The following is a 72089-nucleotide window of genomic DNA, read 5'->3' as shown; positions in this document are numbered from 1 at the left end:
ATGTAAGCGTTCCATAGACATTGTTCCAGAAGATGTCTAAATATTTTTTTATAGTATTTTTTTTGCTGTTTTCGTACAGCGGGATAGAAGGTCATGGCCTGATCGGCTCTGTCGACACCTCCCATTGTTTTGTTATAGTCAATCACGACCTGTGGTTTCAGCACATCTTTCCCACATTTTGTGTGGACCGTGGCAGTGGAGGTAGTGTGAACAGTGCTCATGAGACACACATCCTTCTTGTCTCGTCATCTCATTGCCATCATCTTACCCTTCTGCCAGGCAACCATTTCTCCGGTTTTTAGTTTTTTTTTTGGCAAAAAAAGATGGCATGTCTCGACGGTTAGGCCTAACGGTACCATATGCGTCGGTTCTATTTTGTAGCAAAACATCATATAGTTCCAGGGAGGTATAGAAGTTGTCCGTGGTCACACAATATCCCTGGTTCAGCAATGGTTCCAGAAGTGTCAGGACGGATGATGTGGCCATCCCATAGCCGCTGTACCTGGGGTTGAATTTAGTGCCTTTGCCGGTGTAAATTACGGAATTCCATATGTACCCCGTGGATGACTCGCAGAGCATATATGATTTGATGCCAAACCGCGCTCTTTTGGATGCGATGTACTGAATCCAGCTTAGGTGACCCTTGTAGGCCATCAAACTCTCATCCACGCTGACGTCCCTTTCTGGCACGTAGGTCCGCTGGAAATTGCCCACAATAATTTGCCATACCTCCCAGATTTTTTTCAGTTTGGGCGCAGGATGCGTGGCCTCATCAAACTCCTCATTGTTTGTGAAGTGGAAATACTTCATAATCAGGGAGAAGCGATACTCAGACATCACAGTGCCAAAGAACGGAGTGGCCAGTAACCTGTTGGTGGTCCAGTACCATTTCTGGAACGGTTTCCCCACCAACCCCTGAAGAAAGAGGAGTCCCATAAACAGCCACATGTCCTCTTTCGTCTCCGGTTCCCACCTTCTGCTTCGGGAAAGCCTGGCTTGCAGCGTAGCGGATTGCTGCTCTTGGTAGCGATTCGTCTCCGTGACAATTATTTCAATTACCTCCTCAGTGAGGAATAATTGCAGGTAGGCCAGAGGATTGTCACGCTCGACATCTACCTTCATCCCAGGTGATCCTGTGAACGGGAATCTTGGGGGGGCGCTACCTGGTCCGCATCGCAATCAATAGCGCACCAAGTGCGCACATCGCTCAGGTCAGGTGCAGGGTCATCGCCGTTGTCACTTGCCAGATCCGTGTCAGTGTCAGTGTCAGACGACAAATCACTGCATGACTCGCTATTGCTCACTTCCGCGAGCACCTCCGGGTCGCTGTCGCTGCCGCTGTCACTCAGCTGGTCCAAAAGCGGTTTAGACTGGCGCTTTTTTGATGCCATAATATATCTTTTTTTTGGGCACAAATCACAAGTATACTGCAAGAAGGGGCACTGTACTGTCAGATGTGTGATTATCTGTGGTGATACAGTGTAATCCTCTCAGATTACAGTGTATCACCTCTTTTATTTAGTTTCACTTTTCAAACTTCCCGCCCAGTTCCGCTCCCGTGCGCCGCCTCTGCTCGCAGGGAACGGAACCAGGAAGTCAGACGCCGGTCACCCGGCGATCGGAGCGAAGGACATCGCTGGATCGCCGGGACAAGGTAAGTGCATTGACTCGGGGAGCTAATGGGGCTCCGCTGGCACTCTGCAACACTAGAAAAAATCAACCCCGAGTCACGCTCGGGATCACCGCCAGGGAGGTTAAAGTATAACTAAAGGCAATCCTTTTTTTTTTTTTTAATAGAGTGGAGAAAGTTTAAAAACCCATTCAGGTCCTTACTGCTCTCTGTGTCCCCGTAGGGAGATTCACCCCTCTCTATTTGTCCTGTTTATCAATATCACTGAGCGTTAGGAAACCACCAATTTTGTGTTGTCATGAGGACAGGAATAGAGGGGAAATCTTCCAGTGGGGACACTAATTCTTCTGACAACCAGGGAATTTCTCATTTTGGAGGGATTTCCTCTCATTTCTTGTTTTGGCTATGGGACAGGAGGTGATAGGAAATCTCCCCAATGGGACAAAGATATAAAAAATAAATAAATAAATTGACGGGTTTATAACTCTCCATAAGTCTACCCAAATTGAAAGAAAATAAATGTTTTTCCTTCAGTTCTACTTTAAAACCCAAATCCAGGAAAATTCTAAATGATCTTGCAATGGGACTGCACCCGCACTGCAAGGGTTAGTTGCTAGTTTTGTCTAGAGGAGAGGAGAGACATTTTGGGGTTGAATTATTCTCCTTGCACGTGATTGGGTTCTCTTTGCAAAGTGAAGCTTTACCTCATTTACTAAACTCTGGGGCAACTGCACTTTGCAAAGTGCACAGTATATTTGCGTTTAGTAAATCAGCCACTTCTACTTCTCTTGGCCTCCCCTCCCCCAGAAGATGGCGTTGCCTATGCCCTGGCAGTTGACTGTCCCTCAGCGTCAACATGCCTAATGCAGGGCTATGGACCCTGCTTTGGTCTTGATGACGTTAGGACCCTAGACTGGTGGAGCGTGGGGGGAGAAAAAACTATGGGGTCTGTTCTAAAAGCAGGGAGGAGTGGAGGATCGGGTAAGTAAAACTTCTTTTATTGTTCTCTTAGACCAGTGATGGTGAACCTTGGCACCCCAGATGTTTTGAAACTCTATTTTCCATGATGCTCATGCACACTGCAGTGTAGTTGAGCATCATGGGAAATGTAGTTTCAAAACATCTGGGGTGCTAAGGTTCCCCATCACTGCCTTAGGCCTAAACAAGCAATTAACCCTTTCAGTATGGGTGCAGGCCCACTGCAATAGATAATTTTTTTAGTTGCCTGGAGATGGGCTTTAGGTTTCTATAATGCAGCTGTAATGCTTTGTTTCACGCATTTTGCATGCGTCGTGGATGATGTCAGTTTTCTGACTCAGGACCCATTTATACACTGGGTGTGTGATCTGCTGTGAGTGTCAGGCCTTCAGATGAATTGGCTGCTGTCCCACAGAAAAAGGCGCATGCATCTTCTTCAAAATGCGGCCCACAGGGAAACCGAAAGACAGCTACAGTGCAACTTTGTTGTTCCAGGAGGGCGTTAATGGACATCCTCCCCGAAACCTCACCCCGCATCCGGTGTGCTCTTTGATTGCAGTAAAGGGCCAATCACAGTGGCCCTTTACCATGCAATTAGCTGTGTCCAATTTATGTGATCACAATGTAAACATGCTTGCTGGTACTTTCCTCATGTGCTGTCACAGCGTGAAGAAAGCAAAGCTGGTAACCGGCAAGTGTGACAGGGGACATGTACACAGATAATTAGGGCACTGATCATCAATGCAGCCCCATCACTGCCAATCAATGCCCATCAATGCTGCCCCTTAGTGTCGCTTATCAGTGCAGTCTCATCAGTGCATCCTATCAGTGCCCATCAGTGCAGTCTCATCAGTGAAGCCTATCCGTTCCTATCAATGCAGTCTCATCAGTGCAGCCTATCAGTGCCCATCAGTGCAGTCTCATCAGTGCAGCCTATCAGTGCCCATCAGTGCAGTCTCATCAGTGCAGCCTATCAGTGCCCATCAGTGCAGTCTCATCAGTGCAGCCTATCCGTTCCCATCAATGCAGTCTCATCAGTGCAGCCTATCAGCGCCCATCAGTGCAGCCTCATCAGCGCACATCAGTGAAGGAAAAAAATTACTTATTTGCAAAATTTGATAACAGAAACGAAAAAAAAGTTTGTTTTGTTTTCAAAATGTTCTGTCTTTTTTCATTTAATAAGCAAAAAAAAAAAAAACAGTGGTGACTAAATACCAAAAATTTCTGATGGGTACTGTGTGTTGCAAGACCACGCAATTGTCATTCATAGTGCGACAGCGCTGAAAGCTTAAAAATGGCCTGGGCAAGAAGCGGGCGTAAGTACCTGGTATTGAAGTGGTTAAACGGAAATTATTTGTTCTGTTATGGTATGAGGAAATTTATATGTTTTTCCCTTCAGATAATTTTGCATGAACTACTTTCATGTACTAACGATCAGATTATTGTACAATCGCTTTGAAAGCAGTATTTTTCGTCCATTTTTTTCTTTGTACTAGGCATGATGGTGGCAGCGAGTTGTTGTTTATCTTTTAAATGGTTGTGGACAAAGTTTGAAGTCTAATATGACAGTGGTGGGTTGGATCGGTCCATAGGCAAGCGCAGGAGGTGTGCCGGATGTGCCTGGGCACACTGTAATCTCTCCATGCTCATAAGCATTATAGCTTTATTTGCCGGCAGGGAAATAGGAAAAATCTCCCTCTGACCAGCTCTGCCACAAGAGAAATGCTCTCGCACTTTTTTTTTCACTGTGCCAGCGGAGAGATGGGAAAGATCTCCCACTGACCGGCTCTGCCATAAAGGCTCATTCACACTTGCTCAAAATACTGACGCAAATGTGCCTATAGCGTTAATTTGCGTTAACCACTTAAGCCCCGGAAGATTTTACCCCCTTCCTGACCAGGGCCTATTTTGTGATTCGGCACTACGTGATTTTAACGGACAATTGCACGGTAGTGCGACGCTGTACCCAAACGAATTTGACGTCCTTTTTTTCCCACAAACAGAGCTTTCTTTTGGTGGTATTTGATCACCTGTGCGATTTTTTGATCATGCGCTATAAACATAAAAATAGCATCAATTTTACAAAAATAACAATATTTTTCAAATTTTTTATATGAAATTCCCCCCCAAAAAAATGTAAAAATCAAAATTTTTTAACATTTTCAGCCAATTTGTTTTATGCTACATATGTTTGGTAAAAAAAATCGCAAAAAGCGTATTTTGATTGGTTTGCGCAAAAGTTATCGCGTTTACTAACAAAGGGAAAGATTTTTGTCATTTTGTTGTTTTTTTTTAATGCGTAATGGCGGCGATCTGCGATTTTTTTTGCGGTACTGCGACATTGCGGCGGACAGATCGGACCCTTGACTGACATTTTTGACACTTTTGGGGTTACCAGTGACATTACTACAGTAATCGGTGCTATACATATGCACTGTTACTGTAAAATTACACTGGCAGTGAAGGGTTTAACTTTATTTTGAGAGGGAGGAGCTATGTGTGTCCCTAGGGGCGTGATTCTAACTGTGATTGGCTGTGGCTTGAGGTGTATGAACAGTGATCAACGGTCCTACATAGTAGAACCGTATGATCACCATTCATACACAGGGGAGAATGACAGGCGGCTTGTTTACATCAGCCGCCTGCCTTTCTCCCTCTGCACCGACGATCGCCGAGTGACCGGCAGACATTGGGTCCGCCGGTCACACGCGCGGGGGGGTCCGTGACCACTCGGGAGTGGGAGCGCGCCTGCGGGGGCACGCGCTCGCTCCCTAGACCCTCACAGGCTAGCGACGTAGTACTACGTCGCTCTGCCTGTGAGGGGCTGACCGCCGCAGTAAATAGTCGTGCGGCGGTCGGCAAGTGGTTAATAGATGCAGTTGATAAGTGTTTAATGAGCGTTAAAAACGCTCCCCTAAACACTCTATACGTCTTTGCAGTGCAGTTGACAAGTGATTTTGGCTTGTTAAAACTGCACCACAAACGCCTGCAATAGCTGGTTGTTAAGAAGCAGGCCGGGAAGCTGGCTGCTGCGACCTTAACAACCAATAAGTCATCAGCTGTCAGTTTGCTTCCCCGCTGACAGCTGAATGTAAAAAAAAAATGTCAGACAACAAAAAAATCAGGGGAAAAAACGTCATGAGTCCCCCCTCCCTAAATATATACCAGGCTCTTTGGGTCTGGTATGGATTTTGAGGGGAACCTCAAGCCAAAATAATAAAAAAAATACAATGCAGCCCGGCAGACCAGGAAAGAGAGGGGTCAAGCAAAGGCCCCCCTCCTGAACCATACCAGGCCACATGCCCTCAACATGGGGAGTGCTTTGTGGGAGCTCTGCCCCCCCCCCCCCCCACCTCAAAGCACCTTGTCCCCATGTTAATGGGTACAAGGGTCTCTTCTACCACAACCCTGGGCAATTGTTGTGAGGATCTGTGGACAGGGGGCTTATCAGAATCTGGAAGCGGCCCCTAAATCCCGGCCCCCTCCAGGTGAATGAGTATGGGGGGTACATTGCACCCCTACTCATTCACCAAAAAAAATAAATAAGGGTCTGGTATGGAGTTTGTGGGGAACCCCATACCATTTTAGTTTTAATTTTGGCGTAGGGTTCCCTTCAAAATCCATACCAGATCCACGCCATTTTCCCCTGATTTTTTTTATTGCCGGCAATTTTTTTTTTTTTATGTACAGTTGTCAGCAGGGTACCCCGCTGACAGCTGATGACTCATCTGTTGTTAAGGATGCAGCGACCAGCTTTCCGGCCTGCTCCTTTACAACCAGCTAAATTCACACTGTACTAACGCGCCAAAATCTTGCTGCAAATACACCCCAAACTGCATGCCGATGCGGTTGCGGCACGTTACGATAGACTTGAATGGGAGGTGTTGAAAGGCTTCCAACGCCTCCTGACTCGACATGTGAACATATATATAATGTGAACAGCACTGTGTGCTGTCCATTGTATCATTTGCATAGGCGTTTGAGGGGCATTTTTAATGCCCCTCAAACGCTTGCTTTTAATGCCAGTGTGAACTTAGAAAAAAGAAAATGTGTGTGTGTTTGTATATATAAACACACACACATGCGCACGCCCGCATGTGTGTTTGAGCTTTGCAATAGGCTATGGATTGGTCCCTCTACATCAAACGATTTTACATCATTATCATATACAATTCTTTCTAGACTCTTAGTTTCGAGTGGAGAACCAAAGAACCTTTTGTAAATTGGCACATTACATTGAGATTGGAGTAATTAATAACAATATATATATATAGAGTATATATAATTATTTTTTATGGACACCAATATAGTTTAATTTCATCTAGAATGAGAAAATTGTTTCATATATTATTTTTACACCAGTTCAGTCTTGGGTGCTTTTATTCATTTATTTCTTTCTTTGCTCTTTTCCGTCTGGTTAATAGTGTGTACATACAGTGTAAGTTCATTTTTATGTTGTATTGCATACAATGCTAGAGTTTATTGGTTAATAATCTAACTAATTATATCAGTGTATTACACAGCTGTTTGTGATATTTAGAATGAATTAATGTTTATTTAATCCTAAAAATTATTTTGCTAGTGTGGGTAATATTGTGTGTATCATCTGTCATTATATGTGATAACTTTGTCTATGTATACTTTATAATTGTAAATGTACCTTTGGGCAGACATTACATTTGCCGACTGCCTAGTACAGTAATCCTCTTTTTTTTTTTTTTGCAAATTTTTTATTTACTGGAAAGATTAGGCAGGATTCACATCTTTGTGTTGCAGTAAAATGTGATAATGCGGTATAATGCCTTTTGTTTTGAAAGGCACCCCAGACACATCCCTTATGTACCACAATGCACAGACGTGCATTGTGGTACATAATGCATGCAGTATGCGCTGTAGTATGCTGCGTTGAAAAAGAAAGTACAGGTAAGTTAAAACCTGTTCAACGATAGATCATTTAAAATGAATTGGCTGCCCTATGCTTAATATAATTTATATGCACTAATGCACTGAAAATGTGTGAATCCAGCCGCTAGGCAGCTACGTTCACATCTAGGCGTTGCTATTTTTTCAGGCATTTTACAGGCGTTGTATGGGCGTTTTTAGGTTGACAAGTGACCAATGAAAAAAAATAAAAACGCCTGTAATCTGCCAAAAAAAGAAGCTCATGTACTTTTATGAGCGACGGGCATTTTGCTTAAGGCAACAGAACGCTCAGATGTGAACAGGGGCCAGTGAAATTAATGGGATTTTTTTTTGGGGGTTTTTAGAGCTGAGGCTTAGAGCAGAACATCGCCCCAAAACGCCTAGATGTGAACAAAGCCTAAGCTAGCCACACACATAAACAAATCTATAGGTTATAAAAATGAGTGCGCTATCTAAAAACAAATTATATTGTAACAACAATAGGCGATTGACAGCGGGAATGTGGTTGCATTATCCTGACCGGACGTCATATGACGGCGGCAGGATAATGTGCTCTGCGCGCCCCCTGCGCGATCGGTGATGCGGCGTGTGAGTCTGACTCCCCGCATCTCCGATCTCGGTAAAGAGCCCTCGGTAAAGAGCTCTTTACCATGTGACCAGCCGTGTCCAATCACGGCTGGTCACATAGTACACAGGAAGAGCCGTTGATCGGCTTTCCTCAGTACGTACCTGACAGGCACGAGTAAAGGATCGCCGATCTGCAGCTCCCCTGACAGGAGGGGGGGGGGGGAGGTCGGCACTGGTAATCAGATCATTGATTACCAGTGCAGACGCTTGGGGGGGGGGGTGCCACCAGGAATGCCCCCACATGACCCCAGGGGTGCCCACCCATGACTCCGGGGATGCCCACTATGGCCACCAGGGATGGCAATCAGGGCTCAGGGAGCTCCCCAGTGCCCTCCCCATCAGTGCTGCCTGCCAGTGCCCTCCCCATCAGTGCTGCCCACCAGTGCCCATCATTGCCATCTATCAGTGCCGCCCACCAGTGCTGCCTATCAGTGCCCATCAGTGCCGCCTATCAGTGCCCACCAGTGCTGCCTATCAGTGCCCATTAGTACCCATCAGTGCCACCTATCAGTGCCCATTAGTGCCGCCTATCAGTGCCCAGCAGTACCGCCTATCAGTGCCCACCAATGCTGCATATCAGTGCTACCTATCAGTGCCCATCAGTTCCGTCTATCAGTGACGCCTATCAGTGCCACCCCATCAGTGCCTCCTCATCAGTGCCTGTCAGTGCAGTCTCATCAGTGCTCATCAGTGCAGGAAAAAACTTATTTATTTACAAAATTGTATAGCATAAACAAAAAAATTTTTTTTTTTTCAAACTTTTTGGTCTTTTTTTTATTTGTTTAGCAAAAAAGAAAAGCCTTGTGGTGATCAAATACCACCAAAAGAAAGCTCTATTTGTGGGGGGAAAATGACATAAATTTGTTTTAGGTACAGTGTTGCATGACCGCGCAATTGTCATTCAAAATGCAACAGCGCTAAAAGCTGAAAATTGGCCTGGGCAGGAAGGGGGTGAAAGTGGCCTGTATTGAAGTGGTTAAAACGATAAGGATTCACAATGCGAGTATAGAAACAAATGAAGTGATAGTGTGAACAAACATGACCAACCCCTAAAACACTCTACAAAGAAGTACTTTTTTGGGCAACAGGCATCCCTCAATTCTGTTTGCGCAATTTTACCGTGATTCGTCGGGCAACAATCGTGGCCAAATCGCGCCGCATTTGGGGTGCCATTGCAAGTCATGGAAATCGCACTGGCGTCCCGCGATTTGCAATGATTCAGGATCGAATTCTGGCGATCATGCCCACGATCTGAGTTGCCAATATGTGGACGGAGCCTTTAACAAGTTTGTAGGACTACTAATGAAATGTAGTACATGCATTTTCTTAAAGTGGAACTTTACCTATAACAGCTTGATAAAAATAATGTTCTTTAGCAAGGAACATACATTCCATAATAATAATAATTATGCTACCAAATTTAGTGTGTGCTGTAAATTGCCTCCAGCATTGATCCTGTTTCTTCTTCCTGGAGGCTTCCCAGTTTTCTGAAGCCCAAAGCCCCTGAACAGCAGTAAATATTTAGGCTGTCAGCGGATCAGCCTCTACAAATTCAGCACAGTGCCTAAAATAGAGAGCAACTAAGTATGTGCAGAGCAGGGTGAGACAGTAGGGATTGATTTACTAAAGGCAAAAAGACCGTGCACTTTGCAAGGTCCAGTTGCACTCTGCAAGTGCAGTTGCTTCAGAGCTTAGTAAATGAGCAGAAGCTCTGCTGACTTCCATCATCCAATCGTGTAATCAAAAATGGTGTTCATTTTTATTTTCCTTGCATGTAATTGGGTACTGTTTGCAAAGTGAAGCCTTACCTAATTTACCAAGCTCTGGGGCAACTGCACTTGCAGAGGGCAACTACAACTGCAAAGTGCACAGTCTATTTGCCTTTCGCAAGTCAACCCCAGTGTATTACTAGATTTTAAATAGTATAGGCACTTATTTTTTATGTTTTACATAGCTATATCTGCAAAAGGGGCCAGCCTGGAGTGATCTAGCAGGACTTAATTTTCTACTTTAAATCAGACTCTTTGGGGTTGATTTACAAAAGGCAAATACACTGTGCACTTTGCTAAGTGCAGTTGCACTCTGCAAGAGCAGTTTCTCCAGAGCCCTGTATATGAGCAAAAGCTCTGCTGACCATGATCCAATCGTGCAAACAAAAATGTAGTTTTTTTTACTTCTTTATTTTCCTTGCACGTGATTGGGTATTTTTTTCCAAACTGAAGCTTTACCTCATTTACTAAGCTCCAGAGCAACTGCATTTGTAGGGTGCAACTGCACTTTGCAAAGTGCACAGTCTATTTGCCTTTAGTAAATCAAACCCTTTTATGTAGCTAATAGTTCTTATTTAAACAGCAATAAGGATGATGACCAAGCTCTCCTATGCAGAAATAGCCAACTAAGGGAGATTCTACAAATATGATTGTAAAATAATGGAACAGCAAGAAAATGGAATATGTAAATCATGTAATAAATTATTTTTGGCTAATCTTTGAAATAATGCCTCAAAATATATTTTAATTGAAAGTACAATTATAATTTACCTTTAGAAAGCTTGGCAGTTTTTTCCTTAGATATGAAAGGGCCTTATGATGATACTCTTGGTCCAGTGCTAAATGACATAGTGTTCACTTAGTTTAGTATAGTTTCATTAATATGTTCATAGTATGCCTTAGTGTCGGGGTGAGTAGGCGTTTCCCTACCTGATCCCACCACCGAACACACAATGCTGGACTGATGTAAGGCCCTTTGGTTGCTTGGCCATTTTTTTGGCATATAACCAAACATGTTCCACAATACAGATCTCATCTCATCATCATCATCACCACTTTAGTACAGTCCCTGTTACCCATTGATGGACTTCCATGGACCCCTGTTTTAACTCCTCACCTTTTAAACACTGAAAAAAAGATTGAAACAGAGGATACTCGCACATTCCTTAATAAAAAGCGTAAAAAAAACCAAAATGGAGGATACTCTTGGTGCGACATGCGTATGTCAGGGCAAAATAAAAAGAACATATGCAGCACAAATCTGAAATACATGTATGTTTTTATCCTTTTGAAGAACTTGCAAGTACAGAAAAGTACCTTCTGGTCTGCCAGATATCCACTTAGCTACTAAGTCTTGTTGTGGGCTGACAATATTCTGTAGTCTAGTAGTATAGAAAAGGTCAAAAATTAGCAAATAAGACCTCTTTTAAACAGGCATAATGTTGCCTCCTGAATGAAATTTTTTATGACAGTTTTGTTGTTTTTCCCAGCCAATAGTTGGCTTGGAGTCTCTTCAGTTTGGCAAGCGGCACCTATTGCCAAACCCGTCATGCCAAGTTAAAGCGGAGTTCCACCCAAAAGTGGAACTTCCGCTCATTTGTTTCCTCGCCTCCTCTGGTGCCACATTTGGCAGCTTTCAGGGGGGAGGGGGGAACGGGTACCTGTCAAAAACAGGTACCCTGCCCCACTTCCGGGATACGGCGCCGCGGAGCCGTTCCTCGGATGCTTGGCCCCCTCCTTCCCCTGCCCCCGAGCCAATAGGAATGTGCAGCATGCTTTGCGCATTCGCAGTAGGTACCCGCCCGTGAAACCGCAAGGCTTCACTGACGGGTTCCCCTACCGGCAATGGCGGCGGCAGCACCCGACAGCTGATGGAAACATTGGCTGTGGTGCCGACATCGCTGGACTCCAGGACAGGTAAGTGTCCTAATTTTAAAAGTCAGCAGCTACAGTATGTGTTGCTGCTGACTTTTAATTTTTGGAGGGGGGCTGGAACTCAGCGGAACTCCCCTTTAAATTTAGTGCACTGCAAACCATCGCAGCCAAGGCAATGTGTACTTACCGCCTTGTTCCTTTGGAGGTGAGTGGTTGGGCAAATGCTGAAAAGCAGATAAACTTATCCTAAGAAAAAATATTTGTTAGAATTTACATCTATGGTTGTCTACTGGCTACAGTAAGCCATACTAAATTAATTAATTTTACTGCAGAACATCTTTGTACCATAAAATTGCCTAATCATTTTGTTTTGTTTTTAACTAGAAGGGGGACACAGCATTGGGATATTCTCAAACACTATCCCCAAGCCATGGTGAAGATTTTTGTTGGTGGCGTCTCTCCATCCGCATCCCCTGAAGAGTTAAAGAAGCTCTTTGAGAGGTATGGTCAGGTGAATGAATGTGACATTCTGAAAAACTATGCCTTTGTCCACATGGAAAGAGAGCAGGATGCTCACCGTGCCATTGGAGAATTGCACAAACAGGAGTTCTATGGCTCCCATCTTACTGTGGAATATGCAACGTCAAAGATTCGCAATGCCACCAAAATATACGTGGGCAATGTCTCAAGCAGGGCGACAACATCCCAAATAAAGGAGTTATTTGAGAAGTTTGGGAAGGTTGTAGAATGTGATATAGTAAAGAATTATGCTTTTGTACACATGGCCAAGGAAAGAGAAGCCATGGATGCGATTTTGCACCTTAATGATACACCTCTGGAGGACCAGAAGATCTTTGTTACTCTGTCCAAGAGCAACAATGCCCCAAAGAGCTCCAAGTTAGCATCTGCAGCTGTCGTTGCAGTCCCAACAGCACCTCCACCTCCTCCTCCACCACCACCTGCTTATTACTTTCATCGCGGACGCCTGCCACCACCTCCACCTTCTTTCTCACCATTTTCACCTCGCTGTTGGTATGAGAGGGAGTACTATGAGAGATACACGTATGATTTCTACGACAGAAGTGGGCTTGGAGCTCGTGCTGCGTATGACAGAGCCCTTGCTCCAGTGGTAGCTGCAGCTGCTGCATCCCTTCCAACTGCTCCCGTAGCTGCTGCACCAGCTCCACCATCAATCAGCGCAGCCTTGGCTCCCGCAGCATACAGGGACAGAAGTCCTGTTGGCAGGAGGACAGCAGCAGCAGCAGCAGCTGTTATGGCACAGTATGCTGATCCATATGGAGCATCTCAAGCTTACAGCCAGAGTTACAGCCAAGCCTACGCCTCTGCTTTCTCTCAGTATAGCTTGGGAGCAGCAGGTTACAGTCCCGCTGAGTACTACGAGAAATATGCTAACGGGTATGCAGGCCAGTACAGCCAAACTTATTAAGCTACACAAATCCACCTACACTCCCTTTTCCCAGTCTGCTTCGTTTTTTTTAATCTTATACAGAGAAATTGAAAAGAAAGTATTACTGGTGGGATTAAAACCTGTCAGTCTGTGAAAATGACATGGGACAGGGAAGCAGCGAATGGGAAACTGATTACTACACTATTATAACGTATATAATCATGTAAATGGTTTGTCTATACTGTGAGTCAGAGAGGCCAATACCATAGCATGTCTCACCATACTAAGGAGTTAATGTGTGACAATAGATGGTAATCAGAAAAACAGGAGTCCTAACAATATCATGGATATCTCATACTTGCCTTCACAAACTTCTATCTTGGTTATGCATTTAGTGAAAAATAATATCACATTTAACGATTAAATCATGCTGATGATATAAAAGATCTCAACACTGAGGATCAGGTCAGATAATAAATTGGTCCTGCTGGAAAGCAGTATGCTGCAATAGACTACCTTTTAGCTGGGAAGGCTTTTGCTTTAGTTTGTTACTACTGAAAACTTAAATACAGAAGGACAATTTTTAAAATTTCAAGACTATAATGTCAGCACAGGTAGGTCATGCAATAGCCGTACATTGAACCTCTCGGCTAGTATTTTTATAAGACACAAGGAATGTAAGATACGATTTTAACAATAGATCATTCACTATTGGCACTTTTCCACTGCAAGTACCGGCTCGGCTCTACTCGGCCCTGCTTGGCCCTGTTTGCTTTTCTACTGCTGGTACCGCATGGTACGGTGTTGGAACGGTTCGGTACGGTATAGGTTTGCTTTTCCACTAAAGTAGTACTAAAGTTAAGTGGGTGGGATAACAACGGGGTGGGTGGGATTCTCTGACCAATCAGTGGCTAGAAGTGACTGCATGCAAAGGATTGTGGGATATGGTACCAGTTATGGTACCTGTTGGAACCACAATCGAGTAGGTACTGTTTTTTCAGAGCTGTACCGTAACATTGGGTTCCATGCAGTGGAAAAGCGCCGCCGTACCGTACCGAACCGTTCCGACACTATACCATGCGGTACCAGCAGTGGAAAAGCACAAAAGCGTGCCGAACCGTTCGGTTCCATGCAGTGGAAAAGCGCCAATACAGGAAGGAGAGGGTAATAGCAAGGACAAGAATGCTCTTCTTAAAAAAAAGGATATAATGCAGAGATTTTTAAAGTTTCAATGGCAGATTGTAAAGTCTGTGATAGGAGTCAGTATTGGATCTGTGGTCCTCAATGTGTTAATATTTTGTAGCGCAGGTTGCATACAGCAATTTGAAGGACTTCACATTTTTTTAAAGACAAAAAAAGACCATTGGGTGGAAGGTAATGGCACAGATGCTTGGAAGATATTTACTTTTGCATTCCTGATGTGAAGATTCAGCACATTGAATGTCCTCTGGTGGTTTCCTTCATTGCTACTGCTCATTGTGGTCTTCATTTGGGCTCTCATATAGGAAACTGGTACAGTGAACCATTTACGGCCCCTGCCGATGACTGCCAGGGGGCTATCAAAACAAAGCTACACTTATCAGCACATGTTATGTATCATATGATTCTTTATAAATGTGCTAGAATTGAAGCCAGGCTTCCTTTCTGAGAATTGCCAGCTCAGTTTTCATTGCCGTGTTTTGACAGATGCAAAATGCTGACTCTCCATGACATAGCGAATGAACAAATGTTCTTGTCAACAGAAGGCAGGAATGCCAATTCATTCATGTGCAAAAATATGGCAGATTTTAGTAGCATAGAAGGAACTTCACAGAGCTTGGATCTTTACATTGCAGCTTTGATAGCAATCATAATTCTATACACAAGCTGTATCCATGACTATTCACCCACAATAAAACATCGCCCTAAATGTAATTCTTCTTTAAAAGAAAACTAGTCTAGTATGTGATCGGCATTATGTAAATAATTTTATCAATATCTATCTGTTTTTTTAGGGACCTATGATCCTCTGTAGTAGTGTGAACAATATATTTACATGGGACACCCATAATTGCTCATTTCAGTTACAGGCTCTGCTTCCCTCCTAGTATTACAAAGCAGTGACTGTTTCATTGCTTCTTCTCTCACAGTGCAAGTCTGATCTGACCCAAACCAATAAATTCTCTGTACGGCCAACTCGGCTTATCTAAACAGCTGTAACAGGGAAGAGCAATCACATTCTCTGCATTGAAGGTGATTTCTACAAGGAGCATTTATAAATCTGTATATAAAATACTATACTCAAACTACAAAGAAACAAGCAAGTAAAAAAATTAAATTTTTTAAAAAATAATTACTGGGAAATGTTCCAAATTGACTCAATTTGTAAAAGACACTATAGTTTCCCCTATACATCCCTTATCGGTGCATGGCACAATAAGTCAGTGGAAACTGATTGGTCATGTCAGCTTGCGTGACATTTCATTAAAAAAATAACAGCCGTTATTTCCAGTTATTTATGAAACCACGCTACATAACAGGGTCCTGGATAACAGATCCAATACTTTAAGGCCTCATGCACACAGGGCGTTTAAAAAACGAGCTGCAAAGCCAGTTCTGAGGCCAGGAAAAAGCAGCTGTAAAAACGTGCTTTTAGAAGCGTTTTATATCGGCGTTAATGCACATTTTAGCTACGTTTAGCAGTCTTTCTCTGCCCTCTTCTATTTTCCAACCTCAAATCCAACTACTACAGCTTAAAAACGTCCGACGTGGCCTAACACTATATGCAGCCTTTCTCTGCTCTCTTCTATTTTCCAACCTCAAATCCAACTACTACAGCTTAAAAACGTCCGACGTGGCCTAACACTATATGCAGCCTTTAGCAGCTTTTCTCTGCCCTCTTCTACTTTCCAACCTCAAATCAAACTACTACAGTTTAAAAATGTCTGACGTGGCCTAATGCTATATGCAGCTTTTAGCAGCTTTTCTCTGCCCTCTTCCATCTTCCAACCTCAAATCCAACTACTACAGCTTAAAAACGTCTGACGTGGCCTAACGCTATATGCAGCCTTTAGCAGCCTTTCTCTGCTCTCTTCTATTTTCCAACCTCAAATCCAACTACTACAGCTTAAAAACGTCTGACGTGGACTAACGCTGTATGCAGCCTTTAGCAGCCTTTCTCTGCCCTCTTCTATTTTCCAACCTCAAATCCAATTACTACAGCTTAAAAACGTCTGACGTGGCCTAACGCTATATGCAGCCTTTAGCAGCTTTTCTCTGCCCTCTTCTATTTTCTAACCTCAAATCCAACTACTACAGCTTAAAAACGTCTGACGTGGACTAACGCTGTATGCAGCCTATAGCAGCGTCAGGCATTTTTACAGCCTAACGCTGCTGCTCCAGAACGTGCTGGCCCTGGGTTTTTTTTACAGCTTGAAAACGCCTATGCCACCCACAGCTCCTAAAAGCCTATGTGTGCATGAGGCCATAGAATAACATGGAGGGGCGTTTTTAGGCTGCAAAAAAAAAAATGTCTGACACTCCTAAAATCAGCTGTAAAAACGCCCTGTGTGCATGAGGCCTAACTTATGACAGTACTAAACAATATTAACAAGCAAAAGGAGTTTAGCATTAAACACAGATATTCAAATTTGATTTGTGAAAACAATAAATAGATTATTGTACTATGAGAAACACAACAATATTTAAAGTGTATGTATTGTACAGCCAAAACCTTTTTATGTTTAATATAGAGTGGGGAAAACATTAGAACTCTTTACTACCGTCTATGTCCCCGCTGGTGAGATTACCCCCTTTATTTATCTTGGTGGCCACTGTCACAACTTTAGAGTTGTCACAAGAAGAAGAAGTAAGGGAAAAGGTTCCAATGGGAGCACCTTTTCTGGTGACAGCTGTCTAAGCAGGTATTTCCTCTCTTTGTGTAGGTTTCTTCTCACTTAGGGTCCTTTCACTTCAAGGAGTTTTTCAAGCACTTTTGCGTTAAAAAAAAAAAAGCACCTGAAAAGCTCAAGAAAAATAAGCATTGATTTTAAATTCCCTTTAAAATCAATGAATGTGTTCACATTGGGGCGGTACGCTTCCGTTGCGGTGAAAAAAATCCAGCTTACAGCATCTTTGGAGCATGTTCGGGGAGCTAAAGAAACTGCATCTAAAATGCTCCTCCCCATTGAAATGAATGGGAACCGCATCAAAGACACCCCAAAGATGCCAATACTAAGGGTTTTTGGTGCAGTTCTTTTAGTTACTTGTCCTTTAAAAACTGCGCTGCAAATATGCAGCGAAAACGCTCCATTAACGCATAGACGTTTTACTGGCAGTTTTGAAGGGAACCAGTGTGATCGTTAATGGAGCATTTTTGTTGCGCTTTTGCAGCGTTAGCGGTGCAGTTTTTGAAGAACATGTGACTCAAAAACTGCACTAAAGATATTTCCTATAGTTCCTATTCATTTCAAGAGAAGGGGGGGTTTGGTGCCAAACATGCTACAAAGATGCTGCAAACAGGATTTTTGTGAACACATTTATTGATTTTAAAGGGAAACATTTTTCTTGAGCTTTTTAGGCGCTTATTTTTTTTTTTTTTTAATGCAAAAGCGCTTGAAAAGAGGTCTTTCTGTTGCATCTTTGTGAAAGGAAATAAGGGAAAGCCTCCCAAACAAGACATGGACAGCAAAAAATTAACTCATAGGGGCTTTAACCCATCTCTACTCTATCCAAAACTAAAAAAAAAAAGTTATAACAGATAAAACAAGTTAGCCAAATGTAAAGTTCAATTTTAAAAAAATGCAGACTACAATAACACGTGAAGACAGGGGTTAAGTTTTAATTTTTTTTAAATTAAAATGTCCACTGAAACTGTAGTCTCATTATGGTTGCTAAAAACATGAAGGTTGTAGATTTCAGCATGCCGTGAACATGAGCATTATTTGTCAGTTGGCGGAAATTTGAACCGTAAGGAAAAGTGAATAAAACACTGATGAAGAATTGCAATAATTGCACCGTAGAGTTCACATAGCTTTATTAATGTGTATATTCTTATAATTTATTAACTAGTGTAAGAAATGTTAAAGTGATGTTAGCACAATATACAGTTGTTTGTATAGATTGCTATAGAGTCTATCCTTCAAAGTTAATGTGCATAACAGGATTATACACTTAGCAAATTAGACAAGTGCCTAAACTGTTCTGTAGCAGAGGCAGTTTGACTTATTCATTCTTATGCCTTTATTTAACAGTGTGGTGAAAAGAGTGATGATGTAATGGGACCCATAGCTGAATTTAAATTGTCTTTTAGCTGTTTAGTGTAGTCAGTACGTTCAAATAATTTTTAGTTGCTATGGGTTACAGCACTTTGCTCATTGCTCTTTACCTTAATAGGTAAAGGCCTAATTTCTAAGCACTTCTAAATCTTAAGATTACTTGAGTGTTACAGCTTTGAGAGCAAGAAAATGCATAGTGATTGTAAAAGCACATTCAATTTCATATATGTTGTTTGGAGGCACAGAAAGCCAATCCAAATATATTTGTGAATGTATATTTCATATAGTTTTAGCTTTAGTAATCCTTTAACAAAATGTAAACCCATTGCACTATTCATTATGTTCAAAAAATATAGAGAACTTTACTTCCATTGTGATGCATAGGACTAGTGTTCCTTTCACAATTTGTGTAAATTTTAGTAATTGTTTAAATGTATAGAGTTCTAGCATTGTATAGTTAGTACTAAAAAGTTGATATGCATAAGATGTATAACATTAGCTTATACGATAAAGAAGTAATAGACTGTTTATGTGTTGAGTACACAACATATAGGTGTATTAAAAATAGTTCTATTAAAATAGATTAAATAGACATAACTAGTTCTAAATAATGTATATTTATTCATTTGCACTTGATGCATGCTCTAGTTGATTGGTTTTCACAAAATAAAGATTTTGTAGGCAGACAATATCAGATATTTTAAATATGCATTCGAGAAAAGCTTCATGACCGTGTTTTCTTGCCAGACGTTTCAATCGAGGTATTGCATGTTAAAATACCTCTCCCTATTTTCCTTAAAGGGTCTACCCTTTTTAGTGTAACACCCCTCTTAACTAAATACTTTCTATAATAACTACAGGCTTTCAGTTAGGATTTTTTGTTACTCCTTACTGACTTGATCTTATGTATTGAACCGCAAATAAAAGATGATGGCTGATAGCACAGTCCTATTGGATACATCTGCCAAGCTGGAAAATAAGTGTCAGCTTGATCTGATTGGACATATAACGTAGTATTCCTGATGATGTCCATCAGTCTCAGTCCAAGGGACAGCTTGGATGCTCCAAATCAAACAGAAACAGTGCAATTCGGCAGCCCATATTTGCTTCTTTAGTACGTTTTTCTGTATGATCATTTCTAAAGAGAGGAGGTGGCCCAAAAGGGAAAACCCATTAAAGGAATTTTAAAAGAAAAAGCAGTTAACTGATCCCATGGTGTCTTGCACACTTTGTCCAGTTTAAAGGCTAAAGTACACAGTTAAAGTGGAACTAAACTCCAAACTACTCGCCTTGGCTCCAATGGTTTGATGCCTACAAGGTCCCTTGGCAGTGCCGGCATCTTACTGGCTTCTTCTGGGTGCCAGTTTTCAGCCATCTTGATTGGCTAGCTTGGGACGACATAACTCCCTCGCATGTGCAGAAGATTAGTCATCTCGGCACACAAGCTCAGTGCAGGAATGTATGCTGAGCTGCCCTTGCATAGCTCAGTATACAATCTAGGGAAGACTGTGAGCAGGCAGGTAGGTTTCTTTTATTTCAGAAGAAACATCGCATGTCTCTTCTGCAATAAAACAGCCTGCCTGCTTGTAGATTTTTGAAAAAAAGAGTTTAGTTTTGCTTTAATATGGTAGACGGCAAACTGTTGAAAAAAGAAAAAATATTGTGAAAAATGACTTTGTGAGAAGACTACAGGGTAATTTTAACAGTTTGATGTACATCCTGCATGCTCTATTACTGTAACACCTTTTCTATCAAGAGTCAACCTGATTTACTTAAAAGTTCAAACTAACGCTACCTATTATCCGTCTTGCCAAAAATTGTTTTGCTACCCTCTGTCTATGAACCAGGTTCACTCTCTCCTTCCCTTTCCTTGTTCCATTTCTTCCCTCCCACTGAACAAGAATTGTCTATTACTCACAAGGCTCGGACGATAAGATGCAATAAAGATGTTATTCTGGAGGATACCACATGGTGCTTTTCCTCGCTCTCTCGTGACGCTGCCTAGTTTCAATATGACGTTGCATCCGATTTCTGTCGAACTTTCTTCACCGTTCCTCCTGCAGCTGTTTTTCCTTCCCCTTTCTGCTTGTGAACTCAAGGCTGTTCATTCTTAAATGCCAGGGATTCACGTTCCTTATACAAGGGTTGCCATTTTATGCTTATCGTGTCACGACATTATATAATACAATAAAAACCTAAACAGCTCCTCTTTTTGTAACGGAAGTGCAGCATCTAGAATATAAGGGCTGAATCAGTATTCATGCGAATGAAGCATATAAGTGTGGGCTAATAATTTCACTGAAGTCCCCCATGGCTATTTTACAAGGATCGGGAGCCTTGGGAACTAAAAAGCATAACCCTCATAGCTCATTGCTTTATTCATAGCAATTGGTTTATATTTGTAATTAAAAATTTTTAAAGTGGAATTTTATTTGTGTATGTATGATACTTTGGCTTTAAAGCTGCACAAATAAATTATTGAACTCAAGGGTTTAATATTTGCTGTGTATAAGTGAATAAAAATATATTTTCACCTCCAGGCATCAGAATCGCATGACTCACATGAGAGTCAGCTGTCTTTGCATAGGAAAATAGCCGAATCTCGCAGTAGAAAAGCTCAAACAAAACAAAAAAGTGCCTCTAGCTTGCTTGCTTTTGTTTGGCTTCCATCCAAACTTTTTAAACTTCATGGAGAACATTTTTACACTGCTATATACTAAGTATTAAACTTTTGATTTTCTGCATAATATATTAGTTCAGGTTTTGTGCAGCAGCGCTTAGTAAAAGCAAAATGGCCATCCTTAATTTAGGGACTTTGCCTCTCATGTCTAAATTAAAAAGTCTAAAATATTTGTAGCTTTGTCTAATAAGTTCTCTCTTATGTAACACATGCCCTTTAATTGTGTCTGTATTGTCAGATGGGCTTCTGACTCTAACTTGCAATAGAAAGATTTTTCCTTTTTAGATCATATTTAGTCATGCTACATATTGATATGTATGCAAACAAAAGGAATCTGATTAAGAATGAACGGACCTTAACAAACAACTTGTTCATTAAATATGTTGAATATTAAGTGGAATGTGACAATTGATTCTGTAATTAAATAGTTGAGTTGTGTACTGAAGTTTGTTTGAAGAATCCGTGCCGCTCCTCACCCACACCCTTCCGCTGTTATACCGCCTCGTCCACGCTTTCTCCGCTTGAAAAGATGGATGAAAACAACCTACCCCTTTGTCTTCTTTTGCAGACAAATCTCGAAAACTTTTAACCCCTTAACCCCCCAAAATCATGGTTGAATGCGTGAAATAGACAACATAAAGTTGGGTTCTAACAAGAGGGGGGAAGAGAGTATGTGGGAGGCTCTGAAAGGTGAGTAAACAGGTCACTACACTGTTAATTATGTTTAATTACACCTCTCTTACCACCAGTTCTGCACAATGAGTTGCAGTACCATCCTGTTTATACATTTTTCTAAACTACAAGATATATTTTTCCAAAAATTATCTGTATACTATATATAAGGTGGTCATGATAAAACTGACTTTAATAAAAGCTAAATAGATCATGCAATGTAGTATTTGCTAAAATGGGCCACCAGCCCTTTTAGGAGCCACACCTAATTCTTCTGTTACTTCATTGTATTCACACATTACATTTGGTGTACTCGGAAAAAGCGGTCAACCGACTATCACTATGTGGTAAAATATAATCAGCGCAATCAACAATAAAAATATATGTGTAAACTATCATGCAGTATATAATCTGCCTTCTAACATAGGCTTGGACTGCTGCTAACACCTACTTGAGTATGTCCACCAAAACTTTCATAATGAATATAAAGTGCAAAATATACATGCAGCGCAGTCATTTAGTGAATAACATTACTTAAAAATAAAAAATATCAGTTCAAACAAAAGTCAATATATATATAGAGTCCCCTGTATAAGAACTCCAAAGTGACAGTTCATATATTTTTCTGTTAAATTTTCTTCCAATGTGTTTTGTGCACCCCTTATTTTAAAAAAAAAGTGCCTGCTCACCTCCAGTATCTGACCCCACTATAGAGTCATCATAGCCTTAGTGAATTCCACACTAGACGGTACTGGAACACTCCTACTACCACTCTCAAATCACGCTACTTCACTTCTTGGTTCCTGATCATCAACAAGACATGTCATAGAATACAAATAGAAAAACCATAGCTCTCTCTGTTTCCAAAGCTGAAGAAGCCCATGAGGAGGGCATAATATGTATTGGTGGAGGGAGTCCGTGACGTCATTACTTGCCATTTGTGTCAGCGTGGTGAGCTATATGCTTGTTTTTTATATACCCATGTGAGTGTTTTTAATCCCTTGTTCATTTTTTAATAAATATTTGGAAGCAGAGAACACTATGGTTTCTCTAATTGTATTCTTTGACATGTCTTGATGATCAGGAACCAATAAGTGAAGTAGCGTGATTCTGGGGCAGTAGCAGAAGAAGTGGTCCAGTACCATCTAGTGTGGAATTCACTAATAGGGATGATCGAACTTTTCAAAAGTTCGGTTCGGCCAGAACATCCGAACTTCCCGAAAGTTCGGCCCGGATTTCAGAACCCCATTGAAATCAATGGGACCCGAACTTCGGTAATCAAAAAACACCATTTTGAAGCCCTAAAACCCAATAAATGCCCCTAACAAGTGCCTAGGGCTCTGGGTCATACCCCAGGGACTATTAATCACACAAAAAAAAGTTCTTAAAAATTGTCATTTTTCATAGCCAATTATTGAAAAAAAAAAAAAAAAAAAAACATTTTCCTTGGATTTAGTATCTGGGGGGGTGGGGGTCTAAAAAGTGTACCTGTGAAGTTTCAGCTCTGTAGCATGTCCAGAACCATAAAAAAAAGATTGTATTAGGTCACTTATAGAACAGGTTAGTGGCTTCTCTCTTTTCACACCTTGCCGGTTTAGTAGCAAGCGTTTTTTTGGGCATTTTTTATGGTATTTTGAGGCAGGCAAAACATCTGAACTTGTGTATACGGGTATATATACACACATACTTATATGCATATATACACCTAGACATATATAGGTGTGATAGTAGCAGAAATATATGCTTGCGCTAATGAAATCATTTACACTAATATGGCTCCGCTCCTATCACACCTATATATATATATAAGTGTAAAATACTTATAAGTATGTGTGTATATATACCACTATACACAAGTTCAGATGTTTTGCCTGCCTCCAAAGAACCCAAAAAAATGCCCAAAAAAACGCTAGCGCCAAAAAAAAAAACGCCCAGGTGTGTTGTTGCAGGCATTTTTTGGGGGTTTTTGGAGGCAGGGAAAACATCTGAACTTGTGTATAGTGGTATATATGCACACATACTTATATGTATTTTACACTTACACATATATAGGTGTTATAGGAGCGGAGCCATATTAGTGTAAATGATTTCATTAGCGCAAGCATATATTTCTGCTACTATCACACCTATATAAGTCTAGGTGTGTATATACATATAAGTATGTGTTTATATATATACCACTATACACAAGTTCAGATGTTTTGCCTGCCTCCAAAAAACCCCCAAAAATGCCTGCAACAACACACCTGGGCGTTTTCTTTTTGACGCTAGTGTTTTTTTGGGCATTTTCTTGGGTTCTTTGGAGGCAGGCAAAACATCTGAACTTGTGTATAGTGGTATATATATACACACATACTTATATGTATTTTACACATATACATATTTAGGTGTGATAGGAGCATAACTATATTGGTGTTAATTATTTCATTAGCGCAAGTAGTGTTTTCTGCTCCTTTCACACATATATATGTGCAGGTGTATATATACATACATGGGTGTGTATATATACCCCCTATACACATGTTCAGATGTCATGCCTGACTCCAAACATGTGTTCAAAAAATCCCTATAGACGTCTACAGCCAAAAAGCAAGCTGACAGGGGCGAAGCCATATTACTGCAGCGAAAGTGTCTTCAGAGAAACTAGCTTTTCTCTATAGCGGTCACCCTGATATGGAAGGGTTTGGTCACCCTGCCATAGCAGTCAGTGTCAGTTCACCCTACACTACATTACGGTCACCCTGAAATGGAAGGGTTTGGTCACCCTGCCATAGCAGTCAGTTCACCCTACACTACATTACGGTCACCCTGACACTTCACACTTTCCCTACAGAAACAAAATTTTTGCATCTAACTAAAGTGTAAAATAGCACCCTAACTACACTAGATATCCCTTTCCTCACACTAATAAATGCTAAATGACACTTTTAAAGTAAAATTAACAGAACTGCTTCCACTCTCTTCCATGTCCCTGTATTACAATGCTAGGAATTTGGCGGGGGCTATCTTATATACTGGGGGGCGTATTCACTAATGATTGGACTATGGACCCCCTAGTCACTCCAATCACATTCCTAGCATTCTCCTGCCCCCTCAATTGGCTTTTGATAATGGTTCTGGTCCAATCACAGGCTTTTAAAGCCCATTTCCTGGCCCATTGCATTTTGGTCGGTTCTGGTTGCCGAATTCCAAACTTTTTCAGCAAAAATTTTAAATTCGGCCGAACCTCGAACAGTCAATGTTCGGGTCGAACCGATGGTCGACCCGAACCGTTCGATCATCCCTATTCACTAAGGCTATGATGACTCTGTAATGGGGTCAGATACTGGAGGTGAGCAGGCTCTGTATATGAAGGTGGTGGGCACCGAAAACAATGGAAGAAAATTGAAAAGAAACATATATGAACTATCCCTTGATGTTTATACTACGGTGGAGTTCTTATACACAGGACTCTCTATATTGACTTTGAATTTAATTTTTTCTTTGTAATGTTATTCACTACAAGACTTTGCTGCATGTATATTTTGCACTTTAATCAACTCTCACTGTAATGTAAGCCCCATGTTAATTTTTGATGTATATCATCCTAAATATTGCAAGTTTAAAGATGTTTTCCATTTTATGCTACTACTAGCCTTTAAGAGGCACATCATGTAGAATAAACATACCATATTAAACTGCATACCACAGAAACCTGATTGCTACTATTGGTTCTCTGTTACTTAATTTAAACGCGAGTGGGTCTTCAGGGAACCTGTTGCTTTATAACTTACACTGTATAGCCAGAAGTTTGTGGACACCTGCCCATCAAACCTATATGAGCATGTTAAACATCTCAATCCCATCTCCAACTCCCATTAGAGTTATCTACAAACACAAAGTTAGGACCGCACACCGATGTAAGTGAACATGTGAAGTTTATTCACCACTGTAGATCCAAAATTGGACATCAAAACATCACAGACAAGGACAAAGGGTTAACCTTTTGTCCTTGTCCGTGATGTTTTGATGTCCAGTTTTGGATCTACAGTGGTGAATAAACTTCACATGTTCACTTACATCAGTGTGCGGACATCAATTTGTGTTTGAAGATACTGCTGGAGACTACGGATCTGATCTTCACCTGATTATAGATCCTCATCTGAGCGGCTCATCTGTATTTGTCTCAGTCCCATTGGATTTATACCTGCTCCCACCACCTTTGTTGTACAACAGCCTTTACTCTTCTTGGAAGACTTTCCACACAATTTTAAAGTGTGACTATATGAATGTGTACCCATTCAGCCAAAGTAGTTGCTGAATGAGGTTACTGATGATGAACAAAAGACCTGGCATCCAATCAGCTTTACTGTTTGTTCTGAAGGACTTCAGTAACGTTGGTATCAGGGCTCTGTGCAGGCCACTCAAGTTGCTCCACACCAAACTTGTCAAATAATGTTTTATGGACCTAAATATGTGCAAATAATGCTGGAACATGAACCCAAATGACCACAAGTGCAGACACTCACAATAGTTTACTTTTTTTCTTTTGTGAATAAAGGCTTCATAATAAAGTTATTTTATGTATATTCAATGCTTATTCGATTTTCAGTTTTAGACATTTTTTTTTCTATTTCATAAAGTATTTTGCAAGGTTACATTCAGAAAGCCCATAATCTGAGACACCATAATCCCATATATCATAACATTAATAGAACAGGAGTATAACAATCCTTCATAATTCTTTTTAGGAACTAAAACTAAAAATAAGATCAATCGGAATACATCCTACCACCTGTTCATCAAGAGCATCTATGTTGAGGTAACCAGTATTTCCCATGGGCAGGAATCTGCCCGAGGAAAAGAAAAAGAAAAAAAAAAACACAATGAGAAAAAGAAAAAAATAGTTTAAATAGTCTATTTTATGCTGTAGCATTAACAGTACCCTTGACTGGAAGCATCTGAACTCAATACATTGTAGGGGTTTCCACATGCTTTTGGCAATAAAGTATGTATGAGGCTAAGGTGTCCATAAACGTTTGGCCATGTAGTATATTTGCAAACCTTCTCAGATATCCCCATACAATGGTCTGGACTACTGACCAGCTATTTCAAATTGTGAATGCTCCAACCTGCACAGTTTCATTGAATGAAGTCTGGAAATCTGCAGTAGTATGGCTCCTATATGCTGCCAGAAGATGGTACTTTTCCCAAATATAAGTGTTCAGCTTATGGAACTGCTTGAGCAGTTTCATTGCTGCTTTCCATGGCTTCATAATAACATGCATCTTGTCATATCATTAAGGAGGCCTTACATGAGATTTTCAAGCAGCTCTCCCATAGACCTGCCTATCTATAGACTATCATGTAACCATAGGGAAAGGGTACACTGGGTAAATTGGGTAGGTTTTAGTTATAGCTTGCTCCCATGAGGCTTTATTCATAGTTTTAAGTAGAGAATTATTTTAATTATGGTGACATTGTAATTATTATTAACTATTCTATATTATCAACTATACCTTGAAATTAAAGTTTGAAAGAGGCAAAGAAAATCTTTTGCATGGGAAAGGATGAAGATTATCTGCGCTCTCTGGAAGCAGGTTAGATTTCCTTTTCCAATTTATGCTAAAATGAAGAAAGCTGACATTTGTTATAACTATCACTGTTTTTTGCATTAAAAAAAATACACTTCATGCTCCTCTGGAGGTACCATACTGTAATCTGCACCCATATACAAAATTCAAAACATGGATTTTGATATGAATTGAAATCATTGCATATGTACATGGGCTTAAGTGTACCTATGTGCCCCTGAAATAAGGTCTAAATGCCTACAAATACTACACCTATCAGTGTACAAGGCCCTATTGATTTGCACACTATCACTGTGTAGCTAGCTCCACACGCTAATGTGCACTGATAGGCTAAAAGGAACACCTGCTTAGTACTGTAGGACCAGCATGGATTGCTGCTGAGGAACTGAACACTTACTCACCTGAGCAGCAATTACCCATGATTAGAAGGATAATACAAACTGATTAAGCCTAGGTTCACGCTGAGGCCGTTTGGAAATCGTGTGAGTTCAGCTCAACTCTCACGATTTCAAGCCAGCATTTTAGTCCAACTTCGGGGGCGATTTCACAGACATCTGTGCGGGTTCCTGCACAGATGTCTATGGAAATTGCCCCCCGCAGTTTCCAAAAGTAACGAAACTGCTTTTGGGAATCAGTGCGGCGCCGCAAAGTTGACTTTGCACCGATTCGGACCGTGCAATTGCCGGCAATTGGCTCTGATTTGACATGCCAAATGGCATGTCAAATCGAACCTATGTGAACGTGGGCTTAATCATAGTCCATTAATTATGTGTACTCAGCTTGCCTGTAAGAAATGTGATAAATATTTATCTATGTAGCCCAGAGAATAAAGAATGTAACCTTAATGTTAAACATATCACATAGGAGTTTTAAGGAGCATTCAGTCACAATTTTAAAAGATGCATATTAAATATTGCATAATGTACACCATTTGGTAAATTACAAAAATATTACAATTGTCTGAGGAGGAGATATGCGACTATGCAAATGCATGAGTATGAAAGCATGCATTTTAGTGATCAGGGGTCTTAGTATCCTTATAGGAAACCTCTACTAAGAACACTAAGGAGGATATGGTTGTTGACCTGTCCATCTGAAAATGCTGGTTCACACATATTCATCTGCTTCAATATTTATGAGTGACTAGCCTGGAATAAACACACAGATCAGGATTTATGAATGTTTTTACTTCGCTGGCTGCATGCTTTTTTTCCATGTAAGTAACTTAAACGGTATTGGAGCCAGAGACAGTCAGTCATTTAAAATATTCAGTAGAAAGCCAGCGATTACTTGTTTCTTTTTGTACAATTTTTCTTGATTTTGTAAGTATCTGACAATATACCGCTATTGGGATTTTGTTTTCCTCAACACTTCCTCCTCAACTTTTCCTCTTCACTTTAATATATACAGGAGGTTTAAAATTATCTACAGGTGGGTTTCCTCCATTCTGATCTTCATAAGGTAATTTTGGCATCAGTATCCAGGTCATGTAACCACAACTGGAACAAAACATTTATGATTTTTTTCAGTAACAGTAAAATCCTTTTTCTTGGAGCTCAATCAGAGATTCAGAGACAATTAGGGTATACTGCTGCCTACAGGAGGATTTGGGCACTGGCAAACAAATGAAAGGTGAACAGCTTAGTATAATTCCTTCTCACTCCCAGCATGCCTCAGTTTTGTAATAAACTGGGCAGAGAGCAATACCATAAACACAGAGGGGTGGTGCCTATGTTCCCCAATTAACTAAAAGATAACCTCTAACCGGGTTGAGGGTGTATGGCAAAATGGTGATTATAATAAAGCCAAAGTTCATAAGTCCTTGGTGTTCTCAGGGTGAAGTCACACGAAAGATAGGGTGCATAGGAAACATGTTATATAGTGTTGAACAGAACCTCTTTGCTGGTCACTCTGCGACTACCGTATCCTTCACCTCACCACTGTGCTCCCCCCCTTGAGAGTGAACACGTACCCTTAACGCTAGGGTCTAGCGCTTTGTTTAACAGATGATCCTCCACTCCCAGATGGCGATCCCCTCAGGACTCCACTACAACCAGTAGAGATATGAACAGCACCTCCTCCTCTCCTCTCACATAAAGGGGGACAAATAGGGACCCATAGTGTAATATGTACAAACAAGGCCCAGAATCGCCCTTTTCCCTGGAGGGGGGGAAGGGGCAGAGGCGGGAGAAGGAGGGGGAGACCCACAGGGGCCCAAACGGACTCCTGGAGGCCTCAGCTTCCCCATCTGGACAACCAAAGGGACCGCCCCTGGCCCAGGGTAGACGCACAACAAGAGGATGCAGAGGCGGATTTAAACACCAAAAAAAGGAGAGAAAAGGAGTAAAGGGCATATATAACCTGACAAACATCACTCTTACTGAAAAAGAGACCAACATACTTAACGCAGGCTTAAAATGCGCAGCCCAAAGGCCAATTAACAAATTTAATGTTTATGTGGATATCCACAAATACATCAGAAAAATCAATTTGAAGCGGCATTTTCTAAACCCCAGTAGAAATGTCTTGAAAAAAACTCAGTATGTTGATAACGGCCTAATAGGTAAAGATAGCGGCCTTAAAAACAAATCACTCTTTAATCCACAATCAGTGTATCGAAGTGTTCAAGCAATCGGTCCTTCGAGATTTGGAAAGTATAGTACCTAAGAAGGATGTGAATCCTCGGTACATCAGAGAGGGCCTGGAATTGCTAGAGAAACGCAAAGATATTATTATCAGGCCGGCTGATAAGGGTGGTGGGGTGGTTATCTTAGACAAGAGTTTTTATGATCAACAATTGTCTGAGATGCTATCGGACACATCCACCTATGGGGTCCTACCAGGCAATCCAACTTTGGCTTACAGGAGAGAATTGGAAAGTCTAGTTACCATTGGCTATCAGGATGGAATACTCACAAAAAAGGAAAGAAGGTTTTTGGTGCCTAGTTATAGTAGAATTCCTACTATATATACGCTGCCCAAGATCCACAAAAGTGATACAAATCCTCCACCTAGACCGATAGTGAACAGCATCAATTCGGTCACCTCCAGAATTGGGCAGTACCTCGATCATTTTTTGCAGGACAGTGTCCAATCTCTCAGATCTTATCTGAGAGATACAAAAGATTTTCTTATCATGATCAGAGGGGTTGAATTACCGCAGGGAGAGGTATACGTGGTCACGGCTGACGTGGCCTCTCTCTATACGGTCATTCAACATGAGGACGCCCTGCTAGCGTTTAATTGGGCCCTGAGCAAACGATCGGATATCCCATTCCCCCAGAGGAGATTCCTAGGCTCAATACTGCAATACTGCGTGTCCCATAACTATTTCTGGTATGGGGGCACGTTCTTCTCTCAGCGGAAGGGCCTTGCCATGGGGGCTAAGTATGCCCCGAGCCTGGCGAATCTCTTCATGGGGGAATGGGAGGATCGCTACATCTATGCCGCCGCCAGGGACGAGCTTGTCCTATACAAAAGATACATAGATGATCTTTTTTTTGTATGGGCGGGTAGCGAAGCCTCCTTGGTATCGTTTACAAATGATCTCAATACCAATGAGAACAATATCAAGCTAGAGTTCAACTGGAGTAGGATGAAGATCCATTATCTAGATGTTGAAATTATGATTCAGGGTTCCAGTCTAGTATCGTTGGCTTATTTTAAGCCAACGGACCGGAATGGTTATTTACCTGTGCACAGTGGACATCATAGCACATGGTTAAGGAATATCCCCAAAGGACAGTTCCTTCGTGTGAGAAGGAACTGTACTGCTGACTTAGATTACCAACAACAAGCAATGGTGATAAAGAAACGCTTTTGTGAAAAGGGTTATCAAATAAAAGATCTCGAACAAACAATGAACGAGATCGGTAAAATTCCACAAAGCGAGTGCTTGAATGATAAAAATCAAAACGCCCAATGAGAGACATCAGTGGGGGTTCATAACTGATTTCAACATCCAGCATAAAGAGGTGGAGCAAATTTTCCGAAAAAATTGGAACATCTTGCAAATGGACAAGTTTATAGGAAAAATTATCCCTGAGAAACCAGTCTTTATCTACCGAAAGGCCCCAAGTTTCGGTGACAGACTGGTTAAAAAAGTTCTTGACCCACCTGTAAAACCAAAGTTTTTTTGGGATAACAGAGTTGGGTTTTATTCCTGTAGACATTGTAAGGCCTGTAGGCAGGTTGATGTTCATCTGAGGGGGTATACGTCCTTTACATCATCTGCTAATGGACGTTCCTTTGAGATTCAAGATCTGATCACCTGCAGATCCACACACGTGGTATATGGCCTGCAGTGTCCCTGCGGGTTGATCTATATTGGTCGGACAAAGAGAACCCTGGGTAAAAGGATCTCAAAACACATAGGGAACATTCGAAAGGGCTACAAATACCATAGTGTTCCCCTTCATTTTAAGTACCATCACAATAAGGACCCTTCGGGGTTACTTTTTTGGGGAATTGAGAAGGTGGAACAGGTATGGAGGGGCTCCAATAGAGTCAGGGAGCTCTCAAAAAGAGAAACTTTCTGGATCTATCAAACCAACGCATTAGCCCCCAATGGTATGAACGTGGAGCTGGACATAAACTGCTTCATTAGTGATTACTAGCCCAGAGGTATCAATACTAGACGTTTTGCAATTGGAATCTTGTCCTTACAGGTAGTAATATATGGTTTTAATTTAATTTTTTTCTATTAAACTACCACCCCCCCCCCTTTCTACTTTTCTTCTGACCTACCAGTACTGTATGTCCAATAGCTCATGGGCACCCTGTGGGTAGGTCCCATTTGAGCTTCTTTTTTTATACAATTGGAGGATAGACGCCCCCGTTTAGTGGCTCTATGTGGTTATCTATTTTATCTAGTTATGAAGTTTTTTTTTGGTAGTTTGGCCACGAGGATGGCCGTAATATTTCTTGGATTCACAGTGCTCCACCTTGGTGTGGAGTCCAGTATATTGAGAATGACGGGTGACAGCGGGCCTATTTGGTCTGATATATTAATCATTTATTAATCATTTTAATTTTGTAACTTTAGCCCTGTTTTGGATATTAGCACATGCTTTTTGATTGATGCTCCCTAGGCTGACCACTAATTTAGGGCGTCAGTTGTGGCGATATCCCCAGTATATGGGGTACAGTATCTAATATCGTCTCATGTAGTGATTATTCCTTAGGAAACCATTGAGATAACTAACAAAGGATATTTAGGATTAATTCCATCTATACACTACTCCTATATAGAGATATATGTAATATCCATGAGGTAAAGTCTGATAGGTAGTATCAGGCTTTGGTAGAAATAGTCTATGCACCCCCTTTGTTCAATTGTATAGTTGATATGGGATATCTGATATGTGTAACATAAGCATGTGTTAAATATATTCACATCCTCTGTGTTTTATACTTGTATCTATTATGAATAACAGATGCATGTAATCCGAGCATGTGTCAATTATATGTTAAGTTGGGGATTGAATGGGTTAATTGTACACAGGCGATGTCCCCACTGTCCGCAGGTATGGCCATGTATCCATCCTTAGCGAGGGATTGGGTTGCGGCGGGGGCGGGACCTTTATGTAGTCTAATTCAATTAGATGTTTGCTCTGTGTGCTTGTGGGTGTGCGAGGTCGAACGTGGCGGCCGTGAGCTCCACTTCCGGTTTCCGGTCTCGGCAACAGGGTGGCTGTAAGCTTCACTTCCTGTTTCCTGCCTTGAGGGCCTGCCGAGATGCGTGACGCCACTTCCGCTTTCCCTGACGTCCGGATTGGTAGACGCAGGGAAGGGCGGGGTTTGTTGCGTCATTTCCGGTGTCTCCGATGTCCGGATGAGCGGACTTGGAGACCAGCGGCGGAGTAGCTTCCGGCCGCCAACGCAAGTGGCATACTTAGTGGCGGCGGATTAGCTTCCGGCCGCCCACGTGGAGGTCTCCGCCCAGCATCTAGCACACACCCCCCCCTCCCCAAAAGGGTACAAATATGAGGAGAAGAGGCCACGTGCTCACGCCCTCAGTAGAAGTCCAGTGCCGACGAAACGCGTCAGGGCGTGAGCACGCGGCCATTCAGTTGTATACCAAGGACATCCCAGGGGATCCCCAGTTATAACGCCCATTGAGTCCGGGCAACGTCGCGATCAGGTGGCTGGATCACCTGTACCGTGTGGCTCAGTGGGGACAACGTTTGCAGCGGGAGGACCGGGTTTTGTGCCTTGGACATTTGTTTCGCTTGACCATATCCGATTTCATGTGAGTGTGATTTTAACCTTTTAATAAAGCCTTGTTTGTACATATTACACTATGGGTCCCTATTTGTCCCCCTTTATGTGAGAGGAGAGGAGGAGGTGCTGTTCATATCTCTACTGGTTGGAGTGGAGTCCTGAGGGGATCGCCATCTAGGAGTGGAGGATCATCTGTTAAACAAAGCGCTAGACCCTAGCGTTAAGGGTACGTGTTCACTCTCAAGGGGGGGAGCATAGTGGTGAGGTGAAGGATACGGTAGTCGCAGTCGAGTGACCAGCAAAGAAGTTCTGTTCAACACTATATAACATGTTTCCTATGCACCCTATCTTTCGTGTGACTTCACCCTGAGAACACCAAGGACTTATGAACTTTGGCTTTATTATAATCACCATTTTGCCATACACCCTCAACCCGGTTAGAGGTTGTTTGCTAGTGCAGCTAGTGTTTATGTGGGCTGTGGCTCCTATACGCACCTTTTTACATGTCATGATCTGAGTATAGCGGCTGCTTTATTGGGTATACTGGCACATGAGAACTTACATCTGGCTGTTTGGCTAGTTGTATATGTTGGATCCTTTGAGGATTGCATCACTTAAGCGCTGAGTGGGTGGGATAAGGAACTATTGTTTCTTTCTTGCTCCTTTTGTGAGAACTAAAAGATAAGGATTTTGCTGTAAGTATCCAAATCCAATTTTATTTGTTACTCATTAAAGGACACAGGACTACAAAACTAAGGGAAGTTCAAAAGCAGTCCAACTGAGGGGTGGGCAACACAGCAAACAAACTGCCACCAGGCCCAACTATAAGCAACAGCAAAAACTAGAGACTACCCGCAGCACAAAGAGCTGCCTGAAGGACCCTACACTAGAGGAAGGCCTCACATGAGGCCTGAACATCCACCTGGTAAAACTTATAGAAAGTGTGAGCAGCAAAAAACTAGTGGGCAGCCTTGCAAAATCTGGACAATAGTTGCCTAATTCCAGAAAAAAATAATAAATAAAAAGAAGCACTCATAGATCTAGTTGTGTGTACCTTGATAGGAAATAGTGAAACCTGATTCTTAAGACCATAAGCTTGAAGCATGATCGGTCTGAGCCACAGAGAAATGCCAGAACGAGAAGCGGTTTCTCTTTCCGGGGACCATTAGGAATGACAAAAAAATATTCACTCTTTTTAATTGAAGCAGTGGCTGTGAGGTAGACATGCATTACTCGAACTACATTAAGACAATAAAGTGAAATGTCTTTATAATGTTTCAGTGTCAGACAAAGGGACAAAAGCACAATTAACTGGTCGAGGTGAAAGGCAAAAACCACCATGGGAAGTTATGACTAGTCCTTAATATTACATTGCCCTTGTGTAAGACCAGAAACGGTTCTTTACAGGATAAATCCACCAGTTCAGACACGTGCCTTGCAGGCATGGCAACAAGGAATGCAACCTTGTGAGAGAGGCTATATTGGGGAATATTCCTGATAAGTTCCCAAAGAACCAAGTTTGAATCCCAAAGAAACACTGGTGGGCACACAGGTAGAGCTACAAGAAACACTATGTACACAGGTCTTGTTCAAAGAATGGGAGATGAGCAGTCTCATGAACAAGACAAGAATAAGATAATACTTAGGGACAACTGCTGACCCAGGCCTTTTTGCACACAAAAGCCAGGATTCATTCTATATAATATTTTTTTGGATAATAGCCTCTTTTGTCACACAAAGAGAAAAATACCTTCCATGTGTGGTGTTAGACCTTGTGAGAATTGGACTTCTTGGATTTCAATATAGTAGGGATCACTGGGTTGGAGAGGCTCCTGTGTCTCAAAAACCAAGGCTTACCAGCTATACCATTAAAAACCACAACCATGAAGCCAGATGGTAAAGCGGTCATTTGGAAAGGAGATCTGTTTGATCTAAAAGAATCCACAGAGAGTCTTCAGGTCAGAGTACCACAACTGTCTGGGCTAGTCTCAATCTATGAGTATCACCAAGATGTTTTCCATCTTGATCCTGCATAGCAGACAAAGAAAGAATTTCAGGGTAGGAAAGGTGTAAATCAGGTGGTACTAATCTCAGTGAGCCACCAGAGCATCCACAACTACCACTATAGGATCTCTGCACCTAGGAACAATCATATTCTGGAGGTCCACATCTGGTGTCCCCCATCTGTGACATGGGGTCTAGAAAATCACTGAGTGTAGGGACCATTCCCTGGGCCCAGGTGCTGCTGGCTGTCTGCCAATTGTCTACGTCTGGAATGAAAATGTCGGACAAGACTGAAAAGTGAGTAATTCTCAGAACAGAATCCTTTACCTTCTTGCCTCAGTTAGATTTCTGGTTGCTTCCTGGTGGCTGATGTAAGCCACTGTCGTGGCATTGTTTTACAATATTCTTATTGAAATACCCTCTAGAGGGAATGTCCAGCATTGTAGGGACAACCAAATTACCAGAGGCCCCAGAATGTTGATTGTGTGATGGGATTCCTCTGGCATCCAAGACCCCTACACTGACAAGGTGTCAGGGACTCCTCTCTAGCCTGACAGACTAGCATCTGTTCTGATGACCTTCCAAGACACCAAAAGGAAGGATTTCCCCAACTTCAGATCTGGATTCCTGTGCCACCAGGCAAGAAACAACTTGGTTCTTGTTAGGTAAATTAATTTGGCCAGAGACTGAACCAATTTGTCTCAAAATGACAAGATGTTGAGTTATATGGGTGTGAATTGGAACTGGGCAAGAGGAACTGCCTATAAAGAGGCTACCATTGGCCCCAGGACTCTCATGCAGAAATACAAAAGATTTGGTTGACTGCTGGATTGAAGAGTGTGAGTTTGGGTATGGAGAGTTTGAAGTTCCTCTTGTGGGAAAGTAAACTTAGAATCTCCAAATAATGACTTGGCTCCAAAGTAGACTTTTGAATATTTAGTAGAAAAAAAAGACATCCATCCTCCTAGGATACTAGCAAAACATGCTGGGAATGGGAGGTGTTATACCAGGCTGATCACTGTTTCTTTTTCTGCCAGTGCGCAAACTCCACTTGTAAGCAGCAGTATAACCTAATTATCTCTGAATTCTGTGTCCAAAAAATTAATGAGAAAGAAAATTATAAATTAATTTGTTTAGATGCTTTATTGGAATTTGACAAAATGCATATGCCTAAATGCTATGAGCCTTTCATAGCAATCCTGGGACTTCTGGTTTATTAAGCAGTGCGAGAATCAAATGCCAGTCCAAGTGGAATGGCAAAGAAGCCTTATGAAGTTCAAAAAGATGCAGAGATCACCAAAAAAAAAAAATGTTGAAAATTAAAAAAACATGTTTACTAAAATGGGATTTTTGACTTACGGAAAAATCCGTTTATCTGATGTTCATTGACAGACACAGCTCCTGATCTTCCTAACCATTGGGCTATACTGCCCCCTACAAGAGTAGGACACTAGGCAGAACAAAAGTTGGCTATGCCTATGGGCAGTCCCAGGGGGTATACTCCCTCTCTCTGCTGCAGTGTCAGAAGAATTACAACTCCACAGAGGGGTGGGTGCTGTGTCAGTTAATGAACATTAGAAAAATGGATTTAATGGTAAGTCAAAAATCCCATTTTCTCTTTCCTTCACTGACAGACACAGCTTCTGATCTTCTTAACCATTGAGACGTTCCAAAGCAGTGTTAAACATGGGGGGTGGGAACAGCCAAAAGAAACTCCCAAGGCTAACTATAGCCAACCAGGAAAACAGGAGCTCAACCAAAACAACTGGAGCCCACCTGAAAAAAACACACCCTCCTAGAGAACCAGGTTCTCTAAACAGCAGCCTGCAAAACCTTGCGGCCAAAGGAAGCATGCAAACACATCCACTTTATAGAACTTTGTGAAAGTGTGCATCGATGACCAGATGGCCACCTTGCAAACCTGCGTCACTGACACCTGATGACGGAAGGCCCAGGAGGCACTGAGTTGAGTGCGCCTTGACTGGGGAGGGAGAAACCTGACCCCTAATGGAATAAGCTTGAATCACCCTCTGTCTGATCCATCTGGAAATGGTTGCAGAGGAAATGGACAACCCTTTCCGAAGCCCATCCATGAGCACAAATAGTGAGTCTGACTTCCTAAAGGACTCCGTAGCTGCCAGGTATACCCTAATTGCCCGACCACATCCAAGGCATGCACAGCAGTTTCCTTCGAATGTGTTAGCCTGGGACAAAGGGAAGGCAATACAATGTCTTTATTCAAATGAAAATCAGAGACAACCTTCGGAAGGAACGACGGACAGGGGCAAAGAACATCCTTATCTCTGTGAACCTCCAAGTAAGGTGAATGACAGGACAACACTGCCAATTCCAACACCCTGCACTCAGAGGTGATAGCCACCAAAAAGGCTACCTTCTAAAACAGCAGAAGCAGGGGAATCTCCTGAAGATTCTCAAAAGGAGGCTTCTTGAGGACTGAGAGCACCAAATTGAGGTCCCAAGGCGGTAACGTAGACCGCACTTGAGGAGCCAAGTGCCGAACTCCCTGAAGAAAGGTACGCACCAGGGAGTGTGTGGCCAAGGGCCCTTGAAAGAGGACCGCTAAGGCTGACACCTGGCCCTTGATAGTACTCAAGGCCAGTTTCTGCTCAACCCCCCGTTGAAGGAAGGTCAAGATCCGTACCATTGAAAAAGAACCAAGAGACTCACACCACACAATGTACGTCTTCCACGTACGATGGTAGATCTTTCTAGAAGTAGATTTCCTAGCATTTAACAGCGTTGGAATCACCGACTCAGACAAACCTCTATCCATCAGCACCTGGCATTCAACAGCCAAGCCGTCAAAGCCAGCGATTGTAAAGCACGATGGAAGATTGGTCCTCGGGACAGCAAATCCTCCCTGAGAGGAAGTTTCCAAGGAATGTCGGCGACCAGCTGCACCAGATCGGCGTACCAAGCCCGGCAAGGCCAGTCCGGGGGCCATTAAAATGACTATTATTATAATATTATGATTATTTTGAGCCGGGGCGCCAACAGATCCACCTCGGTAATGCCCCACTAGAGGCACAACTGATGAAACACCTCCGGATGAAAGGACCACTCCCCTTTGTCCAACGCCTACGGACTGAGATAATCCGCCTGCCAGTTTTCCACCCCGGGAATGTGTATGGCGGAGAGGGCTGAAACGAACCATTCTGCCCACCTTAGAATGCGGACTACCTCTAGAGCCACCAGGACACTTCTTGTGCCCACCCTGGTGATTGATACAAGCCACGGCCTTGGCATTGTCTGATTGAATGCACACTGGACATCCCTAAAGACGATCTGTCCAATGTTCCAGGCACAGTCTTATCGCTCAGAGTTCCAAGACATTGATGGGTAGTCTGGACTCTTCCAGTGTCCAGATCCCCTGAGCAGAATTTTTGCAGAGGACGCCTCCCCAGCCGGACAGGCTGGCATCTGTGGTGAGCACTGTCCAGGGGTCGGAAGGATTTTCCCAGCCAAAGTACTGGAGAACGAAGCCACCATATCAGGAACTCTTTCATTCCCCGGCTCTGCCGGATCTGATTGTCCAGAGACTGTGGATTCTTGTCCCATTTAGCCAGAATCTCCCTTGCAGGGACTTCATATGGAACTGTGCAAATGGAACTGCCTCAAAGGTAGACACCATCAGGCCCAGCACCCGCATGCAAGTCCGGAGGGATGACCATCTGCTGGACAGCAGGAGATGAATTGCAGCCTGCAGTTTCTGGAATTTGACCAGAGGAAGAAGCACTCTGGCTAAGGTCCAGAGTCAGACCCAGATAGTCCAGCTTTGTGAATGGAACCAGAGCAGACTTCTGAAAATTCAGAATCCAGCCGAACCCTTGCCGAACCCCCTCAGAGTTCGTATGGTGATTTTAAGTTTTTCACCAGAGCAGCAGACTCCGCTCGCAGAAGGTCATCATCCAAGTAGCCCAGTACCACGATCCCCCGTTGGCGTAATGAAGCTAGCACTGGGGCTAACACTTTTGTGAAGACCTGAGGAGCAGAGGCGAGACCAAAGGGTAATGCCACAAACTGATAATGCTCCTCTCCCACGGCGCTGGAGACCGACACATATTGGAATGTGAAGGTAAGCGTTCTTGATGTCCTCCTCCAGAGGATGCCCCAAAGGGCTCCGATCCCTTGTCAGTCAACCATGAGGGACGATTCAACATCTTATGAGCCGAGAAGGAGGGTCCATGTCTACAACGAGGGCCCTTGCCCTTAGTAGCCTGCGGAAGAAAGGTACTCTTACCCCCTTTTTTGTATTTCCAAACTGAAGTTTATTGAGTAAAAATACCTATGAGACCTTTAATGATGTCATCCAGGGTAGCACCAAACAGGCGATCTGCTTAAAAGGAAATTTCAGTCAAGGCCTTTTTAGAAGTCTGGTCCGCAGACCAGCATTTGAGCCAAAAGACACGCCGAAGGAGCACTGTCAAAACAGAGAACCAAGCCACTAGGGGAGCCACATCCAAAGAGGCTTCACAGATAAACTGAAGCCCCTGGACCAGCTGGTCCGCCAGCTCAGCAAAGGCAGGGGGGAGCTACTCCCCCTCAAGGTCATGGTACAAAAGCCTAGCCCATTCATTCAGAGTCTGCAACACCAGGGCTATCGGCCTCAGTGCCGAACCAGCCAGGGTGTACATAATGCGGGCCACACCCTCCGCCTTCCTGTCACCCGGGTCCCTAAAGACCATGACTCTTCAATCGGAGTCATGGTTGCCTTGTTTAATCTGGAAACCGGTGGAACAATCCACTTCTTAAGAAGGGACTCCCTAGGGATATCGCCTAGCAAATTACTTAGGGACCCCAAGGGGACGCTTTAGTCGTCGCCACTATTTAGTGACAATTCTGTCAGAATAGGCGGGGAATGAGAATACCTTTTCCACTCTGGATGGCTTGTGAGTGTCAAAGGGAACCTGCGCCTCTGTCGCAGCTGCATCCTCCATCTGTAAGGTCTCACGCACAGCTATAATATGTGCGTCAACCAGCGCCTTTTTGTACGCGGTTGCAGAAGAGGAGGAATCCTTCTCACTATCTGAGGATTCAGGGCGTGTGGTTGCAGACCCAGCAGGGTGACCCACGTCTGCGGCGGCCAAATCAGATTCAGGATCTGATGAGGCAGGGGAAGGCAGGGGGTGCTTGTTGCCAGCCTGTCGCCCAAAATCCACCTCCACCCAGGACACAAAGGACTCCAGAAGTGCCGTCAGTGCATTGATGGAAGGATGGGACCCGGAGGACCCCACAGGCTCAGGGAGGAGATCAGGTGGGGAGATGTGCTCTAAAGACTCCATAAGTCACCAGGGGGACCCCACAAAAAAAGTGTAAAACACTGCTAAGGGAACCCCCCACCGCTCCGGCAGCTTCACTCGGTTGCCAGTAACAGAGCACCTAATCGATCATTAGCAGAGAGGGAGAGGACCCCACCAAACTCACCACCTCACAGAAACCAGGCACCGCAGCCACCAGGAGAATCTGCACTGCATGTGCAGTGATCAGGAAATGAATTGATCCAGGAGTCAGAACCAGGGCATGAGAAGGGGCTCCCACGGCCGAAATCGCCGGCCAGAGGGCTCAACTGTCATGGCTGTCGCTATTTTCAATGGCAAACCACCGTAAAATGGCCGCTGGACTACACAAACATGGCCGCCGTGTATTGAGCACACAGGCTACAAGAAATTGCCAGCCTTGCGTGGCACCATGAGGCTCCCAGGGATCCAGGTTGGATCCTTAGGCCTCAGAAAATGGCACACACAGGAAGGGGGGGCCCTTGCAGGAGCCCCCACCTAGTACAGTCCCCCCCCACAGCCGATCGCCCGGTCCCCGACGTTGCACCCCCCAGCCCCCATGGCCAGCACAGCACCCTGCCCCCACCTCAGGCGGTGGACCAGGCCACCCCACAGCCTCAGTGTCAGTGAAGGAGGGGGGCGATAAGTGCCACAGGGACCACCAGACCGATGAGGGGGTGCCTAACAGGAAGGAGGGAAACCCAGGAGTCCGACTGTCCCATGGAGGGGCCCACGTCCACCCCAATGCCCTCCAGGGGGAGAGGGGGGACAGCTACTCATCATACCAGGAACCAGACAAGCACCGCTCCAGACAGAACCCCTCACCATCGAAATGGGGGGCTTTTGGCCAGGAGGATCTCTGCGATTGGGGCCGAGACCCGGTCGTATGCGACCTCACAAGGTGTTTAACTTGCAGGCCAGTTCTCGTCAGATGGGGCTATGTCGCGGCCGACCTAGCGCGGAGCTGAGTCAGACTGGGGTGACCAGCCCGTCGCCCAGTCCGGCAGTTGATTGTAGATCTCACAGGAGAAAAAAATCTATCTAAAAAGTAAAAATCTGCCAGGACCAGAGATCCCAGCAAGGAACTAGGTCCTTACTCCTGACTAGGCAGAAAAAAAAAGCTAAAAAAAAGTACCTATAGCAGAGAGAGGGAGTATACCCCCTGGGACTGCCCATAGGCATAGCCAGACTTTTTTTCTGCCTATTGTCCTACTTCTGTAGGGGGCAGTATAAGCCAGTGGTTAAGAAAGTCAGGAGCTATGTCCGTCAATAAACGAAAGAGAAATACATTTTACAGAAAAATGTAATGGCTGCTTAAAGAGGGATGTTGTATGAGCTATAGAGCCATATCTTCAAAACTGTATTCACACTTGTCTATTCATGTTGTAGTGAGCATTAACAGATGGTACAGTATGTCCTGTATATACACTGTAGTGTGTTGCCATTCATTTACAATCCCACCCTCATAAACATGAAAAACAAAATACATAAAACAATCGCACCTGACCCTTAGACCCCATTCACACTGGGGCGACTTGTCAGGCGACCTGGTCACCTGACAAGTCGCCGTGGGTCGCCTGCCATAGAGTAGCACAGGACCCGTTCTAATAGGAGCGACACAAGTCGCTCCGACTTAGAAAAAGGGTCCTGAGCTTCTTTGGGGCGACCGGGAGCGACCTGCATTGACTTCAATGATATGAAGTCCGTGCCGGCCGCTCCGAGGTCGCGGTGCGAGCTGCGCACCGCGACTTCACAGGTCGCCCCCGCAAGTCGGGTCGCGCCTCACTGCATCAAAACACATGCAATTAAAAACAGTGCAGTTGCACTCATTTTTCTTAGTAAATTTAAGGTGGTAAAGCTTCACTTTCTACATTCACTTACTACCCAATCAGATAAAAGAAGAAAAGAAAAATTGTATTCACCTGCAAAAGATCGCAAAGGCAGTACGTTTTGAATGTGGTACAGGAAACGAGCATTGAAAGTGGCCTTCCTGCACACCAATCTGGCGTGAATGAGCCCAGCTTTGCTCCAATATGCACTTATTTTAATAATACATATCAGTTTAGTTAGGTACTGCTAAGAAAGTATTTAAAAATGGCTAGCAGTTTAGTTAATTTAACACTGTGATTGTGGCTAGACACATATATTTTGCAGAAACATCAAGATTGGAGTTACTTGCAATCATTTTCTGTAATATGTTTTTAGAGCGAACCTAATGGCCGGAATACACAATAAGAAAATCAGCCGAAAAAATTTCCGTTCAGCGAACGATCGGCCGATATTCTACTCATTAATGCCCAGCCATCAATGACCGGGCGATATTTTAATTGTGTATTCCGGCCATTATTCAACTTTTCAGTAATGAATTTTCCACTTTATCAGTTACACAGCTATTCCAGGATACTGGCAAATACAGTGGTGAAAATAATTTGATCCCCTGCAGATTTTGCCCACTTACAAAGAAATGAAGGGTCTACATTTTTTATCATTGGTGTATTTTGAATAATAGAGACAGAATATCAACCAAAATCCAGAAAAAACACATGATACAAATGTTATAAATTGAGTTGCAGTTCAGTGAGTAAAATAAGTATTTGATCCCCAATCAAAACATGACTTAGTACTTGGTGGAGAAACCCTTGTTGGCAAGCACACATCTCAGGAAGGATTTTGGTCCACTCTTTTTTACAGATCTTCTCTAATTTCTTAAAGTTTCTTGGCTTTCGAAGTTTCAGGAATGAGGCGCCGCACCGGAAGTGACGAGCGGGGTCGGTGCAGGCCCATTGATTCCTGGGAGCGATAACGTTCAGCTTCCAGGAATCAATACAAAGAGGAAGTGACGACGCGGGCCGCGGCCGCAGAGGTGAGGAAGTGGAAAAAAGGTGAGTATATTTTTCTGCAATAACAAGGTAAGTAAAAAAAAAAAAAAAATCGTAATTATCCATTTGTTTTTCAGGTGACTAGAAGCAAGCGGATGGCCCAAAATCGACTATGTCGATTTTGTGGCCGGAACTCCGCTTTAAGTCTGAAGGACAGTAAATTGGCCCTTTCTTTAGAAAGTTTGGAGACATCTGTTATAGAGCATAAAAAATCTATAATGTATAATTTTTGTATGCATCACGAGAACACTGGAACACTTCCCAAAAGTGCAAGCATTCAGTTTACATACTTTTTACACGTTACTGTTTTCCAGAAGGATTAATTTGTAGCACCTGTAATAAGGGATCATCTCTACTGTAATAATAGCTGAAATGTCTCTCTGCTTGCTGCTTCAAGGTAAGGAAGAATATTTCCTGCATGTCCAGCTACCCTCCAGGCTTCGTATGTCTCCCAGAGATCTTGCTGGCAAGACCAATTCACCTACTGTATATTAGCAGCTCTGTTTACCTGCTGTTACTTCTAAATTCATATTTTTTCTACATTACAGAAAAGTGCAGCAGGAGCAGCAAGTTACTTTCTTGGCTTCAAGAAGGCTGCAGTGGAAGGCAGACCTGGGATATTTAGCAATGGATCCTGGTAGATTTTCCGAGAGATATATAAAGCGAGCAGTCATTCAATTTATCAACATTTTCCCAAAATAGTTTAGTCATTTTGGAGGTCTTAATCTTTAAAATTTTTTGTCAAGGCCATCATTTTTATTTAGTCTTGGGCAGAGTTGGGAATGGCTAGAACCCCTCTTGAGTTTTTATCAAAGCTCTGTTAGCCTTTATTTATGTTTATATTGCCCACAACAAATGGCAGGCTGTGACTGACTAATACAGCCACTTTTAGAACCTCGGGTTGGGTTCACACTAGTGCGGGCCATGTAGCCCGCGTTTGCTTGGGCACCGCAGTCCAATAACTTGAATTGGCTGCTTGGCCACATGAACTGCAGAAAAAAGATGCATGTACCTTTTTAAAATGTAGCTACAGAGATGTCAAATAGACTATGCAGTTTCCTTGCAGTTCCCACACCCGCGATCATGCTGCAGACTGAGATGCGTGAGGGTACCATTCAGAATGAACCACAGCTCTGCACGTCTCGCACGAGCAACGCGATTCGGCTGCGGGTGGTTGCGGGTGCAGGAAACGATTCTAGTGTGAACCTAGCCTCATTCTACCTGCAGCAGGGGGTATGCCAGCTAAATGGGCCACAGGTGATGCAGTCATATCTTCCATAGGCCCGGCTTCCTGTATCTCCTAGAAGAATGTACTGATACACAAATTGACCACGCCAGTACAGATGTGCATCAGTGCTCGGCGTGGTCAGATTGCAAAAGAATGAAGAGCGACTGGAAGGATCTCCATGTATTTGACAGAAAACTAGGAAACAAAACAGAACTTCCTACAATTACAAGATGCAAAAGGAGAAACGCATGCAAAAAAGAATACATTTTGAGATAATATACACTTTAAGACTAGACAGGGGTTGTAATTCTTCCCAACTCTATCTAAAACAAAAATAAATGTTTTTTGGCTTGACATTCATTTCAACCCTTAATAAAATATATTATATTGAAATATACTGCAATCTCATAACTGTATGCAGTTAATGCACATAAGTATTTTGTATTTTTTGTATTTTTTTTATTTTTAAGTATTTTGTATTTTTTTCATATGCCTTTGTTTACACATTTTACACATTTACATGCAGAATAAACTGTCCAGCAAAAATGACAGGGGATGGAACAATCTTGCCATCAACTCCAAAAAATACAAGATATCCTATTATATAAAAAAAAGAAGTTAGGATGTACTCAGACTTGGGCCGGTTTAAATGAGCCATGCCCGAGTTTGATTCTCCCCACTCCCCCGCTGGTTTGCACTCTCACTGGCTTGTAAAGAAGTGTTCTCCATACACTTCCCTGCTAACCAGACCAGTGATCCCTGTTGTACTGTATGTACTACACAGTTTTCAATGGGAGAAATATTTACACTGAAACTGGATCACAGGTGAACCGCACCCAGGACCAGGGGAGGACCAGGCCACTGTGATGCCCCATAAAAAAGCTGCACTGCTTCTGCCACAGACACGCCTAAAGGATTCCTGGTGAAGAGAAGTAGAAAGTCCCCACCGCTGACCTACTAATGGCGCTTTTTCACTGCATGGAACCGAACGGTTCGACTCGCTTTTGCGCTTTTCCACTGCATGGTACCGCATGGTACGGTGTTGGAACGGTTCGGTACGGCGGCGCTTTTCCACTACATGGAACCAAACGGTACGGCTCGCTTAAACAGTACCACCTCGGTTGTGGTTCCAAGAGGGCCGTACCGGTACCATATCCCGCAATCCTTTGCATGCAGCCTTGACTGTTTGTCACTACTAGCCATTGATTGGTCAGAGAATCGTTGTTATCCCACCCACTTACTAATAGTGGAAAAGCAAAGTGTACCAAACCGTACCGAACAATTCCAACACCGTACCATGTGGTACCATGAAGTGGAAAACCAAACCGAGCCAAGCAGGGCCGAGTGGAGCCGAGCCGGTAATTGCAGTTGAAAAGTGCTATAAGTGCGAAATAAAGACAAGGACAGAACTCAGTCCTACCCCCCCCCCCTCCAGAATGGATGGTGTAAGCTGTGTCTGAGCAGAGGCCGGTTCCATGCCCCACTAGAGACTCTCCTCCTAGTGCCCCACTCTCTCTTCCATGCCCCACTAGAGCTGTCCCAGCTCCCCCCAACCGCCCCTGCTGGCCAGCTTGGGAAACCGGATTCGGCCAGTGAGTAGAGAGTACCTGGAACAGAGCTTCAGCCTGGAATGGGGATCAGGAGGAGGCCAGGAAGAGAGAGAGTGGGAGGGGGTCAAGTCGCTGCACCATAGTCCTCTGGTTTGTACTTGCTCCATGAGCTGAAATTTGCCAGTCAGCCCCTGCCCAGGACCAGCTGTTCCAAGTTGTCCCAGCTGCGGTTCGATCAACTGGTCCCAGCCATGGTTCGGAGCACCCACACTACACAAGCAAACTGATCCAAGGGGAAGAACCACTCCCGGGACATGTAAAAAGTGCAAGTGTAAGTGCAACCTTAAAATGACAAAAATATTAAAGATGGCCTATGAAGTTAAAATACCTTACTAGTCTGAATTTACTCTTTTATACCCATATATTTTTTTTTATGGACAAGGTACTCTGCAGTTCAGTACAAGGCAGAGAGTGACTCCTGGCCACCAGAATGATTACACCGTTCTAATGTCCATGATAACGTGTTTAAATCGATGGCATGTACTGTATACTCCAGAGATATATCTGCCTGCCAAAATCAACTTAGTACAGAGTTTTGACATTTTGGCAGATGTTATATCTCATACAAAATAAATTGAATTCACTATTTATAATTGGGGAAAAGTGTAAGTGACAGTTTGGAAAACAGGAGTGCAGGTTTAGTAGGTACTCGAGTCAATCCTTTCCATTGCCAATGTCTGCAGAACCTGATTTCCATGATCAGGCACAGCGATAAATAAAAAAATGTGCCATTGCTCACTATTCACTCCAAGTAGCTTTCCTGAACAGCTCTGCACTGTGTGAGCCACATGAAAACACCATTCAATTAATGCCGATTCACATATATGCGATGCAGGAACCCTGCAAATCCACTGTGGGTTGCCGCACCGCATTCAACTCGAAGGCAGTTCACACTGCCATATGCGAATTGCTGGGGGTGTCAATACAAGAGTTAACGACACCCCCAGAGGAGTTCACATATCGCAGTGTGAACTGTCAGTTCGGACATGAATCGGATTGCATAGGTGTGCACACCCATGTGATCCTATTCTGGTGCGGACCCAAAAAAGGGTCTTGTGCAACTTGTGTCCAAATGCGATGCAAATTCAGCCATACAATCTGTATGGCTGAATTTGCATTGCACAAACATCGTATGTTACTTGCGGAGCAGTGCGATCCGAATCACATGTGATGTCTGTCATCGCACGTATGTGAACCGGGACTTAGGCATGATCTGCATTTAAGTAAAGCTAGCTAGATACCTAAACAGTGTGGATGAAGGAATCTTCCCTGCCAGCAGAACCTGAGGCTCCTGAATAGCTGAACAGTGACTGCATCTGATTGGATGTTCAGCCGACAATTTTCCACCTCCAACTAAAGTCGATTGAAAAATTAACTTTTTCTGAGCTGGGACAGGGCCACCCACAGCTCGAATTTCAGCAGGAATCAACCAAAGATAGAGCAGTGTATGGTCAGCTCAATTTGGCACAAATAAATCTAACTGGCCATGCACTATACAATCGGCTTCTACAATATCCTTTCTATTTACCACATATATGTAATATGAAGACAAATCTAAACAATTCATTCAATAAGTATCAAATCAGGCAGACCCTTGCATACCATAGTTGACAGTAGATCTAATGGAGATTGTACAATCATATTATATTGTGTATGAAAGTGTATTATTAACTCCTGCTTCTTGTCGGGCAGAGACTAATCAACGGGTTAGGTAAACAAGGCAGAGTTCCGTTCTGACAGGAGGGAAGGGATGGATTCTGTGTTCCTGCAAAGCAAGGACTCAAATCCATCTCTTCCCCTAGTAAAAGCAGCACACCTAGTAAACACAAACACAGGCTAGGCACACAGTTAACCCTTTGATCGCTCTAGTGGACTATCCCTTTCCCAGCCAGTGTCATTAGTACAGTGACAGTGCATATTTTTAGCACTGATCACTGTATTAGTGTCACTGGTTCTCGCAAAGTGTTAGTGTCTGTTTGCCTGCTGCAATATCGCAGTCCCGCTATAAGTCATTGATTGCCGCCATTACTAGTATAAAAAATAAATTTAAATTCCAGTGTATATATACCATGGTTTGTAGATGCTATAACATTTGAGTAAACCAATCAATATATGCATATTGGGATTTTATTTTTTTACCAAAAACATGTACCAGAATACATATTGGCCTCAATTTATGAAGAAATTAGATTTTTTACATTTTTATATAGGACATGTTTTATAGCAGAATGTAAAAAATGTATATCTTTTTCCAAAATTGTCAGTATTTTTTTGTTTATAGTGCATAAAATAAAAAATGCAGAGATGATCATATAGCACCAAACGAAAGCAGTATTTGTGGGAAAAAAGGACATACATTTTATTTGGGTACTGCGTTACATGACCGCACAATTGACAGTAACACAATGCCGTATCGCAAAAAATGGCCTCTTCATGAAGGGAGGTAAATCTTCTGGAGGTCAAATTAATAATACATAAACTGGAGGCGATGTGTGTAGTCTCTGGGAGAGATTCTTATTGGCTCAGTATTAAGCCAAGGTATGGCCTTGCCATGGTCATACTACAGCTTAAAAATGCTTTATTTTCCTTAGAACTCTGCTATAAGTAAAGCTCCATTCAAACAAATTAAAGAATATGTAAACTCAACATTTCATATTCCCGATATGTGGCTGCTGTACCATGTACTTTTATGAAGAAGTATCCTGTTCTCTTTGTATTGCTTCCTTTATGTGAAATCCCTGGTGTTCCTGCCAGTCACTCTGTTTTCCTATTAAAAACTAATCACACTAGACATGAGGGCACAGCGTAGTCAGTTCTCTAGCTGTGCCAGGAACTTATGCTGCTCTCCTCCAATGATCAGACTCGGCCTGACACCCCCCTGCCTCCCACACAGCCTTTCACTGGTAAGACCACTGTGCTGCTGTTTCTCATCCCCTAGCTCTTATGCAGCTGAGAACAGAGGGTATGTGATCACTTATAAAAAGAAAAAAAAGTTGTTAATAATTTTTTTATCTTTATACAAAAATGTTGTGCCTTTCATTTCTATTTTAAACTGAATGGGTTGTTTTACACGGTGAGGGTTTATATATCCTTTCATAGGGAAAAAAGCTGGGAAGAGATGACCATAAAGTTGGAAATAGATGGGTAGAATTTTGAATAAAAATTGCTGGGAAACGAATGTTCTAAGAAAGTTTGTTTGTCCTTTTCATGATTAGTGGGACAAATCGATGTTTGTTTTCGACCACAGTGACGAGAAAAATTGAATAAACAGGATAGAATTTTTTTTTAACAAAATTTCTAACAGTGCATGTGGTTTTTGTTCCGTGAAGTCCATTCATTCCAAAATCGAATGTTAAAAGTGAACAAAATCTTTAGAACGACATTCAAATGGTCTGAGAATTTTCGGACGATTTTTCCTAAAAAAAATTTTTTTGTTCTAAATTCTATCCATCTATTGCTAGCTTAAAGCGAAGCTCCAGGCAAGCCACATGACTGGCCTTTCCTTCAACCCTGAATTGATCTCTGCAGCAATATGCAAATAGCACTCTGTGTGCCACTACTGGTTCCACTTTAACCACTTAAGCCCCGGAGGATTTTCCTGCTAAACGACCAGGGGGTATTTTGCGATTCGGCACTGCGTGAATTTAACAGACAATTGTGCGGTCGTGCGACGCTGTATCTAAACGAATTTGGCGTCCTTTTTTTCCCCACAAACAGAGCTTTCTTTTGGTGGTATTTGATCACCCGTGCGATTTTTACTTTTTGCGCTATAAACAAAAAAAGAGCGTACATTTTGCAAAAATAACAATATTTTTCACATTTTTTTATATGAAATTCCCCCAAAAAAAAATGTAAAAATCAAAATTTTTTAAAATTTTCGGCCAATTTGTTTTATGCTACCTATGTTTGGTAAAAAAATCGCAAAAAGCGTATTTTGATTGGTTTCCGCAAAAGTTATCGCGTTTATACTAACAAAGGGAAAGATTTCTGTCATTTTTGGTGTTTTTTTTTTTAACGTGTAATGGCTGCGATCTGCGATTTTTTTTGCGGTACTGCAACATTGGGGCGGACAGATCGGACCCTTGACTGACATTTTTGACACTTTTGGGGTTACCAGTGACATTTCTACAGTAATCAGTGCTATATATATGCACTGTTACTGTAAAAATACACTGGTAGTGAAGGGGTTAACTTTATTTGGGAGGGAGGGGCTGTGTGTGTCCCTAGGGGCGTGCTTTCTACTGTGATTGGCTGTGGCTTGAGCTGTAAGGACACTGATCAACGGATCTACATAGTAGATCCATGTGATCAGTGTTTTTACAGCGAGGAGAATGACAGGTGGCTTGTTTACACAAGCTGCCTGACATTCTCCCTCTCCCCCGCCGATCGCCGAGTGACCGGCGGACATCGGGTCCGCTGGTCACACGCGCGGGGGGTCCGTGACCGCGCGGGAGCGGGAGCGCGCCTCCGCGGGCACGCGCTTGCTCCCCAGAGCCTCACAGGCGAGCGACGTAGACCTACGTCACTCTGCCTGTGAGGGGCTGACTGCCGCAGTAAATATACTGTGAGTAGTCGGCAAGCGGTTAAGAGGGTTCTCATTCTTCTCTGCTCTGTCCAAAACAAAAACGTAATATCTATACATACAGCTAAAAACAATGACAAAAGACACCCAGACCACTTTGGGTTTTTTAACCACTTAAGCCCCGGAAGATTTTACCCCCTTCCTGACCAGGTTTTTTTTTGCGATTTTTTACTGCGTGACTTTAACGGATAATTGCGCGGTCGTGCGACGCTGTACCTAAACAAATTTGACTTTTTTTCCCACAAACAGAGCTTTCTTTTGGTGGTATTTAATCACCTGTGCGATTTTTACTTTTTACGTTATAAACAAAAAAAGAGCGTAAATTTTGCAAAAATAACAATATTTTTCTCATTTTTTTATATGAAATTCCCCGCAAAAAAATGTAAAAATCAAAATTTTTTAACATTTTTGGCCAATTTGTTTTCTGCTACATATGTTTGGTAAAAAAAATCGCAAAAAGCGTATTTTGATTGGTTTGCGCAAAAGTTATTGCGTTTACTAACTAAGGAAAAATTTCTGTAATTTTTGGTGTTTTTTTTTTTAACACATAATGGCAGCGATCTGCGATTTTTTTTGCGGTACTGCAACATTGGGGCGGACAGATCGGACCCTTGACTGACATTTTTGACACTTTTGGGGTTACCAGTGACATTTCTACAGTAATCAGTGCTATATATATGCACTGTTACTGTAAAAATACACTGGTAGTGAAGGGGTTAACTTTATTTGGGAGGGAGGGGCTGTGTGTGTCCCTAGGGGCGTGCTTTCTACTGTGATTGGCTGTGGCTTGAGCTGTAAGGACACTGATCAACGGATCTACATAGTAGATCCATGTGATCAGTGTTTTTACAGCGAGGAGAATGACAGGTGGCTTGTTTACACAAGCTGCCTGACATTCTCCCTCTCCCCCGCCGATCGCCGAGTGACCGGCGGACATCGGGTCCGCTGGTCACACGCGCGGGGGGTCCGTGACCGCGCGGGAGCGGGAGCGCGCCTCCGCGGGCACGCGCTTGCTCCCCAGAGCCTCACAGGCGAGCGACGTAGACCTACGTCACTCTGCCTGTGAGGGGCTGACTGCCGCAGTAAATATACTGTGAGTAGTCGGCAAGCGGTTAAGAGGGTTCTCATTCTTCTCTGCTCTGTCCAAAACAAAAACGTAATATCTATACATACAGCTAAAAACAATGACAAAAGACACCCAGACCACTTTGGGTTTTTTAACCACTTAAGCCCCGGAAGATTTTACCCCCTTCCTGACCAGGTTTTTTTTTGCGATTTTTTACTGCGTGACTTTAACGGATAATTGCGCGGTCGTGCGACGCTGTACCTAAACAAATTTGACTTTTTTTCCCACAAACAGAGCTTTCTTTTGGTGGTATTTAATCACCTGTGCGATTTTTACTTTTTACGTTATAAACAAAAAAAGAGCGTAAATTTTGCAAAAATAACAATATTTTTCTCATTTTTTTATATGAAATTCCCCGCAAAAAAATGTAAAAATCAAAATTTTTTAACATTTTTGGCCAATTTGTTTTCTGCTACATATGTTTGGTAAAAAAAATCGCAAAAAGCGTATTTTGATTGGTTTGCGCAAAAGTTATTGCGTTTACTAACTAAGGAAAAATTTCTGTAATTTTTGGTGTTTTTTTTTTTAACACATAATGGCAGCGATCTACGATTTTTTTTGCGGTACTGCGACATTACTGTAGACAGTGACATTACTGCAGTAATCAGTGCTATACATATGCACTGTTACGGCAAAATGACACTGGCAGGGAAGGGGTTAACTTTATTGGGGAAGGAGGGGTTAAGTGTGTCCCTAGGGGCGTGCTTCTTACTGTGATTGGACATGGCTACTAGTGTAGGAACAGTGATCAACGGTCCTACATAGTAGAACCGTATGATCACCATTCCTACACAGGGGAGAATGACAGGCGGCTTGTTTACATTAAACTGTTTTACATTACTGCCTTTCTCCCTCTCCACCGACGATCGCCGAGTGACCGGTCACACGCACGGACTTCCTAGGGAACGAGCCGTGGCGGGCGCGCCTCCGCGGGCGCGCGCTCGCCCGCTATTGGCTCACAAGGAAGTGACAGGCTAGTGACGTATATATACGTCACTTTGCCTGGCCGGGGCTGACCGCCGCCATATAAAGTCGTGCGGCGGTCGGCAACCGGTTAAAGAGACAGCACAGCAGAAGCTTTTATCTTTTATACAGTGAGGCTGATTCACTAAAGGAGTGGAGAATGTTAATACAATAAATTGTTTGACTATTACCATCAATTAGCCAGTCGTATGAAAAGAAAATACTGGTTGCCTATTTCATCTGCACATGAGTAACCTAAAGAGGAGCTCCACCCAAAAGGGGACACTCCGCTTGTTTGCCTCCTCCCCCCCATTTGGCACCTTTCGGGGGGAGATTGGGTACCTGGTTTTGAATTAGGTAGACCTCCACTGTGCCACATCCAAATAAATATACGTGAAAACCATAGAATTCCCATTTTGGTTTGAAAAATGTAGACTTGTTGGCACAACATGAAGCAGCTTGATAAATAGTTAAAATCATTTGTGCAATAAAAACCACTTACAGCATCCTCTATACATAACTGTATGAGGTAACCAGAACCGTGGTATACCCACCCTGAAATGGAATTATAAAAATAACTCCAAATGTAGTGCAAGAGTATGTAGCATTACATCCCTGATAGTGTAACTGTGACAAACAGGTGTTGTGTCCATTATTATTCCATTCTGGCAAGTTAACACATTTCGCAAAGATTTTTTGCTTCACCGGGACTGGTTGGGTAATTGATGGCCTGGACAGCTGAAGGTAGTGAACAACGTGATTCTCGGAGGTGGACACAGGAGCCCCTCAAATGGAGGGAGAAACATGAGGTAACACCCAGAAGCCCCCAAAGGAAAGAGAACCCAGACACTCTGATCACCAGAGATTGCCCACTAGATTCCCCTGGATGGATGGATTTGTCTAAAAGGGGTCAGTGCCGTATAGGGAAGATCTCCAGGAGGAGTTGATAACAGGTGTGTTACTGCCTCTTGGGAAACCAAAGGGGGGGGGGTGGGATGGTAGAATATAGATGTTCAATTGGTTGATATAAAGGTCCAAGAAAGTAGATCCTTAGGTGAAGTTTGCCCCTTGTGCAAAGCCTGAAGCATTTGCAGATCCAAGAGATAAGGACCTCCTCCTCTATTCAGGGTAACCAAAAATTGGATTGCATTCCCATCTCCAAGATGGTTGTCTCTGTGTCAGGGCCATAGCTAACACCTAGTTTTCACAGGTACCTGCTTCCACCTCCAGCTGACTTCGCAATGGTGAAGACACCAGTGGATTTGTGGACAGGTTAGTGTTCTAAAATTAAAAGTCAGCAGCTACAGTATTTGTAGCTGCTGACTTTAAATATTTTTCTGAAGGAGCCCGGAGCTCCACTTTAAGTGAACAATTTATAGTGTGAACATTCTCAACTCCCAGTGAAACTGTCTTTGACTGAAACATTGCGCAGAGCCATCTGAAGAAAGTGGAAAAGAGGTAGGGCCACTGCTCTGAATTTGACTTGTGCGTGTAATTTATTAGTAGCAAAGGAGTGCCAAAAAAGATTAAATCATTGGTTGGATATTTTTAAAAAATGCTAATTTTTCAATATTCTATTAAATATTTCATACTTACCTGTGTATACAAAAAGAGAGAAATATTTTTTAAATGCATTTTTAGTCCTGCCTGAAAAAGACACTTTAAGGTTGATTTACGAAAACTGGATAGTGCAACTTATATGACTTGCAAATGTCCCCAGAAGTTTAAGAAGATCTGGGATGCTTGGGTCAAGGCAAGATCACTTTGGCTATGGATCTCGGTTGATAAACTTATATCATCTCCTTGCTTGGGGGAATACCCTCAGGAGAACCAGGACTGGATACTTCTGGATCTGAGCCCTTGAAGCCAGTGGTCTGGGCTACCTTGACATCTTGGTCACTACTCTTCTATTTTGGAGACTAGACTTTCTTTAACCGCTTGCCGACCGCCGCACGACTATTTACTGCGGCGGTCAGCCCCTCACAGGCAAAGCGACGTAGGTCTACGTCGCTAGCCTGTGAGGCTCTGGGGAGTGAACGCGTGCCGCCGGATGCGCGCTCCCGCTCCCACTCGGTCACGGACCCCCCGCGCGTGTGCCTGGCGGACCCGATGTCCGCCGCGCACTCGCGATCGTCCGTTACACCAGGAGAAAGGCAGGCGCTAATGTAAACAAAGCCGCCTGTCATTCTCCCCTGTGTAAGAATAGTGATCATACGGTTCTGCTATGTAGGACCGTTGATCACTGTTCTTACACACACAGCCACAACCAATCACAGTTAGAAGCACTCCCCTAGGGACACACTTAACTCCTCCCTCTCAAAAAAGTTAACCCCTTCACTGCCAGTGTCATTTTTACAGTAACGGTGCATATGTATAGCACTGATTACTGTAGTAATGTCACTGGTAACCCCAAAAGTGTCAAAAATGTCAGTCAAGGGTCCGATCTGTCCGCCGCAATGTCGCAGTCCCGCAAAAAAAACGCAGATCGCCGCCATTACGCGTTTAAAAAAAAGAAATGACAAAAATCTTTCCCTTAGTTAGTAAACGCAATAACTTTTGCGCAAACCAATCAAAATACGCTTTTTGCGATTTTTTTTTACCAAAAATATGTGGCATAAAACAAATTGGCCTAAAATGTTAAAACATTTTGATTTTTACATTTTTTTTTGGGAATTTCATATAAAAAAATGTGAAAAATATTGTTATTTTTGCAAAATTGCTCTCTTTTTTTGTTTATAGCGCATGATCAAAAAATCGCACGGGTGATCAAATACCACCAAAAGAAAGCTCTGTTTGTGGCAAAAAAAGGAAGTCAAATTTGTTTAGGTACAGCGTCGCACAACCGCGTAATTGTCCGTTAAAATCACGCAGTGCCGAATCGCAAAATAGGCCCTAGTCAGGAAGGGGGTAAAATCTTCCAGGGCTTAAGTGGTTAATTCCCCCCTGACCTAACTGGTTTCTGTGCAGAGCTACACCCAATTTTGCACTCTCCAGTTTTAGTAAATCAACCCCACTGTATACATAAAAAATGACTGTACATTATCTTTATACTGATTAATATATAATAAAAGGCCATTATCTCTTTACCTTCAAAACAAATGTTATATTTTTTACTCTCTTACTCTTTTATGTACACATACTTTAACTTTCATTCAGATTTAGTGCTACTTTGGGCTGTATAGGAAAGTGGCAATTGCTTAGTGATTAATCTTCCTTAACAGTGCAGATGTCAGCGGATTGTACTGCTAACATCACCCATTAGTGTCAGCACATTCCATCAACCTCCATGGTAAACTACCCACTTGCCTAACAATTCTTCCCTCGGTAACATATTTGCTTTTCATTATTTCTAACAATATGCCATTCCTAGTGTCACATCTCATTATTCATATTTGTATGCTAAAGGTCCTCTCTTCCCACCAGTTCCAGAAAATTAGACACTAAGCCTGACCATGCTGCTTAATACTTTATGTAAACATTAGAATGTAGTATCCATGGCGCACAACAATAATAAAGACATTATGTGCACATAGAAATGACAAATATTGAGATTTTTTTCTCAGATGCCTAGCATTGGACTGGGCAAACATTATTTATACTGATGTAGCACCCTCCTAGGTAGGTGCTAGTGAGAAAGTATAGTTTTGAGCTGTCTGCTTACCAGAAGAGCTGCAGGTAAATCTATATTGTTTTCTGCCTACCAGAGAGCAGGATCTGTTAGTGAGGTCTGCTCATTGTGCTCAGGAGGCAACACATTCTGGCAAGAGAGTGTTTCACACTGATCCAATAGGGAGGCATGTTGGACAATGGGAGGAAACCTGACAAATGGGTGCATGGGCTTTTGATACAGTCCTGATGATTGGCAGAGGAAAAGTCGCCTCGGTGCATGTTGGTATACTGTATAAAAGCCAGGAGCACATGTGCTCGAGCTCTTCCGGATGGATGGCAGAGTCCCGGGGGGATTGCCGCAAGGCCTCACGGGGTCGTCCTGAGGGCCTGAAGAGTAGCAGTGAGGAACTGAACCCAGAGGTCCAGAGGAGCTGACTGAGAGGGGAAACACTGGAGTATCTGTCTCTGCAGTACAGTGACTACAGAAACGCAAGTCGAGGGGCCTGACCTGAGGGGGGCCACCCTTGCTCCTAGGATAGTCAGTGGAGGGGTGTCAATTGAAAGGGGATGCTAGTGAGAGTGTCCCAAAGATACGTTTTTGTCCAGCAAGTGGTCTGGTCAGAGAGTAGAGAGAGCAAGAGACTTAACCCCAATCTACACTTGTGGCAGTGTGGATTAACAGCCTGGCTGTTTCAAATTCTCAAGCAAAGTTCTGAAGATAGAAGTCCTCAATACATGTGAATAGTTCAATTGGAGTATCCCACTATTGCCTTCTCCTATCCCACTTACCAATAAACAAAACAAAAAAAAAAAAACAACACCCATGTGACGAGCCATCAGGAACAAGGTGGGATCCAGGGACTATTTCCAAACGTAATTGAGTGCTGGTAACCAGGGAAGCCGTCAAGACAATACTCAGCAGTTCTTGCGGGGGCAGTGCTACACTGACAAATGATTCTCAAAAATTATTGTGTAGTGTATTCATTTAAATGAACCTGTCTTGACCTAATAAATGGCTAAAGTAACAACATTGATAAAATGTCTGCCGGTGCTAGTGTTCATAGGCATATCTAGATACTGACCAAAGGGGAGCTTTGCAACTCTAATAGGTGAAAACATTTTTTTTATGGAGGAGTGTTTATGATTTACCATAATTATGGTATCCACCACACTCGTGTTGTTACCGTTTGTTAGTTCTGGTGTACCAAAAGTGCATCTGAATTCCGCATTGCAGATAGTATATAGCAGGGGTAGGGAACCTATGGCTCGCGAGCCAGACGTGGCTCTTTTGATGGCTGCATCTGGCTCACAGACAAATCTTTATTAAAGGGAGGCGTGTCCAGACGTGAGCCGCGCTGGACGTGTAGTCCCAGAGCTCTGCCGCATCTACCACTCAATCCAGTGCCATCTGCGTAGCTGTGCCCGGTGCCAAGGAGATTTCTGCACCCATCGATGGTACACTTTGTGGGCTACCCACTGCTACCCTCAGTTTGTCTCTGGGTGACCATATTGCCGCGCTACGGACCTTGCGGCCTACTCGCGGCATGCAATGGGTGTATCTCACTGTAACATATGCCGACAGGGCCGCAATCATTTTTTTTTGCCCCTAAATGTTGTTTTTTATTGCAAAGCGCAATGCAACAGTATGCAATGGGTGTATCTCACTGTAACATATGCGGACAGGGCCGCAATCAACTTTTTTTGCCCCTAAATGGGTTTTTTTACTGCAAAGCGCAATACAACAGTATGCAATGGGTGTATCTCACTGTAACATATGCGAAAAGGGCCGCAATCAACTTTTTTGCCCCTAAATGTTTTTTTTATTGCAATGCGCAATACAACAGTATGCAATGGGTGTATCTCACTGTAACATATGCGGACAGGGCCGCAATCAACTTTTTTTGCCCCTAAATGGGTTTTTTTACTGCAAAGGGCAATACAACAGTATGCAATGAGTGTATCTCACTGTAAGATATGCGGACAGGGCCGCAATCAACTTTTTTTGCCCCTAAATGTTGTTTTTATTGCAAAGCGCAATACAACACTATGCAATGGGTGTATCTCACTGTAACATATGCGGACAGGGCCGCAATCAACTTTTTTTGCCCCTAAATGTTTTTTTACTGCAAAGCGCAATACAACAGTATGCAATGAGTGTATCTCACTGTAACATATGCGGACAGGGCGGCAATTGTGACGGTATCACTGTATCTCACCGCCTTGTAATTCCTTAATCCCCAATAGTTGAAGAATCCCCAATTTGCCAAATAAGAAATCGCTGGTATTGCTGAATAATTCCACACATGAGCCAAAGCTGAATGCTCGAACGCCTTTACTGGAAGCTACCACAGGCATTTTAAAACTACAATTTCTTTTATCCCCTGCCCCCATGCAAGGGAGGCACCCACAACAAATACACATTAACCAATAACACAAAGGTTACAATCCACATAAACCCCCCCCCCCCCCTCTGTCTGTGAGGTAATTATGGTAAACAATGGTTAACACAATTATCACAGGCAGGAAAAATGCAGTTTTATCCACATGCTGTAACTTTAAAACTATACATCCAATCTTTATACAAATACATATTCACAATCAATCCATTCAGGGGAACAACATATTAAAAAATGGCACGAATCAGGCCAGGGGTTCCAAAGTTAGTACAAGTCTCTTTGGCCTGGCTGTACAAGTCTCTTTGGCCTGACTTGTCTGCCCAAAACTGGTTCTACGCAGTCTTTTGTCCTGGAGACAATTGAGGAGTGATCCACTCATCTCCCAAGGACAGCAAAATACATGAAACTATATAACTATGCAGCTTATTGCATAACACAGGTAAATTCAACATATCCCCAGAGAGCTTAGATCTTAGATCATTATTACTGAATGGCAGATCACATACGTACAGATTCAACAGTAGGGGAAAAACAAGTGTTCCAACATGGGACCATAATCACATGGTAAGAGGCTGACAAGTAGTCCTCTCCAGATTATTGTGGCAAACTCAAAAGAGGGGAATTTGTCACAGACATATGAACGAATACTCCATATGGTCTTTTAAGCAGGGAGAGGAAACATGCGAACAGACATAGAAGGGCATCCTTCACAGCAATCAACTTTTTTTGCCCCTAAATGTTGTTTTTTATTGCAAAGCGCAATACAACAGTATGCAATGGGTGTATCTCACTGTAACATATGCGGACAGGGCCGCAATCAACTTTTTTTGCCCCTAAATGGGTTTTTTTTTACTGCAAAGCGCAATACAACAGTATGCAATGGGTGTATCTCACTGTAACATATGCGGAAAGGGCCGCAAACAACTTTTTTTGCCCCTAAATGTTTTTTTTATTGCAATGCGCAATACAACAGTATGCAATCGGTGTATCTCACTGTAACATATGCGGACAAGGCCGCATTCAACTTGTTTTGCCCCTAAATGTTTTTCTTTACTGCAAATCGCAATACAGCAGTATGCAATGGGTGTATCTCACTGTAACATATGCGGACAGGGCCGCAATCAACTTTTTTTGCCCCTAAATTTGTTTTACTGCAAAGCGCAATACAATAGTATGCAATGGGTGTATCTCACTGTAACATATGCAGACAGGGCCGCAATCAACTTTTTTTGCCCCTAAATGGGTTTTCTTATTGCAAAGCGCGATACAACAGTATGCAATGGGTGTATCTCTCTGTAACATATGCGGACAGGGCCGCAATCAATTTTTTTTGCCCGTAAATATTTTTTTTTATTGCAATTCACAATACAACAGTATACAATGTTACTGTAACATATGCGGAGAGGGCCGCAAACAACTTTTTTTGCCCCTAAATGTTTTTTTTTATTGCAATGCGCAATACAACACTATGCAATGGGTGTATCTCACTGTAACATATGCGGACAGGGCCGCAATCAACTTTTTTTGCCCCTAAATGTTGTTTTTTATTGCAAAGCGCAAAACAACGGTATGCAATGGGTGTATCTCATTGTAACATATGCGGACAGGGCCTCAAACAACTTTTTTTGCCCCTAAATGGGTTTTTTTATTGCAATGCGCAAAACAACAGTATGCAATGGGTGTATCTCACTGTAACGTATCAAAGAAAAGCTGATAAATAATTGTCCCCTTAATTGGTGCTTGTTGAATAGCAGATTTGAAATGCAGTGTCTGTCTAAACGTTCACAGTAAAATATAAAGGGAAAAAGTTTTTTTCTTTTTTAAATGCAGATTAAGCAGACACATATGCACTCAGCTTGCAGTAAATGGCCGCTACACACCGCATGCCTAACAGGTTGGATACTGTTGTTGTTCTATTCCGCTATTGAATAAAAAAAATAACCCATTTGAATGAAAAACTGAAAAATATTTTTTTTCCCTAAATACTGAAAAATAATTATTTTCCCCTTACATTGGTGCTTTTTGAAGAGCAGGTTAGAAAAGCAGTGTCTGTCTGAAGACTGTATGTCAAAGTTAAATATGAAGGAAAATGTTTTTTTTCTTTTTTAAATGCAGATTACACAATACAATCAATGTAGATCGCTGTCTATGCTTTCCCTCAAAACAATCTCCATCCTTACCCTACAGTAATCTCTCCCTCCGGGCAAAATTATTGTGCACTGCACCCCCACACAATCAAATCAATGTAGATCGCTGTATGATTAAAGCAGATTATTCCTATGATTTGCTCAACCCTAACCATGAATAATGTTGAGTGATAGCTCCACATATGTACAATTACCTTGTGACCCAACACCTGGATTTGAGAGGGATCTTAAAAAGTTAGTTGATCAGGGCTTTAAAAGCAGGGTACTAACAAAAAAGGAGAAAAACTATTTAGTCCCAAGTTCTTGTCGCATACCTATAATCTACACGCTACCTAAGATTCACAAGAATTCCACATGTCCTCCACCACGCCCAATAGTTAACGGTATTGGATCAGTGAATGCAAGACTTGGCCAGTACTTGGACACCTTTTTACAGCCAAGTGTCCTTTGCACTAAGGCGTTCCTTAAAGACACCAAGAGACTGGTTTAGGCGCTCAGAGGTCACAGGTCAAAGAGTTCATATAGATATAAGCTGAAACAATGGCAGATAAAAGTGTTGATGTACACAGGTGGGGCAAAAACAGTTCGCACAGGGGGGGATTAAGAGTCCATGTGCAAATTTCTGATAGTTCTTAGAGGCAATCCAAGGGTGGTCCGCAGCTCAGGGTCAGCTCATTCAAACAGAGTGAAGTCAACTCTAAACGGATAAAGGAGGAGGGAAGTGGCGCTCTTCCCTCCTCCTTAAAGACACCAAGGACCTTTTGTTGACGTTGGATGATGTGATTGTGAGGGACGACTCGCCGATCTTCTTAGTGACGGCCGACGTGTTGTCCCTCTATACCATCATCCAACATAATGACACTCTCTTGGCCCTTAACTGGGCCTTGAGTAAGCGCGATGAATTACCCCGTGAACAGAAGGTCTTTATCCAAAGGGCTCTAGACTTTTGTCTAGGCCATAATTATATCTGGTACCAGAATAAATTCTATAGTCAGAGAACAGGTGTCGCCATGGGCGCTAAATTTGCCCCCCAGTTTGGCCAATATTTTCATGGCCGAATGGGAGGACAAATTTCTATTTAATGTTGATAGACCTGAACTGAAATACTACCGACGCTTCATTGATGATATTATATTTGTTTGGGATGGCTCTGAGCATCTGTTGAGGGATTTCATGAGCCACCTCAATACGAACAAGAATAATATTAAATTTGATTTTCAGTGGAGCCAGGAGGAGATTCATTTCTTGCATGTGGTAATTCGAAGAGACAACACCAGATTTACCACCAAGGTGTATTTTAAACCAACTGACCGTTACAGCTATCTTTCAATAGATAGTGGTCACCACCCTACGTGGCTTAAAAACATTCCCCGGGGCCAATTCATGAGAGTGAGACGGAATTGTACCTCTGTGGATGATTTTGTTGCCCAATCTGGTATATTGAAAGATAGATTTGTGATGAAAGCCTATAGGAAGGAAGCTCTTGATAGAGAGATCCAAAAGATATTAGAGGCCCCTAGGCCTTTGAGGGTGGGGAATAGTACTGATGAAAGTTCTTCCCAATCTGTGAAAGTGAAGGAATGGAGTTTTCTCTCTGATTTTTCGGAAGACTATAAAAGAATTGAGTCTATTTTCAGGAGATACTGGCCCATCCTGTGCATGGATAGGACTCTGGTAACAGTCCTACCCAGGACACCTTCCTTTATTTACAGAAGGGCACCGAGTTTTTGAGACAGAATTGTCAAAAAGATTCTGGATCCTCCAAGTACTTCCTTCTTCCCAGATAGGAGTGGTTTCCATGCGTGCGGGAGGTGTTGAGCTTGTTGCTTTACGGGTACTAACTTGAAAAAACGTGAGGAATTTTATGTTCTGGCTATTAAAAAGTCTTTCAAGATTAAACATCTTATAACCTGTGACACTACACATGTAGTGTGTGCACTTATGTGTCCCTGCAATTTGCTGTACATTGGGCGCACTAAGCACACCTTACAGAAAAGGGTAGGAGAACACAAAAGTAATATTTTGAAAGGGAAAAGGGCACACAGCGTATCAGCTCACTTCAGACAATTCCATCAGCGGGACCCAAGAGGCTTGCATTTTTGGGGAATAGAACGGGTCTCCCCGTCATGGAGGGGTGCCAACTGGGTCAGAGAACTCTCCAAGTGTGAGACTAAGTGGATTTTTCTAACCCAATCTCTTGATCCAGTTGGCCTCAATATAGAACTAGAATTAAACTGCTTCATTAGTGACTCCTAATTTGGTGATGGAGAGTTTGACTACTGGGGGGTTTTTATTACTCCCCGTGGTCACTTTTTCCACATTTTTTCCAATTTTCCGTTTGTTTTATTGGAGTGAGTGTATTGACCGCTCAATTTGATTTAATATTCATTATTTTATGTATGATATTTTTAATCATTCTATTGGTTTATGGTCCTCATGGATTATTCTGTGAGATGTGATATATAAGGTTGTTTATTAACTTTACCTTAAATATTTTATCTATTTTATTATGTACTGTTTGTGCTTTTATCCATTTGTGTGGAGTTGTGTGGTTACGTTTGCCTATTGCACAATGACCCGGATATAGCACATTTTTGATTGTTCAGTGGCTCTATTTGCATATTATTTATTTCTAACTTGGAATCTCTGTTCAGTGAGTAAGGTCATTCGTGGTTTAATTTGACTTTAAGCCTATCCATTGAGCAATGTTATTTCCCAATGGCCATTTATAGTTAGTTACTTTTTGTTTTTTTACTATGCCATTGTGACCTCTAGTTCATTTATATATCATTCCAGACTAACCTACCCTATAGCAGTACTAAATCAGTGATGGTTCATCCTATACTAGCGGAGTAAGGGTTAATGGGACAGTTGGTTAATTGTTGTCTGCTCGTACTAGCAGCGTGGTGTGGTCTGTCCGGATCAGCTGTGCTTGAGGTGAACGCCATCTGCCTCCGCCCACGTTGTTTGAGGCGGTGATTGCCTGCTATATATTGGAGAGCCGAGCAGTCTGTGTCACGCCCCCATTGACGAAGTCAGAAGTGACAAAACGCGTCGGGCGTGACCAGCCGGCGTCCACTATCACTGTAGCAACAGGGAAGGAACATCCAGAGGAACCAGGTCTGCGGTGTGGAACCCGGAGCTCGCGTCCAAAGGGTGTTCACCTTACCTACTTTTTATGTGTGCGATTTTCTACTTGAACAAATGAGTGCAATGTTCATATGCTTTTAGTAAAAGTTGAAACTTTATTGCACTAGTCGAGGCTGTTTTATTCTCCACATGTACCGGAAGTACACATGCCTGTGTTTGGGATATTGGAACATGATGCCATTGTGATCTTTACAATCCATGCGCTTTTAGCTTGTTCTTGAGAGTGAATGAGCATCCTTTTCTGGTGAGTGTTGATTTCTATCATTCTCCGCACGGTGGTGGTGAAGTGTGGGGTGACTCTGCTTAATATCACGCTCAAGCAAGACCTCTGGACTATACGCACAATTTTGTAATATACCTATGCTGATGGACTTTATATGGACTTTGCTGATTTGATTTTATGTGTTTATCTTTTATCATTTCATTAAGGTCTATGTCCTTCTTTGCCTATGTACACATTTATTGGTGGTGAAGGGGTTGCCACCACTATTGCGCTACTGAAATTTGTTTTGCATTTATTTGTGCTTTTATTATCGGATTTCTTTTTTCATGTTTTATCATATAAGTAGCAGCATTTTGGTATTTTCTATATATACTCCTAAGCGCTCAGGGTTCTCATTGTGATCTTGTGGTTCACCATTTATTACTGTGAGTTTCTTCTATAAACCAATGGTTAAGAAGATCAGGAGCTGTGTCCGTCAATGAACATCAGAGAAATGGTTTTTACGGTAAGTCAAAAATCCCATTTTTCCCAGCAAGATATATTTGCTTTTTTGGAGTAATTGATGGCGAATAAACTGGCATTGATTAATAATATATATTTTAAATGGCATTTTTTTTATTTTAGGTGTCTTCTCTTGAACGTAAAAAGGAAAATGTATCTGAAGAGTTTGATTGAAGATATCCATGTCCATTCATCTTTTTCTTTTTCTTATAAGACCAAAGGGGTCACTACACTGAAAATTGATATTTAAAGTACAACCACAGCCAAAACGTTATTTTTCTAGCTGTGGGTAGAGTGGTGGGGGGTTACAATCTATTTCAAGCTTTTCTTACTATTCATACCCCCGCTGCAGGATTTTGACATCCTCATTAGTCCTAGTGACTATTGACATGGGGAGAGAGTGCAGGAAAATTCAAAATGTAAGGGCCTGTGCACATTAGTGTGTTGAGGTAAGGGGCTCACATTATTCATGCGTTACGTTAGGCAGCCTATTTACTTTGAAGAGTCATCCAATGCACCATATGCCACATTCATTATTGTCCATTGAGGGACCAGGGAGGTCTTTCGCTTCTTTTTTTGGGGGGGGGGGGGGATGTGACACTGCCTCTCCTTCATTTCTGCAGTGTTAAAAGACTTGCCTATCTGACACTACACTTTTTTTTTTATTTTTTTTTTCTCTTTCTTTAAGCCCCTTCTCTAAATTGCTGCTGGAGCCTTGCATGTAGTGCGATTTTCCTCAGCCTGGCTTTTGGTATACCGTATCTGGACCCTGCTGGACTGTATGTAGAGTTCACCTGGAAGTGATCTTCAGACACTGGATTTCATGTGGGGCACTTTCCAGACTCTGCTCTGGTAAATGTTAGCTTTGGAGCAGTAGAACAAACAGAGAAAAAGCCGCTCAGGTGCAAGTTCCGAGCCTGGTGCAGGTCAGATCTGTCATCCGAAAATAGTAGAAATCCAAAGTTGAGGCCGCACTCAAGGTGATTTGTTGAAATCAATAAATTCTTTTATTCCTCATAGATGAAGCATACAGACAGTGCACAAACAGACGTGTCGGGTTGACGCGTTTCACGATGCAACAGATCGCTTACTCATAACGACACGTTGTGATCTGTTGCATCGTGAAACGCGTCAACCCGGCACGTCTGTTTGTGCACTGTCTGTATGCTTCATCTATGAGGAATAAAAGAATTTATTGATTTCAACAAATCACCTTGAGTGCGGTCTCAACTTTGGATTTCTACTAGCTTTGGAGCAGTGTCATGTCGAGGTTCAACAACGAACTGGACAGGTTTATCTACAGGTACAGGGATCCATTCACTCTCTGGTTGCTGACTTTAGTCCTCAAGTACCCCCAACAAGCCATGTTATGGAAATTTCCCATAGGGCCCACCCAGAAGTGCAGCAGCCTTCTGAAATGAAATCTGCGTTGGATGGCTTTTCAGAGGATGGTTGGCAGGTGACTGGGAGGTGATATGTCTCTGTTTTTAACGTTAAAAAGCCCCTTGAATTGGGTGGGTGGTAAAATAGTTATCAAAAAAACACAACCCCATTGACATCCATTGACATTAATTTAAAGCATGTGTGGAGTGTGTGGGTGTAAAGTCCTCAGGAAGACCCAGTGCCTTATTTAGCTGTGTGGATTCAAGAGATCCCCCATTGATGATTGAATATAAATATACGTATATGGTTGTTTCATTTTCATTATTTTTTAGAAATAGGAACAACGATTTGCTGTAAAACAAATGTTATTGCAAATAATCTAATGCATTTATGTTGTAATTGTTTTCTCAAAGCATCATCACACGATGTATTTATTAGGCAATAAATGATTTTGTAAACATTTTGTGATAATGAGTTCAAAGATGATTTATGTCTATGGAAAGATTAAGACCAATCTGTGTAACATGTACTGTTTTCAGGTATTTCCTTCGCAGGATTCCTTTGGGCTTTGATGTGGTGCCTCTTTTTGGGTGTGGTGTCCCTGTTTGGCCATTGGGCGGTGCTGTGGTTCTCCCCCCGGCGAGTGTTGCGGTCTCCGGGCAAGAGGCGGAGACGCACCTATGTGCTTCCGCCCTCACTTGCGGCTTCCTGGAACCCACGGTTGTGGAGTTCCCATACTTAGCAGTGCATGTGCCGGACGGCGCATGCGCATTTGGAGATGACGCTTCCGGGTTGGGGCATAAATACAGAAGCACGCCTCTATGGCGGCAGAGGAGCAGGGAGGTATTGGCGGCAGGACGCAAAGGTAACAAATTTAAGTAACTATATGGGGCCAATCTTAGGAAACAGGATGGCTGCAATACTTATAAGGATTAGTAATACTCTGCAATTTAATCTTATATTTACAGATTTATGATAATGGCAATGGGATAAGTCTATCCTCTCATCAAACAAGGAATAAACCTTGGTATTTCAAACAAACAATCTTTGTAATGAACAGCTACTTTTGGGATACTAGTTTTGTATGTAGAATCCTCAAGGCTTTGTATAAATAATCCCAAAGTAAGTCAACTCACTAATTATAATTGTTTCTCCTGGAGTGCAACTTGGCATTCTAAAAATGGGAAACATATAAATTGACCAGGTATGGCCATTAATGTTAATATGCAGCTCACCCGTTTTTCTTTGTTTTCTTTTGGCTCCTTTTCCCCTAGCCTATGCGCAAGTATTTCTAACCCTGATCCGCCCCCTCTCCTCCATATCACTATATGTTGATGTTGAGTGACAATTCAATTGGTAGGTGATCTATTATATATGATTGTTAATATCTCTATATATCACCCTGTGCACAATCCTATAGGGTGGAGGTAATACTTATCTTTGTCTCTCTGTACTAACTATACTGAGCACCCTCATGGACTATATGCATATTCTGAACCTACTTTTCTGCTTTGGCCCTACATTTGCCGGGGAGATGATTTGTATGCCACGCACTTCCTATCATCAACTGGCCTATGAGGGACACCGCATGTGGGGTAGCACACGGGGCCCATTTTGTTTTCCATAGAGGGACATGTTGAAAATGACATTGTGTTTTTTGTAACATATATATATAACAATTTGTATTGATGTTTTATAGACATTAACGGTATCCTTATCAGGCCAAACTGCCCCTGAAGAAGCTTTGTGTAGCGAAACATGTCGGGCAAGGACATGGGTGGTAGCACCACTCAAGTATAAAAGAGGACCCTATATGTCTCAAATGTTGTCAATTGTCACCAATTATATATGTTGGTTTTGTATAAAAACTTGTTTTGTATGTCTTAATGTCAATGTGGAAATTGAATGTTTTTTAACAACACTATTAAAAATCTATCTTTTATAGAAACAAATGTGTAGTTATATATTTTGGGTATGATACCAGTAAAGTCCCCCATAAACCCACTATCACCAATCTCCCCTTGAAGGAATTGGTAATACAAAAATCTGTATAATTTGGGATGTAGGTATCCAATATTTTATACTTACAATACAGAGCACAATCACATCTATCAAATATACACATATAATATGTCCACCACTACCCACTAACTTCTTTCATCTCTTATGGACTCCTGTGGTGAGATATGGACTCTTGCTTCTCCTGCTGTAGAGGTCTCCTTTGTGATGCAGTACTGTCCAGAAGACAAATCCGGGAAATAAGACCCCTCATAATGCCTATGGCAAGTGGGAGGAGCTGTGAACACAGCTATTGAGATTTTGTACCCAAGGGACAGAATAGAACTAGTCAATAAACCCGCCAGCATCTACCAAAATGGAAATGTCTTTTTTAAACACTAACCCTTCAGCTGAATGAGAACCTAAAATGCATCATTTTATAATGACTATCTATGATATAAAAGTGTGACATGTTTAAATAGATGTCTGGTTTTCCTGTCTGTCTGTGTTTGTATCCTTTTTTTTAAACGAATACTTGAGAAAAGATCCCAAATTCAATTGTTCAAATAAGTGTCCATGTCCGCTTGGTTTCTGGCAGGCCATGATACTCCTCTGAGTATGGCACAGCCCGATAGTAAATGGGGTTGATTTACAAAAATCGGAGAGTGCAAAATCTGGTGCACCTCTGCATAGAAACCAGTCATCTTCCAGGTTTTATTTTTAAAGCTTAATTGAACAAGCTGAAGTTAGAAGCTGATTGGCTATCATGCACAGCTGCACCTGATTTTGCACTCTCTGGTTTTGGTAAATCAACCCCTATGAGAAGAGGAACAGATGTCATCTCCCACGGTCCCACCATATAGACCAGACCAATACCGGATTGAGCACTCCCTGTCCTTAATGACAATATCTTTCTTTATCCTGGAAAAACCAGTGTAGCAAGTAGATAGAATCTCAGGAGATTCTATCTGCTTGGTACCCTGGTTTTTACAGTGAACTTTGAGTGCCCTAAACCTGGTATTTGTCTGGCCTGTATCAGTGGCTCTTGTTTCTATTGTGACCAGGGCCCGATACATTCTTCTGAAACCTTTTGTGCTTCAACAGTGAAAAACAACATTTATACTCACACAATAAATGTATGGGGATACAAAATATTTATTCAAATTCTGGAAGGCTCTGATGGGGCTGGGTGTCACTATGGGGGGATGAATGGTTAAGGGACTCGGCAGACTTGGGGGCCCTGGAGGGAGCTGAGGGTGATGGGATATCTGGAGGGGGTTGAAGATCTCTCCGGGAGGCTGGGAGCTTTGCAGGAGCAATGTGGGGGACTGGAGGGTACCATTGGGAGCACTATGGGGGGCTGGAGGCTCTGCAGCATGCTAAGTGCTTGGCTTGGGGGGGCACTGTGGAAATTGAGTCCTCTTTAAGTTGCCTGGCGACCCCTGTACGAGGTTGAAGGCCACTGCAAGCCCCTTTTGGAGATCGGGTGGCACTATGGAAGGTGAGAGGTTCTGTGGGTGATTAAGGGATATGCAGCTAGCTAGTCTAGTTCTTCTACAGCATCATTGTAGCCTCCGTTTCCATGGCACTCTATTGAAGTAACTCTTTTTTCTCAAACAATCCTGGCAACTGCATCCTGTAATAGAAGAAGCTAAATACTCACCTCTGCAGCAGGCATCAGGTGAACTCTTCGCTCTTTTGGAAAGCTAACAGAAATCTGCCACCTACTGGGTGTGCCAGAGAGCGTGCCCGCTGCCACTCCATGGCTGGTGGAAGGAACCACAGCAACCAGCAAGGAACACCCTATCTGACACACCCAGGAGGTGCTGCTAACTCTTCAAGAGAGCAAATACTTCACTTGTCATTCACTGGAGATGTAATCTATGCTGTTATATGTTGCAGAGAAACAGGGTCACTGAAAACATTCTTCGTACGTTGACTAAAAGGGTCTGCCATGGTTGACTTTCGTTGAAAATCCTAGTTGCCTGGCTGTCCTGTGCTCTTACATCAGTACTTTAAACCACTGACCTGGAATAAGGGACTAGATAAGTATTTCTATTTCTTTACTCCATCTTCCCTGGTCTGCATACTTTTTCAGGATAGTAATTCGGAAGGTTTTAGGCTAGAGGGTGGCAAAACCAGGCAGTTGAGTGGTGGGTGTTATTGCGCACACCTCCATCCACCCACAACCAGGGCATACAGCTGCTTAAGGTTGTAAATGTGCCGTGGCTTTGGCAAGATTTAAACCGCATGTTGCATTCAGCGGGTGTCACCAGTCCAAGTCTATGGGGCTGCACTGCAACCACCCTGCAGCTGTGTGCAATGCTTGCAATTGGGCTTGGTGGTGTGGCATTTACAAGATTAAATCAGGCAGTGGGGTGGCAAAATATCTCTTCTCCACGGCCTGTCAAATTCCCTCTGCAAAGTGATCCATTGGTGACCGCTTTTCAGAGGGGTAACAAGGGCTGCCGCACATGGGAACGCACCCTTAGAGCCAATGTTATAGCATAACAGCCAGGCAGCAAACAAACCCTGTATGACAATTTGCCTGACTTTTAGAAGCTACAGGTCCCCTCTTATTCTTAGAGGATTCCAGCTGCTCAGTTTATTTCAACCATGCAGTATATTCATAGCCTTCTCTGGGGCTGAGAGACAGAGCTAATCAAGCTGGATGGACCTTTGACAAGTGGTCATGAGGAAGGCAATAGAGTTGGACTGTTGAGAAACTCAGGCATACCAATTATCTGATCATTTAGATAAATGACCGTAACCCTATTAATGGCGCTTTAACTCTTCTTAGTTGGAATGGCAAGTCCACAGCTTTGACTCACATTGCACACTTGTTCTTACCATAACTTGCTGATAAATTGATGACCATAAAAAAACTGTGCCAGCCATGATGGATGAATTATGAGCACCAAACAAAGCATGGTTTCAAGGCCTCCCCTAACCATAGGTCCACAACAGACATCCAGCTAACCTACTGTAGGCACTGAAAAACAAACACAAAAAAGGGCGCACCAGCCTAGCGCATTATCCTCAGCAAGCTTTTAATAATAGTAGTTTAAAATCAACTACTCACAAACATGCGTGGTAGGTCAGCATATAGATTCCAACAGAACGGCATCAAAATAGAAGAATCCGATATTCCATATGAACGGAAGGCTAACGCGTTTTGAGGCCTTGCCTCTTCCTCAGGGGCTCTGAGGAAGAGGCAAGGCCTTGAAACGCGTTAGCCTTCCGTTCATATGGAATATCGGATTCTTCTATTCTGATGCCGTTCTGTTGGAATCTATATGCTGACCTACCACGCATGTTTGTGAGTAGTTGATTTTAAACTACTATTATTAAAAGCTTGCTGAGGATAATGCGCTAGGCTGG

At 42.7% G+C, this 72089-nt stretch overlaps 1 protein-coding gene across 2 annotated transcripts; it reads left to right on the top strand.

The window, feature by feature from the left end:
* The first annotated feature begins 12191 nt into the window (after positions 1-12191).
* On the top strand, positions 12192-44446 carry LOC309565890 (uncharacterized protein). 2 transcript variants are annotated; one of them, XR_014225842.1, is made up of 4 exons: positions 12192-13218; positions 21714-21835; positions 28776-28825; positions 44346-44446. XR_014225842.1 is itself a non-coding variant. In XM_082270906.1 (2 exons), exons 1-2 carry the CDS (start codon positions 12233-12235, stop codon positions 21760-21762), a joined length of 1035 nt encoding a protein of 344 aa, XP_082127032.1. In that variant the 5' UTR covers positions 12192-12232; the 3' UTR covers positions 21763-22241. The 2 variants fall into 2 exon arrangements, 1 of the variants encoding a protein (XP_082127032.1); XM_082270906.1 differs by lacking the exons at positions 28776-28825; positions 44346-44446 and having other exon boundaries at positions 21714-22241.
* Positions 44447-72089: the final 27643 nt, after the last annotated feature.

This window comes from Pelophylax lessonae (assembly GCF_965119305.1).
Source record: "Pelophylax lessonae genome assembly, chromosome: 10".
NCBI classification, from domain to species: domain Eukaryota; kingdom Metazoa; phylum Chordata; class Amphibia; order Anura; family Ranidae; genus Pelophylax; species Pelophylax lessonae.
This window is presented reverse-complemented; position numbering and strand designations above follow the sequence as displayed.

Coding starts and splice junctions, on each gene's coding strand:
- LOC309565890 (XM_082270906.1), top strand. CDS start 12,233: ATGGTGAAGATTTTTGTTGGTGGCGTCTCTCCATCCGCATCCCCTGAA. Junction 13,219..21,713: donor TACGAGAAATATGCTAACGG/GTATGCAGGCCA, acceptor CTTCTTTTGCAG/ACAAATCTCGAAAACTTTTA.